General features: G+C 42.0%; 1 protein-coding gene and 1 pseudogene across 1 annotated transcript; both read left to right on the plus strand.

Annotated features, from left to right (window-relative positions):
- Positions 1-33,710: 33,710 nt before the first annotated feature.
- On the plus strand, positions 33,711-60,667 carry LOC114912223 (dehydrogenase/reductase SDR family member on chromosome X-like; annotated as a pseudogene).
- On the plus strand, positions 33,808-38,619 carry LOC108920424 (zinc finger BED domain-containing protein 1-like). The gene is made up of 2 exons (XM_018729169.2): positions 33,808-33,831; positions 35,506-38,619. Exon 2 carries the CDS (start codon positions 35,559-35,561, stop codon positions 37,620-37,622), a length of 2,064 nt encoding a protein of 687 aa, XP_018584685.1. The 5' UTR covers positions 33,808-33,831; positions 35,506-35,558; the 3' UTR covers positions 37,623-38,619.
- Positions 60,668-60,948: the final 281 nt, after the last annotated feature.

Here is a 60,948-nt window from a genome sequence, read left to right on the forward strand (position 1 = left end):
ACTGGGCAAGATTCCACCTCCACAGACGGAGACATGGAACCATTTCCCCTTTGCAGCGCTGCTCTAGTCACAAACAGGCATGGAGTGGAAAAGGAAGCCTGAAATGGCAGAAAAGTCTCATTTCAAGCAGACAAGCTGTTACCCAAAGAACAACCATTTTAATGTATTTACAAATCTAAGACCAAGAATAAAAATGTGTAATGCATGGGGGGGGGGGACTTGAGTAAACAAAAACCTGAGAAGCTTTTCAAGTGAAAGATTGCAACTAAGGAACAAAAAATTAGATACAAAACCTAATCTTTATAAAAAGAGCAGTAAAGTGTTGCAGAATCAGATTAATTACAAATACGCCCATCACTAGTGCATGGGTAGTATAGTTTAACAGTTCAAAAAAGAGAAACATGAAAGGTTACAGCCCATATTTCTGCAGGTTCATTCAACACAGAAGACAGATCGCTTTGCATAAAATAATCTAGTATTTTAAGAACATACAAAGGCAAAGAACCCTTAAGGGAGACTAAGGCCACTGCTAAATTCATTAGCTGTCAGGCCTGCTGAGCAAACAGTGTGTTCCTAAATACAAACAAATTTGAGAAATGACAAAACAATTTAAGGCTGTGAGATTACATCTCCGAATGAAACCCATATTTTTTTTTTTTAAAAAAAAGAAAAAAAGTAATTTATTATAGACTAAAAATCCCATTTAAAAGTCTTCAATCCCAACAAAGAGAGACAGGACTACAATAAAAGCCCCACCTAAGCCTAACCTCAAACACCCTTAATCAGCTATCAGTAAATGATGCCAAAGGCACACGCTATTTCAACCTTCATGCCATCCTTCTTTTTTGCTATCATTTTTGTGTAAATTAAGCCATGCAAGTGAGAAACAGAAAAAAAAAAAAAAAACTCCCAGCCGGAAAGGCCCCAGTTCACTTCACGGTGCATTAAAAAGCTGCAACGCCGGTGACTCGAGTTTAAAGACTGCCTGACAAAAAGAAAATTTGTGATGGTCCACCGCTCTGGAAATTATATCCTCCATCCTCGAGACTCCCAGACTGGAACACGAATTAAATCCATGTTATAGTAGTCCAGGTTTATTTTAAAAACAAAAAAAAAAAAAAAAATTAAAAAAGCCACAGTGGTGAGAGACGACCCCGCAGGACCTGCCGCCGAGTAAAAGTCCAGCGACAACACAGAGGCAGGAAGGTTAACTTCACAAGAACAAATGCAGTCCCGTTCACTGGGTCACATCAAGGAGCTTCATGACTCGCTCTAGCAACGGCACAACTACTTGTTTTAAGTTGTTTATCCAATCATGGAAGCTCTCGGGAACGTTAGCGCTGAGCTGCTTCAGGAACTGGGCCCACAGTAGCGCTAAATCTGCAATGAAACATAATTGCAGAACAGTTTTAGAAGGGCGTCCATGGACGACCCATGCCAATCTCCTTAAAATGACCCCACGCTCACTACACCGCTCAAAATATGCAGCACGTGCTTCTGTCCTTCTCTCAAAACATGACTACTCGGGGTTTTCGGCCACACTTTGTGCCAAAACGGAAAGAAAGAGGCTCAAAAAATTCGGCCAAGTGTCAGCTTAGCCGCGAGGGGTTAACCTGCAATTATTTTGACTAAGTGCATTCATTAACTTTACAATTGAGGTGGTAATGCAGAATAGCATGAAAAAGTCATTTTGTGCCTTTTTATGTGATTTATATGCACCGCATGAATCGTTGCAAGTTAAGTTTTAAAAATGTAGCAGCTCTGTGGTGAAACGAAGGACACGGAATTATACATAACCTATATACTAAATGTTCCAGCTTCATATCTGAGGAATTATTGCTACTGTATCCTTCAGCAAAACACTAACATAAAGGACTCCTTATAAAGGGGATTTGCAAGATTTATAGTCTCTGAAAGAACACATAATACAAAATGCTGATGTAAACTTCCATTACTGCACACAGTTCTGCAGTGTACAGAATGAAAACAAGAGGACACTCGTCCCCCCCACCCCTTTAAACAATAAATGAGAAAACTGCAAAAGCAGAAATACTTCCAAGTCGAAAGATATGGAAAAATTAAGACTATTAAACAGCAAATTTTACACCGCAGTGTTTTTGGTGATCTCAAAAAAAAAAAAAACCACTGACAGCTCAAGATATTAAATATCCTTATAATGGAAAGTTTTGCAATATTTCATCTAATTTAAACCACAATCCTCGATGCATGGGGTCGTAACAAGCACATTTTCTGAAGTGTGTAGAATAGCATGAAAACGTCATTTTTTGCCTTTTTCACCCAAGATCTCTCCAACTCACGTACGGTGTAAACGTTCATACATCGTAACTTCATGAGCATCACCAGATAAAGCATTTATTCAGCCACTACTCCGGCATTTTTTTTTTTGTTTGCTTGTGTATCTTATAATGTTCTAAAATTTTTTTTTAATTTTTTGAAAAAATTGGTAGGAGGATATCAGAATTTGTCTAGCCTGTGTTTTATGAACCTATTCGAACGATGAATCTTGGTGTAGCAAGTGGTAGGCAACAAACTAGGTTTACTTGAGACTTACATGTCTGCAGCTATGTCTCTTTCTCTTAATGTAATGCATAAATTGTTCTTTTGCTGAGATGTACATCGCTTTGGACAAAAGCGTCTGCTAAATGAATAAATGGAAATGTAAGTGTGCACGATCCCATGGCATCAGCCACAGCGGCCCGACAGACACCTGTACCACGCAGGGCTGAACCAGGATGAAACACCCAGACTAACTAATGTGTGGCAAGAACTTCGTACAAGAAGCGGAAAACTTTGGCACAGTGTTTCATCTGCTGTTTCAGCTGTGTGATCTTCTACTTAAAAAAAAAAAAAAAAAAAACGTATTATGGGAGATATGGGCATCAACGGGAAACTATTTACACGGGTATGTCCCTCTCTAACTGAATAACAATATACCTTTTACTGAAAATAGTCACTACAATAAACAGAAATGACTTAAGATACGTTTAAATATCACATCTTGAAGATAATGACAGCACTATTTATTTTTGAGGTAACTCAATATGGGATTGAAACCGAGTATCAGTCACACAAATTCAACACCCAATTCAATAAAAACTACTGATTAGTGAGTAAAAAAATGAAACTGCGGTGTAATGCATTTACCTTGAGGTTCATCAGCACCACCACCACCACCACCACCGCCTGAAATAAAGGAAAATATTACAAACCAATGGAATATTCCAACAAAAATGGTAGCAGAAGGGCTGCAAACACAAGGATGCCCATCAGTGACCAGTGTGAAAAACAAAGGTTGGCTGTACCTCCATAGGCGGGGTCAGCGGCACGGGCTAGAAAAGAAAAGCCAGGCAGAAAAAGTGAACATGAGCCAGACCTAAAGCGGATGCTACTTTCCAACACGGCCACAGAAGCAGAACCACAAGGTCCACGGCGCAGCCCTGCGTGCGACTTGTAGCCGAATTTCAAAAGCACCTTCTGGCACCAGTTCTCATCGAGCACAATCTGAGCACGGCTTTCCTCAACAGCCACACAACAGTCTTCCTGTTTCGGGCTCAATCTGGACTTTATTATGCAAGCAGACTCTAACTTGACAAGTCAGCACATGGTATCAATTATGTTGGTAACCATGGATTTTTTGTTTTTGTTTTTTTTTTTGGCCAAAAAAAAAGAACAAGGACAACTCAGCAGTTGCAATAATGCCAGTTAGTTTGCTATGTACATGTCCAGTCAGTAAACAAGTATGTATTTAATTACTTCTGCTTCTCTTTTTGCTTTGTTTCGGCATTGCACCACGGTACCGTACTGTGTTCAGTATGAGAACCACAGGTGAACGCAGTCAAGTTAACTCAAGATGTTATATTTTCATAGTGGGAGGGGCAAAAAAATAAACAAACTTACCTCCGCCCCTGCCTGGATCTGGTTTATAGCTTCCGTCGTTACCGATGTCTTCCAAGTCTGAGTCTCCAAATGACCCACCTCCTAAAGAGAAAACAAACTGTATTCATCACGGCGGGGGAGAGGAAAAAAAAGGCTACAATAGCGTTGTGCCACAAAACAGGAATATTCAAACAATGATTCATAATAAATTGTTGAATTATGGCTGAAGTACAGTATATGAAACTAATTCTGCAAACCTCTCTGAGTATTTTGGGTGTCCAATTACTTTGTTTTCAAAGTCTTTTTTTTTAAAAAATTTATTAGGTTATTCAACATATAGTGCAATCCCAGTCATAATGGTTCTCTTGTCCCGTTTCCCCAAATTACCAAAAGACTCAAAATTCAGGCATTACGCAATTTACTGGACCAATTTGAGGTAAGTACCTTGGGCAAGTGTACTGCAGCAATAGGTGGGATTCGAACCTATGACCTTTGGATTTGAAGGCAAAGGTATCCCACCCACTCTGCTACCTCCATACAATAAAATTCCACTTATTCATTAAGCAGATGATGTTATACAAAAGTTATGCAGCTGTAAAGTTACATGGTGTTTACAAAACAAGTATATTATTGAAAGCCAATTGTTACTTGATTGAAAGTCGTTTTTAATCTCAACTTTTAATTCACGCCTTCCCTCTGAGAAAATATTCAAACATTCAAATACACAAAAATGTAAGAGGACTCCAAAAGTGTTCAGTCTCACCAGTTCCACCATCTTTGGGGACCACCACCTTGGGCTTCTGTGTCTCAGGGTCTGTGGAAGAAATGACAAGAAAGCAAATAAAATGGCAACTTTTGATGAATTCCTCCTTGTTTCTTTCACCTTTCCAAACAGCCACCTCCCATCTACAATCTACAGCATTTTATGATTTTGCGTTATGTGAAAATGCATAGCTGAGGCATGTGAGAAACAAAGGAAGTTAAGGAGAACGCTTCAAAACCAGTCAAGTAACATTCTGAACAACTGACTGTGCCGATATCATAATTTACAAAGTGATCCGTGAGAAGTAACGAACTCAACGCTGCAGCAGAATCGGACCCGAGAGGATAAGTGGCACAAAAGCAAATCCCAGTCCAACTTTCCACAGCGAAAACTCTGGCTTTACCTGGACCAAAGGCATCATTTAGATCAAAGCCACCTGAAATGACAAAAAAAAAAAAAAAACACATGACAACGATGTTCATTTCATCACCTTTCCGGTACTGCGCTCAAGGGATCGACGCTTTCATACTCATTGTTTAGCATGACCATACCTCCTGCTGGCTTCTTTGGGTCTTTCGCAGGTGGCCGGGGTGTTGGATCTGAGAATAACACATTCAAAAAGAACCGACCCATTAAGCCAACTCAAGACACTTGAAAAATAATGAAAACTGCATCACACCAAACGTGGTGAACACCGCTGAATAACTCATTTAACTTCTAGTACAGCACAACAATGCCAACGTGAAACTCATTTTACTGGAATATAAATATACATATATTACCTGGTCCAAAGGCATTGAAGAGATCAAAATCCCCTGTGAAAAAGATTTTCAATGAATATACGCATTTTGTTACTTATAACAGCAACATTTTAAACCACAGCCAGCGATCAACCAACCATAATGACATGTTTTATACCTTATTCAAACATGTCCTTTCATCATTAGCACATCCATGTAAGAAACTGTCTTAGACTTGAAATAAAAGGGTAATCAGTTGGCATGCATGACAACAGGACTTGAACAGTAAACTAATCCCTACCTGCACTCCCACCACCTCCACTCTTGGGTTTCTCTGGGCGCTTTGTTGGAGCTGCGGAAGAGAGGTTACTTTATTATTTTACTGCCCCCCCACCACGGTTTAAGGGGACTTTCATCTCAAAGTACATTTTTTAAGTATAATGTACATGCTACATAAGTGAAAGAAAAAACCATGGAGATAATTCTAAAACCTACCGGGGTTGTCGTCGTCACCAAAAGCATCACTAAGATCAAACCCTGTGAATTGGAAGAAACTGAAATTTAACAGATTCAATGGAAGGATTTCATGCTGAACAGTAATTTGCTACCAGACATTAGTATCACAACACAGATTGCTTATATTCGTGTTTTTTCGCCCACTAACACGGCACCATAGAATCACTTACATGCAAAAGGTTGTGAGATATCATTTCTTTGTTAATGAAAAATAAAAAATGTACGCTCTCTAAGGAGGGGGGGGCACGGTGGCACAGCGGGTTTGGCCGGGTCCTGCTCTCTGGTGGGTCTGGGGTTCGAGACCCGCTTGGGGTGCCTTGTGATGGACTGGTGTCCCCTCCTGGGTTCGTCCCCTCCCCCTCCAGCTTTGCGCCCTATGTTGCCGGGTTAGGCTCCAGCTCGCCGCGACCCCGTTTGGGAGAAGCGGTTTCAGACAGACAATGTGTGTGTGTGGGCTCTCTCTAAGCGAAACACTGCAAAAGCCTTCATCTGTTGGAAAACTGCAGATGGACACTGCACATTGTTCAACTTCCTCCACAGTCTCACTAGGGAGCTCATAGAGTACAATCTGAATTTACTACGGTGTTTGAAACACACTCATTTCAGAAGCGCTGGACTCCTAGGTCACAGGCAAGTTGTCCTCCTTTGACCCCCGGGGAATTTGATAGCCACAGAATACAACGGGCTTCTTCCTGCTAGAGGAGAAGAGGCTCAACTGATGGACCCCGGGGGCACGTTGCACAACCGGCGGAAAGAGCGCACGATACGCACAAGAGCACGAGGAAAAACTTGTTTAAATGCCTCCTCTTTGGACATTTAAGAAAAACTTTTCCCCCTTCATTGGCAAAGAAATTAGTCCATTTCACTGTGCTTACATGCCCAGCCCATGCACCAAATCGATTGCGATGACCTCAATTCACCATTTGCAGTTATGCACATTACCAGGCAATCTAAACTCCTTTTTGCCATATGCAAATTGATAACACCTCGTTTCACTCAAAAAAAGCACAGGACCTCAGCCGCTCCTGAGAAAAGCTTTTGTGATGCGATATACGATGTAAAATGTATTTTAAAAAGAAGAAAAACACTGATTTACAAGCACCCTGTTTAGAGTAATTCTGGGATAGGCTCCAGACTTATGTGACCCTAATGGGGGGGGATTAACAACAAGTGACTGAGTGAGTGAATAAAAAACCAGGGCTTATGAATTGTGCTCATTGTGCTGTGAGATTCTTAACTATTTCTAAAAGGTTTTGCTTAACTCTGAAATACATCCAGCACAAAAACTGCAGTATAGAGTGTAAATTAATGCCTTTATTCACAATAACGCTACACGATTAACAATTACGAGATAGATTTCAAAGGTGCCGTTTACCGAGCTTTTTCATTCCATTTTCCGTTTGGCCTACGGTTCAAATGCGACACCCCTTTGTCACAGATTTCACACGCAGCTACAGTCTAAACGCTTTATAGAAATTCTGTCCCATGGGCAATTTAAAGCAACAGGATGAACAGTAAATGATGGGAGTTGCTGTAGAACTGGACCAACCACGAGTTTTCCTCTATCTTTACACTGTTAGTTTGGTAATAAATACTGATGAAAGGCTTTCCTGTAGACTTTACTATTCTAGATTTTTTTTTGTTAAATATTTTCAATTATTTATTTAGCTGATGCTTTTCTCCAAAGTGAATACCATATTAAATAACTCAATGATTTAGCCATTTAAACACCTAGGTAATTTTCCTGGAGAAATTTAGGTTAAGTGCCTAGCACCAAGTTTCTACAGCAGCATCTGGGATCCAAACCCCATGTCCTTCGAGGGCAAGCGGGCAGTCTAACCACAGTGCCATGTACTGCTTTTAAAAGCACAGGAAGATTTAAAAATAGTTATCAGTAAGCCTCTCGTTCTTATCCTTTTTGAGTGACCAAACTGATCACTGATGATCTTTTCCATTAAACCAATTATCTCCCGTTATTTTAAAAAAGTGCACTTAGGAGGCTGATGTAAAGAAAAGTTTGCTGTATGAACACCGAAGACAGATTAGCCGTTTTAGATTAACGTAACGAAAATGTTATATGCAAGAAGTGGGTGACGGCTCACTGTGATTGACAGATGCGCTGAGCGTGCAAAGACATGTGGAAGTGGTTGGGGAAATGACATACGTTGCGCCGCAAACTCTGCCCTGCTCATCTGGCATGAAAAGGAAAGCACGTGTAGAACTTTAGTCACAGTGCTATGGTTACCCCGCTTTCAAACCATTCGCTTCTTTAGCTGTTCACTCTTAGCTGGTCTAAAACAATAATTGTTGAATTTTGCTTACGTAAAGACTCGACTTCCATACAATGGGGTCATAAAATAACTAAGCGCTTCTCAAAAGGAGAAATGGTGCATTCTGATTTCACAATATTTTAATAGCAGCTTCTTCCATTTCCGTAGTGGTGGGCATAGCATTTAAAATTATGTATTTTGCCATTTATTTTCATTAGGGTCACTTTGCAGCTCAGGGTGCAATAAACACTACTGAACAATGGACCAAAAAAAAAAAAAAAAAATTTAAATACAGGAAAAAAGCTATCAAAACAACCGGTCAGTCTGACGACAGATACCTGACTTCGAAAGCAGAAGTAGTCATGGATGGTAAAGTGCGAAAGTTGCGCACAAGCCGAAGGACACACTGCGACACCTAGATGAGGTGAGGGCGCTGTCGCTACACTCGGCTAGAATGACATGAGTCAACAGCTGCTGAGCACTGACACATCTCCTCTCATTCCCTCCCCCATTTCAGTTCCCTGTCCTGGATCAGCGTCTAGACACACCATGTAACTATTGTTAGAACAGAAAACACCGCCTTGTATATATGTGACAATGCCATCAACTCATGTGACCTCAAACCTGTACCCAGCGAGGCCACGTATGACCAACTGTGTGTGTAAAGAATTTTAAAAAAGTGTCACATTCTGGTGTGCTTTAAGTAGTGAACACACAGATGAGATACACCCCGGTCTGGGACACACAGAGAGAAACGGTAAATGCAGGTAAAAAGTACTTTTACCGGGCGCCACGGTGGCACAGCGAGTAACGCTGCTGTCTCACAGCGCCTGGGTGGTGCGAGAGAACGTGGGTTCGATCCCTGCACAGTCTGTGTGGAGTCTGCATGTTCCCCCCGTGTCTGCGGGGGTTTCTTCCGGGCGCTCTGGTTTCCTCCCACAGTCCAAAGACATGCTGTTCAGGTTCCCCCATAGTGGGCGAGCGTCACGGAGCGAGTGTGTTTCACTGATGCATGGATGAGTAACCCCTTGTAAGTAGTGTATCTAGCAATGTAGTCAAAATAAGGTGTGTGGGCTGATAACACTACGGAGTATCCGTTGAAAGTCGCTTTGGACAAAAGCGTCTGCTAAGTGAATAAATGTAAATGTCATCTCCCCAACACCTTTATGCATTAGATGACGATGTTCTCCGAAGCAACTTTCAGCATTAAGCCACCGACAATTTACCTATTTGTGCAGCTGGGCAAATTTCAATGGAGCTACTTTCATCCAGGGTATTACGACAGGAAGTGGGTTTCGAACCTGCAAACCCATTTGTTCAAAGGCAGCCATCACATCCGCTGACTTGTTACAAACCGGCTACACTAACAGATCTACTGCAGGCGGTCTTTTTACGCTGCCTCGCAAACCGTAATGAGGAAGAACTGGCAGGGATGCGTCAAAGTCGCTGCCGAGGAGTTCCTGAAGGCCGCCCTAGCAACCGCTCGTTGGCACGGAAACACAACACACCCATCAGCTGAAAGAGACAGAGCAGGCCCCCTAAGCTCCAAGGCCCTGCAAACCACACCTCAGACGTACACTCACACCCGGGACTGAGTCACACTCATCACGCAAGTATTTCAGAGCCATGAGGAGTTGCCCTGGAAGGCGGAGGCTCCAGAGAGAGAGGCCTGGACTTGATTAATCTTTCTCAGGCCTTCCTGTGTATCATTCTTTCCAGGATACATGATTAGAAGTGTCCACAGTACCCAGAATCAAAAAAGCTGAAGTTAAAAAAAAAAAAAAAAATTTAAAAAAAAAAAGTCTGCTTTTTTTTTTTTTTTTTTTTTTTTTAAATAGAAAAATGCTTGGAAGAGAACTAAGGCAATTACACTATGGAATAAGCCGGATGACACACACACAGCACTCTCAAAAAACAAAAAAAAAAAAAAAAAAAAAAAAAAAAAAAAAGCACAAACAAACATGCATCTAAAAACTCAGTGCTAAACTTTGAGGAACACAAGATGCTGCAGGTATTCATTAAAATACTAGTGTAAAGTTAGGTGGGTTGGGGCGCGACGTTTGCGAAATCAATCCCAGTAAATTATTTACAACACGAGGTCGCGTCGATGGCGTATTTTACCTACTGCAGGATGCATGATTGATTCTGCTCTTACTCTGCCTTAGATTCATTTTTATTAACATTTGTAGCAATGAGACACTAGATACATGATGATGCGGGAGGAACAGTTTTCGGTGCCAAGGGAAAGGCTAGATCGTCGCACACGAACTAAGCCACTAAGTAACAGTCTGCATTGCAACTTTTGTGTCCATCTTCTGTTTCCCTCGCCCCCTGCGTCCCAAATCCATATCTTAAAACGGCGTCTGGACGGCGGCCAAAGTGTTAGGTAAAAAAGGAGTAGGAGGTTCTCACCTTCTTGGGGGAGCGCGCGCAGCGCAAAAGTTGCGAAGAAAAGAATCCAGAAGCAGGACTTCATCTCAGCAAAAGCGCGCGAGCTCGGGGAGGGGCACAAGTAGTGCAGTAACGCGGAGCTACACAAACAACTTTCGGCAAAATCCCGACTGTGAAGTAAGTAGAGAAAAGAGGCGCATGATGGGTGTGGCGGGGAAACACCTCCCCCACCCCCAAAGAGGCGCGTGCGCGCTGCGAACGCGCCGGGGACGCGCTTTTCCACGCCCCAAAGCCGCGGGCAGACGAGCGGGTGGCACTTGAAACCACCCAGGGCGGGACAGCTGCGCGTGCGTCGCGCGCTATAAAAAGTTTTGTGCGAATCTCACGTTGCGGTCTGGTCAAAATCTAAAAAAAAAAAAAAAAATTTTTAAAAGTTCCTCTTATTATTATTATTGATGTAACTCTTTATATAATTTGAAGTCTAAAATATTGTGGCACGTAGCGCCATACGTTTGGATAGGGCGAAAAAGGACGCGGAGACAGCATTCATAACGAATAATTTATTCGAACACCAGCGCAAGGGAAACAATGCTCTCAGTCCGAGGACCCCTTTTCCTTCAAGATCTGCGTTTACAACCAATCTTCTTAGTTTACCTTAGCACCCCAAGGCTTTTTTCCAACGCGGTCCCAGACACAGTCAACCCACCATTTCTCCCCGAAGTGGCCCCAGCGGTTACAGACAGTATTTACAGGTTTCCCATAATGCAACTTTTTACATTTAAACACACACTCCCTCCTAAAACAGTAACGCGTGGTCATTACAATATGGAGTTGATGTGCGATAAATGTCTTATTATCGCGTGCGCGTAAGTTTTGGTGAGCGCATTTCAACCTGACAGCAGGTGGCGCGGTGGTGAGAAGCCGACTCTTTGTTGGAATCCCTGCTCGTTCTAGTAGTTTACTGTACAGAAGGAGTATTGACTTGGATGTTACTGTCGGATAATATATTTTAGCACTGCAGCCTTACAGTACGTGTGTGGCGCGAAAGAAAACGTGGGTTCGATCCTTGCTCTGTCTGTGAGGTTATATACTGTATATAACGTCTTCTCACTCTCTCCACGTGGGTTTCCCCCACTACTCCGGTTTCCTCCCACAGTCCAGAGACATGCTGCTCAGGTGGATTGGGGACTATAAAACCACCCATAGTGTGTGAGTTGCAGAGAAATATGGTGTGTGGATGAGTGACTCATTGTAAGTAGTGTATCCAGCAGTGTAACTCACCTTGTCGATGGAGGTGTGGGCTGATACTACTACATAGTTCTCATTAAAAGTTGCTTTTTAGAAAAGCATCTGCTAAATGCACACATGTAAATGGTGCACAATGGTGTTTGCATGGTGTCTGTGTGGGTTTTCTCGGCTCTGGTTTCCTCCCACAGTCGAAAGACATGCAGTTTGGTTGAATTGGTGACTGTCAGTTGTCCTTAGGGAATGACTGTGTGTCGCTACATTCCATCCAGGGTATATACTCACCCCCCCAGCCTTGTGAACCAGTAATCCTGTGATAAGCTCTGTCTCACTGTGGACAAGAGGTTATTAAAACTGGATGGAAGTTCTCTCTGCCATTCCTTCTCCAATCTGACTGCAAGTCATTCAGTTCACCAGGTTTCAATGTGAATTTTGCTCGGCCTCCAGCAGGACAATCATCACAAACGTTTTGACTCATAACCCCCGCATGTAAAAGGTTTTTATGAAGTTAAGTCAAAAGTATCCACAATAATTTGCATTTGACCAAACATTTAGTTTTTCCACTTACACTTTTACACTGCCAGCACACTGGACCACGCGGTCCAGCCCGAGGGCTTCTCAATTTACCGTGCAGAGCGGACTGATTCATTGGGGAAAAAAAGAGGAGGGGGCGTATGCTTTCTTATTAACAATGCATGGTGCAGGAAGAGGGGGCGCGGTGGTGCAGTGGGTTGGACCGGGTCCTGCTCTCTGGTGGGTCTGGGGTTCGAGTCCTGCTTGGGGTGCCTTGCGGTGGACTGGCGTCCCGTCCTGGGCGTGTCCCCTCCCCCTCCTGCCTTACGCCCTGTGTTGCCGGGTAGGCTCCGGCTCCCCATGACCCCGTATGGAACAAGTGGTTCAGAAAATGTGTGTGTGTGTGTGTGTGTGTGTGTGTGTGTGTGTGTGTGTGTGTGTGTGTGTGTGTGTGTGTGTGGTGCGGTGCATGAATGTGGAACTGATTGCACAGAACTGCACTCTGGACCTTAAATACCTTCTGATCAAATGCCGACCGTTCTACCTGCCCAGGGAGTTCTCGGCTGTGCTCATGGCTGCAGTTTACATCCCACCCCAAGGGAACACACACAGCGTGCTGAACGAACTGTACCACATTTTCACTAAGTACGAGAACAAGCACCCAGGTGGACTATTCATTATCTCTGGGGACTTTAACCAAGCCGATTCCAGGAACGTGTACCCCAAGTACCATCAGCACATCTCCTGGCCCACCAGAGGCTCAAACACCCTCAACCACTGCTACACTTCACACAAAGGTGCGTACCGCTCCCTGCTGCGTCCACACCTCGGGCAGTCAGATCATGCCTCAATTCTGCTGCTCCCAGTCTACAAGCAGAAACTCAAGCAAGAGGGGCCTGTGACGCACGCTGTGCAGTGCTGGACACCAAAAGCGGAGGAAAGGCTCCAGGACTGCTTTGACTCCGTGGACTGGGACATGTTCAGAAACTCATCCTCCAATCTGGACGAGTACGCCACAGTGGTCACGGATTTCATCCGCTACTGTGTTAGTGTCTGCATACCCCATAAGACAGTCAACTCATTCCCTAACCAAAAACCATGGATAACCGCCGAAATCCAAAATAAGTTCGTGCGCGTTTCAGTCCGGAGACACGGACGCGTACAAAAAGAGCAAGTACGAGCTCCGCAAAGCCATCGCCAGCGCGAAACGGGAATATAGCAGGAAGGTGGAATCAGAGTTTAACTGCACTCAAGATGCAAGTAGGCTGTGGCAGGGAATCCAAACTTTAACAGATTATAAACCACAGAGGCAGTCATTGACAGGTACCGCTGCGTCTCTCCCTGACAAACTGAACGCATTTTATGGCCACTTCGAGTTTAAGGACAAAGACCCCCCGTTGCAAATCCCCACAGTACATTTTAACACGGGTCTCACCGTCTCTGTGGCACCAGTGAGAAAAACTTTTAGCCGAGTCAACATCTGAAAAGCTGCTGGTCCGGACGGAATTTCAGGGCGAGTTTTAAAAAACATGCAGTGAGCAACTAGCTACTGTCTTCACGGACGTTTTTAACACCTCCTTAAAAAGCTCAACTGTACCCACCTGTTTCAAAAACACCACCATCATCCCCGTTCCCAAGAAAAACAAAGTGAGCTGCCTTAATGACTATCGCCCAGTGGCACTGACCCCCATTGCAATGAAATGCTTTGAGAGGCTGGTGCTGGGACACATTAAGGACACCATCCCAGACACTCTGGACCCACTGCAGTTTGCCTACCGCCACAACAGATCCACTGAAGACACAATATCACACACACTTCACACCATTCTGTCTCACCTGGATAATAAAAACTGCTATGCAAGGCTATTGTTTGTAGACTATAGCTCAGCATTTAACACTGTCATTCCAACCAAGCTGATCCAGAAACTACTAGGACTGGGACTGAGTGCCGCATTGTGCAATTGGATCCTTGATTTCCTCACTAACAGACCCCAGCGTGTGCGGATTGGCAGTAACACCTCCTCCCCACTGATCTTCAACACTGGCACTCCATAGGGAAGCATCCTGAGCCCAATGCTATACTCCCTGTTCACACATGACTGTGTGGCCACACATACGTGGCCTCCAACACCATCATAAAGTTTGCTGACGATACCACCATTGTGGGTCTGATCACCAACAACGATGAGACGGCCTACAGAGAGGAGGTGAGGCTCCTGGGAGAGCGGTGCCAGGACAACAACCTGTCTCTCAATGTCACTAAAACTAAGGAGCTGGTGATTGACTTCAGGAAACAGGATATGGCTCATGCATCCATCTACATAGGAGATGACGTTGTAGAGAGGGTCAACAGCTTCAGATTCCTCGGGGTCACCCTCACTGCCAAACTCACATGGACTGAGCACACAGCATCAACCATTCAAAAAGCCCATCAACGCCTCCACTTCCTCAGGTGTCTGAAGAAAGCCAGGATGTCCACTACAGTCCTCACCACTTTCTACAGGTGTGCTGTGGAGTCCGTCCTCAAAGGATGTATTATATCCTGGGGTGACAGCTGCTCCATACAGGACAAGAAAGCCCTGTCAGAATGGATCAGGAAATCATCAGCACACAGCTACCAGCAGTACAGGACACCTAAACCACACGCTGCCTTAGAAAGACGATGTGCATCATGAGAGATCATAGTCACCCCACACGGGCACTTTTCTCTTCCCTGCCATCTGCAAAATGGCTTAGGTCTATTCGAACCCGCACAGCTAGGTACAGGAACAGCTTTGACCCCACTGCTGTAAGAGTATACAACACTAACCAATGTGCCACCCTTAGTAACTAGAGTTGGACTGCTTCACCCAAGCACATTGGTAAATTACACTGCCACTTTAAGCATTTTCATTCTCTCGTTCTGAGTTCTCTGACTGTCAACTGGCATTATTGTTACTACTGTTACCATTATTTATTGCTATTGCTGTTGCACTACTCACTGTCATTGTCATTGTTTTGTTTGTGCAGTATTTCTATTGTCTTTGTCCATAGTCTGTGGAGAAGCATTCTGGAAGATTTTCATGATACATGTACATGGTACTTGTATCTATGACAATAAACTTGAAACAATGCTGAATATATGAAAGTGGACTTCACAGTAGGATCAATGAGTCAAAGTCACCTGCATTATCGGCATTCTGACAGACTTAATGTCCGAACTGGGACACGTTTTAGTGATTTTTAGAGGCAAAAGCATACAATCTGTCCACACTTTTTATATCTGAATTATAACTTAAAAAAAAAAAAAACACTTAAACTGAAAATACTATATTTTTACAATTCCACTGATTTCAGCATTGTGTGAAATTGAACATTGTTGGCACACATCCTTCCATTAGCACATAACTTGGGTATTCTTACATATATTTTCAGTTTAATAACACATGTTTTGTTAATTCCAGTTAAACAGTATGTCTACCATATTCCACATACTCACTTTACTCCACAAGAGGAACATTATGTGGTCTGGAGAACAATCCAGTATACAGTAGATGAGTGCTGCAGGATGTTTGTATTTGACGCTTGTGTGCTAGTAAACACAGCTGCCAGGGATCTGCTGTCCCGACTGGTGGGGTTTCTGAAGTTGACCTAATAATATTCAACTTTGTGTATTTTACCTGGGATATATATTGAATGGGGAGCGTAGTGGTGTAGTGGGTTTGGCCAGGTCCTGCTCTCTGGTGGGTCTGGGGTTCGAGTACCGCCTAGGGTGCCGTCCAAGGTGTGTCCCCTCCAGCCTTGTGCCCTGCGTTGCCGGATTAGGCTCCGGCTTGCACGACCCCGCTCAGGATAAGCGGTTGCAGAGATTGTGTGTGTGTGTGTGTGTTGAATGGAAGATGAAGTGTTAACCTTCCATGCTCTGGTTTCTTTAGTACTTGCCTCTTGGTGTGAAGACTACAATCACAGAAAGCCTTCAAAATGCTTTCAGTACCATGTGTAAAAATGCACAAATTAATATTGAAAAAATATTTAATTAATATTCAGGGTCACTTTCAACAAGTTCTGCGAAGCTATGTCGACTTCCTCACATTTGAGTGACGGTGAAGCTGCAGTAGCCTACTCGTTCGCATGTCCTGTGTAGGACCAACACCTCCGAAAACGAGAAAAGAAGAAAAAAATACTGTCTGATGAGCTAGTGATGCAGGGCTTGTTGTTATCGTTCTCTCACCATGGATCCGGATGAGTCTGTGACTTGCCTGTGTAGTAAAATTCTCACTAAAGATTTTCCATTGCTGTTTAAAGGAAGAGATGGCAATAAAGTTTTCCCCTAAGGAAAAACAAAAGGATGCCAAAATCTGGGAAGGAATAAAAGAAAAAGAAGGGGGGTAAACAAGCAGCGATTAGAAGAAGTGAGCCGGCATAGTCAGCGCTATTCATGAATTTTCACATTACTTTTCGCAAAACTAAAAAGTGCTAAGTTGTTAAATGATCTTACTCATTATTATTACGGTCACCTTCTGCTACTCGACTGACAAAATAAGAACATTGTTTTCATGAGCGAGGATGCTGATTTAACTGTTTGTCATATTCATTTTTCTGTTCTTCCTTTCTCGGGACGGCCGCTGTGGACGTTCTTGTCACACTGCTGAACATGTGTCAGGAACATGTGTCTCTTATGTCACTTCTGGAAAACTCTTTTCATGGTGGAATTACTTCTGTACACAAAACCGGCACACAGTAATACTCAAGAATGTGCCCTTTTCCCAGGTATAATTTCCTGTAATTACAGAAAATAATAACAATAATACGTTTACAGTCATTTATTTAGCAGACACTTTTCACCAAAGTGACGTACATCTCATAGAAAAAAACAATGTGTACATTACATTAACAGAAAGCGACACATGCAGACGTGTGATTCTTAAGTACAGTTAGTTTCTTTCTTTCCACCATATGAACTAATGCTCATCACATGACTAGCTGCATAAAACTTTATCTGAATATTGATGATTCCTGATCACCTTCCCAGTAATATGTATTGCGATACATATAAACGTTTGTGTTACATTACAGGAGTAGCTGCGTAAAGGTTTATCCAGGGATGATCCTTGAAGTTATAGTGCATGAACATTTATACCTTGCATGAACTTAAGAGATCATGAGCAAAGTGAGGCTGGAAGAGGTGAGTTTTCAGTCCCTTTTTAAATGTGGACAGAGATTCAGCAGTTCTGAGTGAGAGGGGGAGCTCGTTCCACCACAACGAAGCCAGAACCGAGAACCTCCGTGCTTTACCTTTCGTGCGTGGGACCACCAAGCGGGCAGACATGGAAGAGCGAAGCAGTCTGATTGGCGTGTAGTGAATGATCAAGTCTTGTAAATAGCTGGAAGCAGTTCTACTGATGCATTTGCAGGTCATAAACAGGGTTTTAAATTTAATCCCGGCAGCTATAGGAAGCCAATTCAGAGAAACAAGTAGAGGAGATACATGGGAACGCTTTGGCAAGTCAAACGCAACTCAGGCAGCAGTGTTCTGTATCAGCTGCAGAGGTTTGATGGCAGTAGCAGGAAGGCCACACAGGAGAGAGTTGCAGTAGTCTAAACGGGGTGTCACCATGGCCTGGACAAACAGTTGGGCAGAGTCAGTTGTGAGGTAAGGACGGATCCTGTGGATGTTATGCAGAATGTATCTCCAGGCTCGGGTTGTGGCTTCGATGCGCTGAGAGAAAGATAGACTTGAGTCAGTCTTCACTCCCAGACTCTTAGTCGAGGAGGTAGGCAAAATGAGTGAGTTGTCCAGTTTGATCGAGAGCTTGTGCCAGGAGGACAGGCCAGCTCGGAGACTGAGTCGTACGTGGTGATCAGACATCCATGCAGAGATGTCTGACAGACAGGCAGCTAATAATAATAATAATAATAATAATATAATTCCTTAGAATGCTCACATGAGAACAATGGAAGCTGAATTGTTTTATAAACATTTTTCTAGAAGTTTTTTAATTTATCTTTTTAGCGTGGGAGCAGTGGGGTGTGGAAGAGAGAGGAATTAATCATCATACGGTAACTATATAGAGTAGAGTGTTTTAAAAGCTCTCAGTGAACAGAACTGCTCGGGCTGAAAGAGAAATATAAGTGAGCAGTTATTTAAAAGCGCTGCAGTTCACTGAGCCCTACATGCAGTCACTCAGGATGGTAGAATCCCAGCTGGCGATGAGCGAATTGTGTGCCATCTAGCGAGTCCAACCGATACTGTGTGTCTTTGTAGTGCTCCTCATGGCTATGGCTGCTCGTACTGCTACTGCCACTTGTGGTTCCCTCGTACAGGAGTAAATCCCAGTGACCACCGTCTTTACCCTTGACGACTGAGGACTGCTGCCTATTGCGAATGCCCCGTACACTCCTATATTTTACATATTTATTCTTTGCCAGTTTACGTCTTCCAGAACGCTGTACTCATAACAGTTGGTAAATACGCGCCACAAGGACAATGAATCATGTATTCTATGATTTTTTTTTTTTTTTTTTTTTTTAAATCTGTTTATATGGAATTCGGTTGTTTACGTGCATCCCACCAATTTATGAGAACTCTTGCGCAAACCAGTGATCGCTTATTAAACTGTAACCTGGCGTCCGTTTATATGGCCGTGTGAACGTCGAAGAGCTGTCAGGTCTTATTCGTGGGGGTTTGACCGTTCTGGACATTTTTAAAGATCACGCAGTCTCGGAGAGGCTTCGTGGGTCCGAGAACGAGCCAAGCAGGGACCCCGAGAGGAGAGGCGAGCGCGAGCGCTGATGAATATTAATCAGCTGGGTTCAATTTAAAAATAAATAAAGAAATAAATAAATAAATAAAAAAATAAAGAAAAAACGTGCGCTGCAGGTTTGAACAAGCGGCGCAGCTCCGTGGCCGGAACAGGGGCAGCAACTTTGCCGCGTCTTCTTCTCGAAGGAGACCCCTCTCGTCCCTGTCGTCTTGCGCGACGACGTGTCACCAGCCGAGATGCCCCCCCAGGGACCAAGAGTTGCCGCGGACGGTGCACTCAGACGCGGCTGCACGGAGACGCGCTTCCCACACTTGATGCGCAACTGATGCGCAAAGGAGCCCCCTGGAGTTCGCCGCTCGGGGTGTCTCGGAGAAACACCCCCCATCCCCTCCTCCACTCCAGCGTCTCTCCTCAACTCCTACAACTTGGCACAGCAAGCGATGCGGGCTCCAAAGGTCTGGTTCGGAGCCGTGGAAGCTCCCGCGTGTCCATCGGTGCGCTCCTGAAGTGTCCTCTCCACGCTGGTGTCCCTTCTGCCGGAGCCCGCCGGTGACATGCAGTCCCTCATCTCTCCGGTGACCAAGGCTATTTTAGTAGCTTTGTTCATTTTTGCCATCTTGCTCATCCTCTACGTGATCCTGTGGTATATATGTCGAGATGTGGATTGCGATCACGGAATCTGAATGGGGGCAACGCCGGACACCGAGGAGAAGATCGGACCCGAACATCCTGAACATGCTCAACATCCTGAATGTTACCGTGGAGTCAGGGTGACCCCGGTAAGCGCACCGGCAGCTCTTCCCTTCTCTTGCCATTCAACCGCACCAAGAAGGCGCGCGATGAAAACGTGTAAAGCAGGTAAATGTGCGCGTTGTCAACGCAATGCACCCGATGCGAACCACCTTGTGCGGGAATGGACCCATTCATTCTTTGTTTACAACTGCGGCGCGTGCCTGCGGAGGTGTTTCGAGCAAAAAAAAAAAAAAAAAAAAAAAGAAATCATTATTTGTGTTTTCTCTCTTCACTGTGAAACGCGAAACTACTCAGGGCAGTTTAAATCTTCTATTTCACCACACTTTCACAGAGACACTATATTATATATATATATATATATGGCAATCAACATATATATATTTCTCCTTCATAACCCCCCTGTTCAACAGTGACTGTCATCATAATGAAGGTTAATTATAGGGACGCACCGAAATGGTTTTCAACAATGTGTGTTCTTCGCAGGGTAGGTTATGGAGGGTCCGTGCACAATGTGTTCCAGCACAAGGAAACGCTGCAATATCTGTCCTCTGTGGGCTCTTGTGTGATGTGACAGCGTTAACCTGACGGAGCAGCTGCGCGCGTTTCATTCGCCCGTCTGAAGCGCATCAGTGGAAGTGGAGAGGAGCCGCAGGGGCTGCGAGTCGCATTCCGCGTCTGCGTTCGCACTTTACACTTCAGCAGCATCATTTCCCTCAAGTTTTTTTTTTTCTTTCTTTCTTTTCTTTTCTTTTTTTAGGGTAGGGCATAGCAAATGTTCATTTGCATACAGAATGCATTTTTACTCTGCAGTGTTTTGCATGCCTTTTGTTTTCTGTGGCTTGTTGTAGTTTTTGCTTTTGAAGCTCGTGATGCAGCGTCTCTGTCTCTCCAATATGCGCCGTTTCTTTACCCGGGTAAATTACTGATTACGTGTTACTGTTCATAGGTGCAATGTTTACATTTCTATAAGCCAATGATACTGCGCTTTAAAAAAAAAAAAGAAAAAAAAAAAAACTGGGGTCATTTTACACCGTTCTTGCCTTCCACTGACTGCTTGTGCTGTGCAAAGACCGTTAAATGTGTTTCATTTTAATGTTCTTACAAAAGTGCAGACAAGTGAACCTAGGAAAAAGTTGAAATATCCACCCTCCCTTTTTCAAAGTGCAGCCACTGGGAGGGAACCTGTGGAACATGTTTTCCCTCAAGTCGCAGAAGGATGTAAATTATTCTGCCATGAATCCCACAGAAAGATAGTGAAGGACAAATGAAGGACAAGATGTTGACTGCCATGTGCAGTGAAAGTAGAAATATTGGCAATGTCAGTGCATTTTTCCGCACAGATTTTTTTACTGCTGCATTTTACTCTGTTTCCTGATAACACTTCCACTGGAGTGAAATGGAAACAGACCAACGCTGACAGGCTAATGATCATATTTTCCATATCTCCGTCAGAAAAATTCAGCAAAACCTGGCTGTGAACACTCCAGACTCTCATCTGACCTTAGCCAATTAAAAACAAATTAAGATTATCTAAGAATTAATCTTCACAGTTGAACTGGACATGTGGGTGCAGTTCCCCTGAATATTTTAAAGCAAAAAAACACTTCAAAATTAAAAGGTTCCTGAAATAATGGTTAAAGGTTGTTTGAGATTACTATTGAGACAATGCTTTCCTATGTAGTAGCTTACTAGCAAAGTGAGTATTTATTTTTTTATGTTTAGTGTTATGTTGGTGGTCCAGCTGCTTTCCAGGATTTTTATTCACATGGATTATATTACTAAAAGCCAATTTTCAAAGATCCCCAAACTATACTAAAATAAGTACGGGAGGAAAAAAAGCAGAGCTCATCCCTTTTAATTTATTCACATTTAATTTTCATAGTTGTGTATATATGAAGAGTCAGCAGGTAATAAGCTCATTATGTACAAATGGCAAATTCACCTTTTAACTATAATTTAATGAAAATTTACTGTTATATTGAGGGGGGCGCGGTGGCGCAGTGGGTTGGACCAGGTCCTGCTCTCCAGTGGGTCTGGGGTTCGAGTCCCGCTTGGAGTGCCTTGCGACGGACTGGCGTCCCGTCCTGGGTGTGTCCCCTCCCCCTCCGGCCTTACGCCCTGTGTTACCAGGTAGGCTCCGGTTCCCCGTGACCCCGTATGGGACGAGCGGTTCCGAAAATGTGTGTGTGTGTGTGTGTGTGTGTGTGTGTACTGTTATATAGATTATCAGGCTCTCTGTCAGAGAGAATAGCTACTTTAGATATACTGTATGCAGAAATAGGAGAACGAGGAGTGGTAGGTTCTGCAGCTACCACAGTAACTGAGATGTAGTGTTGATGAGCATGTTTTAAATACTTCTCATAATGCAGGGTTACATTGCACGTAGACATTTAAAATATATGGCATTTATAATCTTGCTATTACATGCATGATTGGATGTGCCATCAAGTCAAGGCTAACAAATAACAATGGCATGCATGGTTTCTAAGGCCCAAGAGGAATGCAAGTGGTTTAGGAGGGCTTTCTTTCATTCATGTCCGATGGGCGTATACACAGGGAAAAATATGCAAACTCCACACACCCTGAGTTGGACTTGAACCTTACACACACCAAGCAGTTTCAGAGCGATGAGGTATTGGCTTTACCCACCATGCCATCATATCCCTGAATATACAGCTCTCAATCTCAAAATAAATGAAATGCAATATGATTTTATATTTGTTTATGCACAATAGAAATACATCCGTTCTGATTACTGATGGAATGATTCCCCCACCTCCAGATATTTTTCTGAAGATGACAAAGTGTACATTTGTCATTGTGAAGTCTGCATCTCTGTTTCTTTGGAAAGAGACTTAGCTGTTTACTTGAGCACCTACAGTATATTCATTTTAAAAGTACAAGGACTGAATAATGAAGTTTTAATAAGAAGAATGAACAGGTTTGACTGGTGCCCATAGGATTCTCACAGTCAAGTTGCCTCAGACATTTTTACTGTACTCTGCCTACAATGAGAAAGTAATCAGTTACACTTTATTACAAATGTTCGTTTCGTGTGTGTGTATATATATATGTAATTTTTTTTCTAACACAAACATAAGTAGTGAGTTGTGTTTGATGAAGAAACCTCTTTAGATGCCTTTTTTTGGGGAAAAAGGAAAGCGGACATCCTGAGAGAACCAGATGACATTCAAGCCAAAAGTAAAAAAAAAAATGTACTTATGAAAAGTGGGGCAAAGAGTAGGGAATGGTAAGAAAGATATTTGTATACAGGCAGTCCCCAGGTTCTGAACATGCAACTTATGTAAAACCCATAGTTACAAACCACCCTCCCCCCGGATGCTACTTTGCGACGCCCATGGAAACATTGCGTGTCTACAGGGGCTTGTGAGTGCGTGGGCCCGAGGTGGAACAAAGAATTTGATCTTTTCAGTCAGGCCACGTTGCTGTTAACAATGTCTCCTGTGTTTTACTGTATTTGGATTTATTGTTTTTTTATTTTTTTTATTACTACCCTCCTAACCATGGCACCAAAGCATAAATGTGATGCAAGTGATGGTGATGCATCAAAGAAATGGAAAATGATCGTGATTGAAACTACAGTGAAAAATAATAATGCGATCAGAAAAAAGGTGAAATGCCAATGAAGATTGGAAAACTGAACATTAAACTTTCTTAAATGTTTTTTTATACTACTACTACTACTACTAATGCCTGCTACTCCTCTTAGGGCATAGGCCGTCAACAAGGACTCTCCAGGCATCTCTGTCCTGGGCCAGTTTTTCCAGTTTTCCCCAGGTGTGGCCCATCCTCTTGGCTTCTGCATCCAGGTGGCATTGCCATGTGTTCTTTGGCCGGCCTCGCTTCTTCTTGCCTTGGGGGTTCCACGTGAGGGCTCTTCTTGTAGTGTTTGAAGCTGGCTTTCGCGGAGTATGGCCGATCCATCGCCAGCGTCTTTGCAGGATATCGTCTTCTACTGGTTGTTGTTGTCCTGATCTCTGCCATAGCTCTTGGTTGCTGATGATCACGGGCCAGTGGACCCTGAGAATCTGTCGCAAACAGTTGTTGATGAATGTCTGTATCTTTTTTGTGGTGGTGACGGTGGTCCTCCAGGTCTCTGCTCCGTAAAGTAGGACTGACTTTACGTTGGAGTTGAAAATTCAGGTCTTGATCTTAACTGTCAGAACTCTGGACCCCCACACGTTCTTCAGTTGCAGGAAAGCTGCCCTTGCCTTGCCTATTCTGACTCTGACGTCAGATATGTTTTTTATGCCTACATAATACACACACACACACACACACACACACACACACACACACACACACACACACACACACACACACACGCTCATTCTTTTTCTTCTCCTCCTCCCTCTCTCTGTTAGAAATACTGTAGTAACATTTATTATTCTCTTTCTTTGTCTCTTATAAATACTATTGTTACATGTATTATTATTATTGTTGCTAGTCTTCTTATGAATATTATCATTACTTCATTACATTGTATTATTATTATTATTGGGGGTGCGGTGGCACAGTGGGTTGGACCACAGTCCTGCTGTCCAGTGGGTCTGGGGTTTGAGTCCCGCTTGGGGTGCCTTGCGATGGACTGGTGTCCTGTCCTGGGTGTGTCCCCTCCCCCTCCGGCCTTATGCCCTGTGTTGCCGGGTAGGCTCCGGTTCCCCGTGACCCCATGTGGGACAAGTGGTTCCGAAAATGTGTGTGTGTGTGTGTGTGTGTGTGTGTGTGTATTATTATTATGTTAAATATGTTTTAGTGTATGGGGGCCACGGTGGTGCAGTGGGTTGGACCGGGTCCTGCTCTCCGGTGGGTCTGGGGTTCGAGTCCCGCTTGGGGTGCCTTGCGGCGGACTGGTGTCCCGTCCTGGGTGTGTCCCCTCCCCCTCTGGCCTTTCGCCCTGTGTTACCGGGTAGGCTCCGGTTCTCCGCGACCCCGTATGGGACAGGCGGTTCAGAAAGTGTGTGTGTGTGAAAATGTTTTAGTGTGTCTGAAATAGTTTCTTTAATGTTTTTTAATGCACATTAAGGTACACAATACACTGTACAGTATACTAACACAAACATTTGACTAACTGACGTTAGACACAAACATAACTGTTCCAACTTACATGCAGCTGGCAGTGTAGTGGTTAGCACTGTTCCCTTTAAATCCAAAGGTTGTAGGTTTGATCTACACCTCTGGCTGTAGTACCACTGAGCAACATACCTCCCCTAAATTGCTCTGATAAATTTACCCAGCTGTTTAAATGGGTAAATAATTGTAGTTGGGGAATGTGGTGGTGCAACAGGTTTGTCTGGGTCTTGCTCTCTGGTGGGTCTGGGGTTTGAGTCCTGCTTGGGGTGCCCTGTGATGGACTGGTGTCCCATCCTGGATGTGTCTCCCCTTCCCCTTCCCCTCCAACCTTGCACCCTGTGTTGCTGGGTTAGGCTCTAGTTCACCATGACCCCACCTGGGACAAGCACCAGCAAGTGTGTGTGTATGATTGTAACCTTAACACTGTAAGCTGCTTTGGAGAAAAGCATCTGCTAAATGAGTAAATGTGAACATAGGAATCTAACTTAAAGAGATGCTTAGGGACAGAACCTGTTCGTAATCCGGGGACTGCCTTTATTGCTGTTATCAAAAACCACGTTCAGCACTCAAGCCAAACTGTTTTTTAAGAGTTAATATGAACTTAGTGACAAATACATTTTGATTGAAAGGTTCCATCCCTTTAATCTTGTCATGCTTTGTTACACGTGTAGGCTACAAGAGTGGCAGTCAGAATGTTGTGTTGAGCAGAGTCAAAAGGCAGGAATAAAAATCTGACGAAGGGACAAAAAGATGAGTCACCCTGTACTTTATGTAAAGTTCAGATCTGCTTTGACTGCTTTTGGCTCTTTACATAATGCACACTGACTATACTGAATCAACTCGTTGAAGTGTCAGCGGCATTTCTCCTCCGTCTTTCTTTTGTCCCTCAACAAGAGGATGGATCCAGGCAACGGGAGACGAAGTGGCCCAAACCGTGTTCCCATTACTCATAGTCAGAGTGCCAGTGCTGGACAGTGTGTCAAACTGATCCATGTCCCCAGGGCTCATGCCATTGGAGGGCCAGTGCAGGAGATGCGCTCTGCAGACTGATCTTGGCCTACTGAGAGGAATGAGAACATTGTGAGGCAGCTTCTGGTGTTTGAAAGACCATTACAGCAGAGACACGAGAGGCCAAGGTAATTACCGAGGCCAGGTCGGACCTGCAGCACAGCGCTAACAAGGCCACGCGCGTCCATCTCTGCAGATTGGGCTGATGAGGTCACGCCTTCAGCCATGGGATCGGGGTGATCGTCCGTGCACTCTGGGCCAAGGTGACCGTGCTACGCGAATTCAGCGGCCCAGGTGCGTGCACGTTGTGCTAAACCAGCAGACCTGTAGTGCAGCGCATGGCAAATTTACCAACCAGCACATACAGTACCATCAAAACTGTGACACAAGTGTGATTTTAGTGAGATTACACACCACACGTGAAACAAAGTAGCTCCACAATTCACTATCCAAGATCAATGGTTTAAAATGCTTCAAATCAAATGGCTCCTCCGGCATGAGAAATGCCTTCTTTCCTCTCTGGAGGTCACATGGTGGTGTGACACAGAACTGGGGAGAAATGGGCGAATATAGCACATCTCTCAGTGGTTCAGCGTAACCACAAGCAGACTCATAAAATGTCTGTAGGAGGCATAAATGCGGCAGTGGTCACTTGAAACACCCCAAGCGAATTTAGCACAGCCCCAGCCCCGCAATGAAATGACTTTGTAGTGCCACTGGGGAACTTCCAGCCACAATTGGCAGATGACATAACTCAGTCTAAGCTACTCAGCTTGAAGTGCACTCAGGAAGGGGGCGGGGGGTGGGGGGGAGCTTTACTGGCTTAGCCACTCAGGAGCCTCTGGTTGGTTCAGTTTCATTTACAGCAGAAAAAAAAAAAAATTATATATACATATATACTGTATACATGTATTGAAGCAAATGTTATCACTGGAAAGGTGACATGCAGAATAGCATATAAAAGATGTTCATGGTTTACATGTTTGCTTGAACGTTCCTTGGAAACATGAACTAAAGATTTGGACTCTGAATAATCAACAAGTGGGGAGCGAGGTGGCGTAGCAGGTTTGGCCGGGTCCTGCTCTGGTGTGTCTGGGGTTTGAGTCCTGCTTGGGGTGCCGTCCTGGGTGTGTTCCCTCCGTCTCCAGCCTTGCACCCTGTGGTGTTGGGTTAGGCTCCGGCTTGCCGCGACCCCACTTGGGACAAGCGCTTTCAGCCAATGTGTGTGTGTGTCATCAACAAGTGTTTCCTCCCCGGTACAGACTGGTGACATTAAATTGCCTATAGTGTGTGAGTGTGTGTGTGTGTGTGTGTGTGTGTGTGTGTGTGGCTACCCTGCAGTTTATTTGTGTTCTGTTCAAGATGTAAACCCAAACCTCACAGCCAGGGGTTCTGGGATAGGCTGCGACTGCTCGGGTTGCTCAAACTGGATGGATGGAAGGATAATCACCAAGTCAGTGGCCACCACTGTAGAATTCACACAGCGATAATGATGTGAAAGGGACACTTAAGCATTAATGGAGGTTCACTTGTTTTTGTTTATGCCCAAAGATGGTGCTCGGGGAAGGGAAACTGAGGGTGAGAGGGATGCAGCGCAAAGCAGACCTGCGTGCTGCGGTACTCAGAGGACAGATGGCTGAGGGCTCGCTGTGCCAGTGCAGCGTCTGCACACATCCTGCCCGGCCCGCCGCCGCCACCGCCTCTGCTCTCTGTGCCCGGTGACTGCAAAGACCTTGACACATCAAAAAAAAAAAACAAAAAGCCACTTCTGGTGATTTGCATCAAACAGTCCTGTAGCAGCACATAGAAGAGCAGAGCACAAATGACATTACAGCAGATATGAAAGCACTGTGTATGGCCGAAAGCACATTAAAGTACATTAAAATTCAGTACTGTAAGGGGATAGGGGATGTCCGCCAATCCGGGGGTGTATCTTCAAATGAGGAAGGTGTATGGGGCAATATGGGAACCCAGCAACTTAGTGAAAGGTGAAGGAACCAGACAAAACGTCTGGGAATAAAATCAGTTTTCTTTAAAAAGTGCTGGGGACACATCCCTCATGTCCTCTGTGTAAAGCACACCGATGCACCAGTCAAGCAATGGTCGGAACCACAAGAAAAGTGTGCTGTTGCTAGTCATCTGCCATATAAAATAGACATGAACAGTGAGTATCAGACGGCACATTGTCACATGCATACTTTATAAATGACATTCAGCTGTATCTCCAGAAAATGTGTCTGTGGGAGGAGCAATCACTCATTAAATTTTTTATTTAATTTTTTTATACTTGAGGGGTTTCTCTAAAGCAGCTTATATTGTTAAGCTACCATTTATGCAGCTGGGTAATCTTTACTGGAGCAGTTTAAGGTTAGAACCTTGTGGAAGGGCATTCACTGCAGCAGGAGGTGGGATTCAAACCTGTAGCATCCAAAGCCTAAGGCAGTAGCACTAATGACTGCACTATCTGGTGTCCTGGTGCTTTGAGTATGTCCTCGGTTTTGTTTTTTCCGAAAGTGTAATGCTGCACATGCAGCTGTTAGGCTACTGGGATAAGAGTTCCTGTTCCTCAAGTTGGGGCTTGTTTAGCTGTGTCACTCCTTTCCTGTGCAAAACCCAGTAGGCTGGCATGCCAAGTCCATTGTCTCAACTTTTCTACCCCCGTAACCATAAATCCAAGGTCATTTTCACAATCCCATTGCTCAGATAGATTTCCTTTGTAATTGTTTCCCTCATTTTCCCGAGCTGCAAAATTGCATAGGTTACAGGCATAATAATTATATGAATCAATCGCATTATTCTTCATGAGGTGCCTTGACAGGAAAGGTGAGAATTGACTAATAAATGGACCTTTTCACTGAATATGGCATTGCTATTAGACAAAGACGCTTATGTTTCAATTCTAATTCGGAAAAAAAAAAAATAAATATGGTGAACGTCATCCTGGTTAGAATAGTGTGCACAATTTTTTTTTTTTTTCAGACTGATTCTTTGTTCTTTTTTATCCTTTTTGGAAATACTTGAAATAAGAGTACTGAAGATGTGAGAGGAGCACACAGCCAAAGTGAATCTTATTATGTGTGAAGAATGGGAATATACATTTGATGTGGCTCCTGCCATGGTTATAACGCATTAAGACATGCAGTGGGTGGTGTTAGAGGGACCAGACGCACTCATTCCTGTGTATTGTTAATGAATATGCATGAATATGTTAATATGTCTACATATTCTTGGCCACAAAGTGGCCATGAAGTTCCTGGTAGTTAAAACAGCACAACTATAAACTGTACACACTTAAGGCTGATGTCTGAACACAGTGTTCCCTCCTGATAGATCTTCATGAGGACTATGTGTTTTTGGAGTTTGCTTCATGTCCTCCGGTGATATTTTGCTGTTCTTGTCACACTGACGTGCCTGTATACAATTTCAGATGTCCTTAACAGGCAGTCCAAATGACCGGAGTACATTTCATGTGTCATTTAATAAGAAGACTTCATTACTTATCCCCTCAGCTGTTTACCCTGTCAGCGTAAATATTTGCTTGTCTACTTCTAAATTTGATCAAACAAAGATGAAAATCACAGGGTATTGTGGGGCCCAAAGCAATTACGATACAAGCCTTGATAAAAATTCCTATGCTAAAGTCAATACCTCAAAAGCCTTTTAATTGCTTACACTTTGGAGATGAATACCTTAATAGCATTCGATAAAAACGGTCGAAACGTTGCTCTTTAGTGCAGAACCCCAAGGTACATAAATAAGTAGAATTCACTACTCTCTCTATAGCTCCTGCTTTGGCAGAGCCGAATTTGCTTGTTGAAATAAATTAATTTTTGGATTAAAGGCTCTTATGGAACTGTCTCCGAAATTTTCTGGACCAGGACTGAAAAAACCGTGCTCGTGGATGTCGGGTGGCAGGCAGACCGACTAGCATCTGCTCAATAGAAGAGTGGCTCTGTTGAGTAACTGCAGAAGGCAGCGTCAGGCACAACTAATTTAATAGAGAGCGGAAAGAATAAAATATAGCTTAGTTCTTCTCTCTTAATCTTGGAGGGATGGAGCATCTACAGATTTTCATTACACTGTACACAAAAATGTAAGTAGGTAATTGGTTCAATTAAAGAAATCATACACACACACATTTTCTGAACCGCTCATCCCAAATGGGGTCGCAGGGAACCGGAGCCTACCCGGCAACACAGGGCGTAGGGCCAGAGGGGGAGGGGACACACCCAGGATGGGATGCCAGTCCACCGCAAGGCACCCCAAGCGCGACCCGAACCCCAGACCCACCAGAGAGCAGGACCCGGTCCAACCCACTGCACCACCGCGCACCCTAGAAATCATATATTGAAATCTTTTTCTTAGTATGATGTTGCTGTTCAAAGACAAAGGCATACCTGTGGCCCTCCACGACCGGGAATAAAAATACAAGTAATACAGCAGGGAAAGACCTCTACAGGCCTCTTAGTTGGTTTTCGTTCCATCTGAGCTCTTAATTAATCAGCCTTTATTGGAAGTTTGACTGAATGCACTGCACACTTTAAATCACATTAAACACACTGTGTTAGTTGAGATCTCCTCATCCTCATATTGGCACACGCAATAATGCCGTTGTGGAACAGAATCCAAAGTGACTGATACAGGACGAATTTCACAGAAAATAGCCACACTGCTCAACAATACATAACTCAGATTCTGTTGTGTATTCCTCAGACTGCTCTGAAATTGATCTGAAATGAGATGTTTATTGCAGAAACACCTTTAGAACTTTAGAAAAATCTTTGGGACAATTTTTCTTTTTTTTTCAGTTGCTGTCTTACTTTACCGTCCCGCTCTCTGGCAGGTCTGGGGTTCAAGACCCACTTGGGGTGCCTTGTGATGGACTGGTGCCCTGTCCTGGGTGTGTCCCCTCCCCCTCTGGCCTTTCGTCCTGTGTTGCCGGGTAGGCTCCGGTTCTCCGCGACCCCGTATGGGACAGGCGGTTCAGAAAGTGTGTGTGTGTGTGTGTCTTACTTTACTCTCACTATGAAAATCACTGAAAGGCAAGAAAATATGCCATTTTTGTTTCATATATGTGTCCTAGTAGTCTACCAGGAAGAATAAACTCATTTGACCAGTTTGAACTGTAACTTTTCATTAATTCCACATATGTATGAGTTATTTGCTTTTTTAAATTTGAATTAATTCTAACCTAGGAGAGCAAGTCCAGGCATTCTGAAACTCAGGATCAGGATATTCAAAAGAATCCTGTGAAGTACAGCGGTTATGTGTGAAATGCATCTAGACTTTGACAGAGGTTTTATTCATTTCAAAGGTCCACATTGAACTGACTCCCACCTTCCTTCTGAAATACATGGATTTCACAGCAAGCATTGAAACCACGCAAATTAGTAGGTTAACTGATATGGAGAATGAAAGGCTCTGTGTTCAGACTCTCTAGACTGTTGAAGGACATGTTTGAGCCAGAATAAAATGCTGCCTAGATCTTATTTTTGACTGCATTTAAATAAAATTGATAAACATTGGAAAATATCAAAATAAATCGCATTTTCTCAGACAAAGAACTTCATTGTTTCCATGTCTTTTGTTGCATCTCTCTCGAAATCTTGTTGATAACCAGTTGCATTTAATTTGACAGACTGTGGCAGAATATGATGGTGGCTGGCAAACCAGTCCATAACTGAAATTGGTATAGTGAACGTTTATGGCATCTCGACTGTATTGCTGCATTTTGGACTCCCATTTACCAACCAACCAACGTCTACAACCGCTTTTCCCACGTGGGCTCGTAGCCAGAGCCCAGCAGGCAACACAGGGCACAAGGCTGAAGGGGGGATGGGACACACCTGGATGGAACACCAGCCCGGCACAAAGTACCCCGAGCAGGGCTCAAACCCCAGACCTGCCACGTAGCGGGCACTGGCTGAACCTGCTATGACCCCCCACTGCCATTTAGTATTCAGTGAAATTCATCAGGTATATAAAGTCGATGCATATTGCAAAAAATAAGCTCTTCTGTTGGCTAGAAGTTATCAGATTTTTGTCTGACGAAAGTTTCAGTAAGATAACAAAATAACAATGACACCCTGTTGCCTTTATGATGTATCGTGGTGTAATATAACACCCCTTTAAATCACAGATGCTTCGTGAATCAGTTTTAAATATCTACATTTTTTCACTATCTTTAGTTACGCAAGGCAAGGATCAGGTCACTGCAGGAAGATATAATATGTTGTAAACAAATGAAAATAAGAACACCACTGAAATAAAATCTGAAATGGTATTCTTGCTTGAGGCAGCCAGACATGAGACACACCCTTCCTCTGACTCTTTCACTAGAGCATATGGGCACATTTAACTCACTCAGTTCAAGTGCAAACAAGCAACAGATTATATGTAACATTCCAGAATGCTGTGGTTTGGCTTTATTGCGGTTGCCTAAATAAGTGCATTCCAGTTCATGGAAAGAGATTTTGTTGAGCTGTTATTTTATACTTCTTGTTTTCTTAAGATTGATTTGCTTACAAAAATGGTGAAATAAGCATTACATTTAATAAACTAAATGATAGCATATATTGTCTTTGTTATTTCACACGTATTTTTGAAGAACTAGGGTGGCATGGTGGTGTACATGGTAGTGCTGGCACCTCACAGCTCCAGGGCTGCGCAGTTGGACATATGTTCACACCCTACTCGGCCTAAGTGAAATTTACATGTTCTCCTTGTATCTGTGAGAAATGTGTTTTTGGTGCATTTGTGACTCTAGACTGCCTATCCTGTGTGTGTGTGTGTGAGAGAGAGAGAGATTGCCCTGTGATGGACTTGTTTCCCATACAATGTGTACACTGTCACATGTCCCGTGCTTGTAGTATAAGTACCAGATCACTGCAACCCTGCTTGAGGATAAAATGTAACGTAAATGTTTCTATGTATCTCCAAAAAAAAAAAAAAAAAAAATTACTAGAAATGTGATCAGGAATCGTTGATATTTGGATAAAGTTTCATGCAGCTACTCGTGTGATGAACATTGCTTCATATGGTGGAAAGAAAGAAATTAATTGTACTTAAGAATTACATGTCTGCAACTATGGAGAAAAGCATCTGCTGAATGAATACATGTAAAATGTTGTTGATACAGTGTAAAGAATATTTGTTTTATCCAATAGTCAGCATCAGTATTTAAAAACTCCAAAATTCAAATTAAAGGTTATGATTATGGTAATTTGGGGTATCAAAATGTAATTTAGCTTTCCTATATATAGACTATAATTTTCCTGTATTTATATGTGGTTAAAGAATAAAGAAATAAATAGAATAGAGATGTACCTTGAGGACATTTTAATTTTTTATTACTATTTCAGATGCAACCTGTACGTTTACTAGTCAAAATACTATAAGAAATTCAATATAGAGCTAGGTTTCAATCATCTGCCTTTCAGTTTCAGTTCATTTCTATTGAAATTAGTGTTGATGATCCTATTTGTGAACTGCAGAAATAAGCAAAAAAAAAAAAAAAAAACACCAACTAGATGCCGAGAGCGTCGTGTGTCTGTGTTCTTGTGGTTATTTGTTTGGTTTGTTTGTTTGTTTGTCTGAAAATCGGATCAGGGTTGAGCTCAGTCGTTGCCGTTGTCCCATGATGCAGCTTTGGCCGCGGAACCCTTGGGGGAGAAGCACGAGTTTCTGCTTAGGCGGATTTAAAGGGCGCGCAGCCGGACCGGAAGCGTAGTTACGAAGGAGCGACCGGACTTCTGCAGAGGCACAGCCGACAGAGGCGGGCGGCGGAAGACGGAGAAATATGATACTGCTCATGCTAATTTTGCCTGTTTTGAAGCTTTATTTAGTCGGCTTGAAAGTCCTTCTCTACCAGCTTTTCAACAAATCTTTCACTTTACCAGGTTAGGTATAATATGCATACATTTTTCCACGTCACGGTTTTACGAGTGGTTAAGTTAATCAATGATTGCTTTTCGGAGTGTGGTGAAGTTTCATTGCATAATGTGTTCTGAAGTTTTTGTCTTCTTGTAGTAGCTGGATCATGTCTTGCAGTTGTGGTGTTTTGTGTCCTGCCTCTCAGTTCCAGAGTCAGTGAGAAATCTGACAGTTGACATGGACCGGCAGAAGAACATCATGGGCAGGAGCAGTAGTAGGCTGTATAATAAATAAACATTATCTTCAACTTATACAGTGGTAAACACATCCCATATATCATTTTCTTTTCTTTATATTTTAGCAGATGGAAGTGTTATGTTACCAGTCATTCCAGGAGAGTGATGGTGGTGGTCTACAGCACAGGGTGTGATTGCTTTTCAAAAATGGTGTTTGCTGCACAACTTAGGCCTAAAATACATAAATTGTTGGTTATTATTGTAGATCATAAAAGCACTTTAATTTGATACTGCTTTGTCTTGCGTGTGTAGAGTGAATATTAAAGTAGATGTAGTGTCTGAACAACAAATAAAATTTGTTTCTCAGAATAATGATCCTTTCTTTTCATGTAATACTCTGATTGAGCTTTTGTAAGGGTATGCAAAAAGGGACCTTTGACTCAAATATTTCTGTATAAGATGACATATTTATGTGTTCCGTCTGCTTTTATTGGCACTTTGTGTAGCAATGCATGTTGCACAATGATGGCTATAAGGAATTTAGTTTTGAAATTCTTTTTAATGAGTATATTTCCTGGAAAGCTATTAATTACATATACTGTAAAGAAATGGGGAAAAGAATGCATAGTTTAGTCTGTTAAAAGATTTAAACAATGTAATTTGTAACCTTCAACACATTTAAACTTGATTTGGTTTAATCGGCTGCTGATTTTCACTCAGAATTATTTTTGGTTTCGGTAGAGTTTCTACAGTTGTCACTTGACTTGTTTTTGATTTGTTTAAAGATTGACAAGTGGTTCTCCAGAGCAGTTTCTGTTTTTTAGTGGTAGTCTGTGGTCAGTATGACCTTATAAACTTCAGGCCTTTTTGTCTTTATCATGTGCCTGCTATTTAAAGTCATCCTGCATGGTTTTATAAAGTTGATCATAGGGGCACTTGACATTACCATTACAACATGTGAGAAGAATTTAGTTGTACCTCTGGATTTTTATGATTTCACTATAGAAGGTTGTAATAGCAGAACTCTGTTTTTTCTGGTCATTTTCATAAACAGCCATTTTAAGTACTGCTTACATCTAAATGTTTGTCTGAATGCTTAAGTGTTCAAAGCAAAAGTAATTTATAGCAGAAAATTTGAGGAAGAGATATTAAGAGTAAGATTAAGTTAATTGGAAATATGAATTTGTCAAATTCTTAAATGCCTGTAATATTATGTGATTGGACAGGTAGAAAATTTTGTAAAGCTGAAACCAGATCCAAGAATATAGTAAATTATTTATATATACACACACACACACACACACACTATTGTTAATGTCCTCTCTTGGTAAAGAGTTGAGAAGTCATACCTTCAAAACAAACTGAATTTTGTGCCTGCATGTTTGGAAGTCACATTATTATTTGTATATTTTGTATTCTAGGAGTTTTTAATATCTCACACTTTTATCTCACTGCCTTTGGCAGGTACTCTGTAATGAGTGAAGGTTCATAAAGTCTTCTCTATTCTGTGGAAAACAATGGAAAGTAAAGGTCCCGAGTGCTCCTTTTCAGACCTCAATCTGGTGGCTCACCCAAGAGCAAAAAGCAAAGTGTGGAAGTACTTTGGGTTTGACACTGATGCTGATGGATGCATATTGCACTGGAAGAAGATATACTGTAGGATATGCATGGCTCAGATCGCATATTCAGGGAACACTTCCAACCTCTCCTACCACCTAGAGAAAAACCACCCGGATGAATTTTGTGAGTTTGTGAAGAGCAACACGGAGCAGATGAGAGAAGCTTTTGCCACGGCATTCTCCAAGCTAAAGCCAGAGTCCTCACAGCAGTTTTCTCAGGACACAATAGTCATGAAGCAGACTTCGGGATATGAGATAAGGAAGCACAATGACCTGACCTCTGCAGTCATCAGCTTCATCTGTGAGGGAATGTACCCAGTCTCTGTTGTGGAAGAGCCTTCTTTTATAGCACTTTTAAAAACAGCTGACCCAAGGTTTGTTCCTCCCACCAGAACTGAATTGACAACAAAGGCAATTCCTCAAAAGTACTACCTAGTTCGGGAAGCTGTGTTCAAGGAACTCGCCGATGTAGTGTGGTGTGGTATCTCTACTGACTTATGGAGAAGCCAAGCTCAGAACAGAACTTATATATCTTTGTCTGCACACTACTTGAACAACTGTGGTTCTAACAGTCTTACCATGATGATCAGATGCCTGAAAACATTTGAAGTACCAGAAGAAAATGTTGCAGAAAATATCACTCGTTCACTGTACGAAGTATTTGTGGAATGGGGTATTAATCCTAAAATCTATGGTGCCACTACCAATAGTTCCCCTGATATAGTGAAAGCATGTTCGCTTCTTGATCTGTCTGTGCAGATGCCTTGTTTTGGATACACTGTGAATCAAGGTATTAACCAAGCTTTTGAACTGCCAAAGCTTAGTGCATTTTTAGCTCGTTGTCGGAAGGTGGTTGAATACTTCCAGCAGTCTGTTGTAGCCATGTACCTTTTGCGAGAAAAGCAGAAACAGCAAGGCCTAGCCCAGTCCATGCTCATTAGTGACAGAGTCAAATCATGGGTGAGCACACTGGCTATGCTTCAGCGGCTTAAAGAACAACAGTTTGTCATTGCTTCAGTGCTGGTAGAAGATAGCAACAATCACCACTTGATACTAGAAGCCACGGAATGGAGCACGGTGGAAGGCCTTGTTGAACTTCTCTTGCCTTTCAGACTGGTGGCAGACATGATGACAACATGCAAGTACCCTACAATTAGCATGGTGAAACCTGTTCTACATATGCTGCTCAATACAAACCTAAAGGTAAAAGAAAGTGATCTCAAAGAGGTTGGCATGGTAAAGGAAGTGATTGCTAAGGTACTGTCCACCACCTACCAGGAGATACCAGAGATTGATATGTTTTTAAATGTAGCCACGTTTTTAGATCCCCGTTACAAGAAACTTCCATTCCTTTCCCCCTTTGAGCGTTCCCAAGTGGAAACGAGAGTTGTGGAAGAGGCCAAAACACTTCTAGAGAAACGGAAGGAGGAATGTTCTAAACATGAAGAGCCACTGCATTTCTCAGAGGGACCACCCAACAAACGGCAAGTTCTTGAAACCCCATCGTCTTCCAACAATGCCAGCAATCTGTTGGCTGTTATTTTTTGCCAGTCAAACAATGATGAGAACCAAGAAGAGCTACATGCCCAGGTCTTGGAAGAGCTGAGTAACTTCAAGTCTCAGAAGGTCCTTGGTCTTAATGAAGACCCTCTCCGTTGGTGGTCGGATCGCTTGGCCTTGTTTCCTACTCTTCCCAAAGTGCTGCAAAAGTACTGGTGCATTCCAGCCACCAGCATCCTACCCCAGAGACTTTTTAGCTCTTCAGGCAGCGTTGTTAATGGGAAAAGGAGCCGACTTGCTCCTGCTCACGTTGACCAGCAGGTTTTTCTATATGAGAACAGTCGGAACTTGTTTGAGACTGAACCGACTGAGGAGGATGAGGGGGAATGGGGTGTAGACCATGAACAAGGAATAGGTTTCACTGATGGACTAACCATGCCAGACAAGGAAATGGTACTGTGATCACTGATCTGCATGCTAGACATACAAATCTATTTGTTATTTTCCATGTGTAAGTCTAGTGAAAACTTTTGAGTACACTTATTGGATTTTTTTTTTTTTTCCCCCCCCCCCTCCTTAAGGCCGTTAACTTCAATAGGAAATGAGCTGACATCTTTCCAAGCTCTTCTTGTAGGACCTGTACCAGTACTACCCAGGTTACCTAGCAGTACACAACCTTTTGATTAGCACAATATATTGCTACATACAGTAATCATGAGAAGATTGAGTGCCAGTTACGGGGCAGGTGCACAGCAGGACTGAGGCACAGGACAACAGGCATTTTCCACAAAACAGTTTCAACCCTAAATAACAAAAACTAGAAAACAGCCTTGTTTTGGCAGCAACAAATCAACCCAAAACTCACATCTTCCCTCTTGAGGCTTGTTTATAAGCGCTCCATCCAAAACACCACTCCCAAAGTCTTGAAGCCAACTGCCTCTGTACTCCCTCTTATTGGCCGTGAGTGGGTGCAGCTGGCTGTCATTTTTCATTTAGGGCAGAGATGGGTTTCTGGGAGCTCTCCATCATGATACGCCTGCCCTGGGTTGGACTGTTCACCGGCTTACAGTGTAGTTTGGTGTTTTTGTTCTTTCAATGGCTTATATCTGCAAAGCTATGCAGATTCTCAAAAAATTTCATAAATGGTCTTGAGGTGTTGCCCCCTCTCGAAGGTGACACAGCTGTTGTATAATGTATTTGTTGTTCAGAATTATTTATCATGGTTGTGATCATAATAACTATGAAGAGGCTGCTTCCTCAGATTGGGGAAAAAGGTGGGGAGTGTGGCACTTCACTGGTAGTTAGACTATATTGGTTTATGTATTATGTGTATTTTATTCAGTGAATATGCTGATACAACCTTGTCAGGTTAATTTCCAGTACAGTAATATACACTCCTGGTCTGTTTTGCTTTCACTATATATCCCCTGTAAAGATTGTTTTAAAATGTTTAGATGAGTTTGTTCAGGTATTACTTAATGAATAAAACATTTGATTTATCTTTCTGTTTTGGACCTTTGGTTTTAGACCCTTTATTGGATAATGAGGAACAATTAATGTATTAATCCAGAAATGTTTTGTGATGTACTATTATGTGCATTTAGTATTTAGTTTTTTACAATGAACCAAGATTTTAAAAAAAATGCTGTAATGTTAAATGTTTGACTGGACATTTGTAAATATTAATGTTATCTTAAATTTTTGTCAATGTTCCAAATATGGGCTATAGTCCTATTCTCCATTTAAGGGAGAGAAAATGTAGTGCATTTCTTTAATAATTCTACCATAGCTATCACAAAGGAATGCAAATAATTTAAAGAAAAATTGGCTTATGAAAGGTTATGTTGGAGTTTTTTTTTTTCTTTTTTTTTTTTTTTTGGTTGATACATGTAGTATTGGATGTGTCATTGCAGTCTAATTTTTAATGGTATTGTAATGTGTACCATTTTGCAAAAAATTCTGTATCAGGCTTTAGACTGTGTGTTATATAAGTACTGAACAAGCTAAATGCCATTATAGTACCCTAAGTGTTAAAAAGAGATGAGCATTTTTCTTTTAACCACAAAATAATTTTTTAAGGGCTATTAAAATGTTAGTGGATTTGAATTTTAGTCTACAGGGAGTCATTATGTACAGTCAGAGCTTTCATTTCCTTTTAATATAAATCTTCTCGATAAGTTAATTGTTCCTTTAGTGCCCGTTTGAAAATATGAAACATTTAATTGATATCAATGAAATTGTATTTGAAATATTTCCTATTTATATTCTTTAACTAGCAGGGTTTTTAATAAATTTGTTTTCAAGATAATTCAGCTTGATTGCTTTGTAAACCAGAACTGTAGATGTTTCATAAATCATCCTTTATAATGTAACATTTTGCTTCCCTGTATTTGATATACAAGGCATATTGAGGATATTTCACAGGTATACAAAGCCACATCAGATGTGTGGACTGCTGAATGGCTATTAAATTCTCTTCAAGACAAAATCTATGGAGAGGATTAAATGATTGTCTGTAAATGTAGACTGTGTAGAGATTTAGAGAAACTTAACAATCGTTTTGTACTATACAACAGTTTGTATCAGTCAGATTTCTAAAATGCTCATTGTTTGTGCAGGTGGTAGAGGCAGCTTATGGTTTAATGTGCAGATGGCATATCATTTGGGCTTGAATAATGTGGAACATACAGAAAATAAGGCGCTGTAGTTTTTGGCAGTAATTTATTTTTGCTGAGTTTAGAAGCTATAACATAGCTTGAAGTGTAGTGTCCTATGAGACCTTGTCGCTTAACTTATTTTTGATATAACTTATTCTGTTGGTTTAAGTTTCATATGAATTTGGAGTGGAATGTGAAACGTGTGGTTTGAGATTGCGTGGACTAATGAAAAAAGTTTCTCAGAAAGGCCTTTCTTGATTACATATGTTTGCAAAATTTCCTTGATCGTTGTTATAGAGAAGTGAAACAAATCCAATATTGTTAAGACCCTTCAGTCAAACTCCATGAAAGCCCAGTTGAGTCTTAGTGTTCTGCTGGTTGAGGCTGTTTCTGAACTTTTCTGTAACAAGCAAAATTTTGGTGACTGCAGTTGGAGCCATGGATCCAGTTATTGCATCTTCACTGGGTAAATTATCTATCCTGCTGATATGTTTTTATATTTCCAGATTTGTTCCAATGCAGACCAATGATTGAAATTTGCATCTGATAATTTACTATACAGCTTTTGCTGTTATGAAAAAGTAATAAATATATTGTTGTGATAAAACAGTTGTCAAATATGTCTATCTTTATTGGTTGTTCATACTTATCAACTGTTTTTAATACTGCATTTAAGATCAGCAATTTTACAGTAGACTGCCTTCAGCTTAAGCTAGTTATCTTGTGTAATTGCACAGTAATTAATATAGACTTAGTGCAAATATAGGATTAATTAATGCCAAAATTCTCAAGTGCATTAAGACCACATGTTGGTGTGAAAAACTGGCTCCTTTAGCTCTTTAGATGCTAATTGATTTAGATACTTTATACTTAACCGTTGACCTGAATCAGTTTTTATCATTGGCCTTGTGGTTAAGGACAAGTTTGGGGTTCATCGTGAATCCTTTTTTAAAAGTGCAAAGTACCTGAACTCTGCAATTACTGTACACGGTAAAATTTTGCATTATCTCTTTACTAAAACCAATGTAGTAGGACAGGGAGGCAGATGCTTGACTAAAAGGGGTAATTTAAAATGGAGAAGCGTTCCTAAACAGTTAATGAGATGATTCTGCAGAAATTAAAGGAGCACTGTTAGATATTTCTGTTTCTCCTTTTGCCTCGTACAGTTTTTCCCAAACAAATTGGAAGGGTTGCCATAGTGACTGGGGGTGCCAAAGGAATGGGATATGAGACAGCGAGACATCTGACAAGCCTTGGAATGCATGTGGTAATAGGTATGGTATGCATCCTGCTCAGACGCCTTGGCCTCCCTCAGAAGGCACCTGACAATTTGAACATATTAATTAAAGGCTGTACTAACAATTAAAAATTAACATTTCGGTGCCATTCTTTATGCTTTTTTCATTGCATAAAATATCTTTCAGCCACCTTGTTTTAAACTTATGCTTCCTTCTGCAAGCACTGTTCAAGGTAGTTAAATTTGTCTTTTTTTTTTTTTTTGTGTGACTGGATTTTCATTTGAGGAGTTTGTGGCCACAGCTGGATTGTGTCCTTGTGTTATTTCCACCACTGTAAATGTTAAACTATCTGAACTCCCACCGAGGTGTAATCCAGACAAGATTCCAGCGAAACACACTCGCTGTGCTGCCCTATTCCATGGAGAGGCTTATGAAGCTAAATGACCATTATCTTCAAAAATAACTTCAGGTGTTTAATCTCAAATAAAATCCATTTGAGTTTTAGCTAAATTTACAGTAAATGTCATGACCTTGTAAGTGGATTATTTAGCTATATTTCATCATAATTACAAGCAAATTAAGGAACTAGGTTCAAATGGAAAGCATTGGACTCTGTATGTTTATTAATATGCAGTATTTATATTTTCATTATAGATTAACCATGAAAAAGTAACACGATTCAAGACAAATAGTGTTGTTAGGATCTTCCCATAAATCTCAAGTGGGTTTTGCTCAGTGGCTGAAATTAAGCTTTGAAAACTTCCTTTGTTCACAAATTGGTCATGTTTCTCCAGCTAACGTACCCTTCGGAGAATGTCTTCTGGTTTTAGCAAACCATTCTCCGTTACAGCTACCTTTGCACGTATTATGATGCAGTGAACAGGGAAAGGCTGCATATTTTAGATGAGGTCTGCAATCTGTCAATGATGAACTCTTGAGTTTCATAACCTTCCCTCCCTTTGCGTCCTCTTTTGCTGTTCACCAAGAACACAGAATAGCACTAATCACATGTTTTATGATGGACTACATCCGATGAGACTTTTCCACCGAGTTTAACAGCTCCAGTATCTGAAGAACAGGTGTCTCACCTTCCATTTCATCTTAACCTTTAACACTTTGTGATGTATGCAGTTATGCTTTAATGATCTTTTAGCGTTTATAGAAAATCGCTTGGGATATTCTGTTAAATACTCAGTTGCAAGTCTGAGTAGCAAAAATGTGGTTTTTAAGAAAGAAAAAGTGAAATTATGCAAGCCTATTGAATGTGAATACTTGGTTAAAGATTAATGTAAAATTGCTCCATGCAGAAAATTTCTAGTTCTGTAGTCATCAGCCCTTCTGCATAATGTTTAACATTTATATGTACCTCCCTTATGCATATTAATATTGATTGTGCATTTAATGGTAAAAGTTTCCTGAAGAATTAATTTTCCTAATGCAGTAGTTTTTGAGGAACCCAGCACTTTTACTCATGTTAAAAATACTCGTTACATTACTTCATTCAGTTTTCTTTTCCAACTCCACATGAAGCACCACATTTTGTTTTGTTACTGCAGCATTATTTGCTTTGCCAGTCCAACCTTGGTGTAGTTAATATAATCACTTAATTAGGTAATAGAATTAACACCCACTCTGAGCCAAATATAATTTGTCTCAAATTATTTCCTGGGGGCACATTATAAATCAGCTGTTCAGCTGGTGCTGTTTACTCTTTTTACAACATCAAAGCGATTGTATATTTGTCTTCACGTTCATTTTGCAAATATTTTTCGTTATATTTAAAAAAAAAAAAAAGAGTTCATATTGGATATCCTGACGACAATTCTTTAGTCTATTTGAGAGGGTCCCTCTGCTAGTAGCCTTTCCCACCACTGTGTATAAGCAGCAGGGGAGCGGTTTGCTGCATCAGTGTTTTGAAGCTGAGCTCCAAATCCTCATCTCTCCTTCAGCCGGGAACTCCGAAGAGGAGGGTCTGGCAGCTGTGAGGAAAATCCGTGAGGAGAACAGCAAGGGAAAAGGTAATTCCTGGGTTTGTCGCAATGCTGATCAAGCTGCCGGTTTTCTCTCTCCATTTCTTCAACCGGTTCAAAGAATGATTCCTTTTAACTAGGACCTTTGCAACCGTTTGGATGACCTTCCGGTGAGCTTTCAACGTTATTTTGACATATAGTGGCTCAGGCAATCATGAAAAAGTTCACTTTCGCCATATTTTAACAGATTCCTGCCTCTAGGGTGGTTGGAAAGACTGAATAAACCTTAAGAGCAAATCTTCAGGGTACAATAATTCCTCATTAACAAATCACCACTTACAATTGTTAATCTACCACATACAGTATGATCCTGATGAATACAAAGGTTTTTCGGGACATGCAGTTGGAACAATACAACCAAAAGATCTAGATGTTCAAACAAGTTTGTAAAAATATTGCGCTAAATTAAATGCTGAGCTAGTTAATGGGGTTTTTCATTACAGTCCTGGAAGTAACCTGTCTTAATATAAAACTAAAGGGGAATAATAGAAGAAACCAGTGATTCCATCTTTATTAAATACTGTTGATTTATTGGCACAAAGAAGAGGCCTATTCAAAGGTTTATGGTTTATTTTTTTATGAGGAGGTCTCTGTGGGAATGAAATAGGCCCACTTCTCTGAACACCCTTCTTTGTTCCTGAAAAAGAATAAACTGACTATTGTTGTGTCCCCTGTATTTCTCTTCATTAGAGAAAAGTGTCAATTTAGAAAGCCCAAGACAAATATTGAGGCTACAGGGGCATACAGATGTTTAATTCTCTACAGTCATGATTTTCAGCATTAAATGTGAAATTGGCTCATTTGTATTTAATAAAAGACCTTCACGGCAAATGTCCTGCGATGATTATCCTCACTCTGTCCCCAATTCAGAGGACATGGTCTTGAAAAGCCATTTTCTGCGCCACTGTAGCGGGGGAGGAAAATCGGGCCCCGATTCAGGAAAAGCGAACGTGTCCGGAGAAATCAGATTCTTCCAGGGACGCGGTGAACACCGATAGTCAACAGTGAGGATATCGGTCAGGATGTGTTACTGCGACTCTGTCTACGCATTGCCTCGAAGGCATGTCAAATCCTGTCATTCTGACAAACTGAAGTTATGGTGCGTAGGGCCATCGACACCAGCTTCGCAGCATAACGGTCATGTCTTTTTTACCTCAGCCTTGCACACTGGCTGCCGTGTAGCGTATTCGAGGTAGCTAGTTAAATTGCGAGCTGCAATTTTGCCATGAATTAGAAATAGTTTGTTGTGTTTGGATACAATGCATGAAAAGGAACAAAGTATTTAGAATGAAGCGGATTAGGGGTTTTAAATCAAAAGGAATAATTATAGGAAGTAAGAAAGAATTCAAGATTTAAATAGGACCAGATTAGTATAACAGAATGCTGGAGGGAGGGGGTGACTAGCCTAATTGATTGTGATTGGTCAGTTTTGGGAAACAATGCAGTTTAGCAGCTCTCGAGAAAAATCACTGGTGCTCTACCTCACCGGCTTCGGACGTCTGTAGGAGAAATTCCAAAGCGGTCATGTGGACGGTCCGCAATGTGCAGTAGAGTGTCCAGCGCTTGTCCCTGTTCAGCTGCGAATTTAGGGGCACCGAGTCCTGCTACGTAAAAGGCGGCCAGTGTCCCTTTCCATTACACGTTAGCATGACAGCACTTTTATCAGAGGACATAATGGTGACTGATTGAATGAGGGCAAGGCGTCGAGATGCACGAAACCACACTGTCGGAGAATTTGCTTCATAAAATGGGGAACGGACAACCTTTGCCCTCGGCCTGTTCTCTTCCAGATGCATTGTTTACTGAATGTTCTCTGTATGAAACATTACTCATCCGTTAAACACGTTTAATCTGCTTATATCCCCATGGCTTGCTGCTTACAGTCTACCATGTGCTGCTGCCTGTGCAGGTAGGCCTGGGATTTTAAGAAAACATCATACCCTCCTTTTTGTTATTCCTTGTGGCAAATGTGCGACTTCCGCAGGCAAGAAGGTTCTTTTTTGAAGTTTGCCTCCTGTTCCCCTGCCAAATCATGCCTATAGATGTGTTCATTTCTGCTGTGTCCTACGTGATATTATTAAACGTGATCATCTGAGGTCTCTGTGAGATGTGCTTCATCCGTGTGATGAACAGGATAAGGTATGTGCAGCAGCCCTTTGTGATTGTGCCTCTTTAGATACTAGTTAATGCCAGCTTCAGTTTCAAGACAGCAAACTCCAGATCCAGAGCATTCTGCTTTATCTAGTATATTAGTTATGTAGCTATTAGTCACCCGACCCCTTTCCCAAACTGCCTTATGCTAAACATACTAGACGAAGCTGCTTAGTTATTTACCCGTTTATACAGCATGGTCATTTCTTCTGGATCAAATCAAGGTAAGCACTTTGGGAGAGGGTTCAGGCCCTTGGAATGTTACCTTTTTCCCCCGTGCAGAGCCATGTAGAGATGTTAGTTGTTGTGAGTCAAGCATGAGAAAACATCTCAAGCTTTGGATCATAAAAAACTGGAACTCTCTGGCTAAGCAGTATTTCTCCGTGGGTCCAGGAATTTCCCCGAGAGAGGGACTTGTTCTCGCAGTCATTTCTGTGTGGTGGCCATGCACAAATGCCGTCAGGTGATTATGTCTTGATGAGTTGGTGGGTTTAAGCATGAGCTGGATTTAGACAGACAGTCTGCTGTTATTAGTGGGTTTGCTTTTGCCTTTCTCACTATACAAAAAATGTACTGGATGACCACTGTATGTATTTTTGATCTTTTGGTTGCTGAGGGATTAAATCTTATCTCTACCACGATAATCAACCTTTTTACATTTAGATGATGCTTTTTTCCCCAAAGTATCTTACAATTTTAAGATACTTGGAATTACTTAACCATTTATACAGCTGGGTAATTTTTTCTGGAGCAATTTAGGGTAAGTGTCTTGCTCAAGGGCACAGAAGCTGGAGGTGGGATTGAAACTATTGAGTCCAACGGCAACAGCTCTAACCACCACACTACTAGCTGTCCTGAAGAGCTTAAAGTAAAAAAAAAAAAAAAAAAAAAAGTCTCTGAAGAAGGGGCATCCTGTGAAGAACTATAAAAAGGCCACCCCCAACATTTCTCATGGGGTGGCGTTTTGAAACCAACCTCTAAAAATTTCTTACCCTCCACTGATTTTGTTGGACAGCAAAGTTGTTCCTTCACAAGGTTTTACTTATTCTTTTTTTTAATTGATTATATATTTGTATAAATCCTACAGTATGTTGGGTATCATAGGCATCCAGTTTCTACTGAGGTTGCAAAGGGGGCATTTATATGGCTGTGGATCAATCCAGATGAGCGGTAGGTTAAAGGTAGTTGTACCTGGACACAGGCCGGGGTCTGATCAGCCCCGGTTGGGTTGCCTGGACGAGGTGCTGAGACGGAAAGACCCAAAGCCCCCAATCACGCCACGTTATATGACTGATGTCCCCAGATGCAGCGCAAAATTTGCGATATATGAAATTTTCCAGGAGAGTTCCATCATGAATATTTACATTTTTCTTGGTTTACAGTCCACCCTAACCACCCCCAACCCCCCTCGCTTCATACCATTAGTTACTCACTAGTTTTTCCTCACCTCCTACTACCCACAAACTGAATTTTGGCGAATATTGTGTGCCGTGTTCTTGTTTCTTATATGTGACACCTTAAAGGGTATATGATGGGAGTCTCAATACATCCAGTTAACTCATTTTTAGTACAGTGAGTTGTCTTTAAACTGATGCACAATGTCTCCATTAGGTTGACGCTCTCATTATTGAAAATTAATGAAAAGCCAACATATTTAGTACATAGTGATGAATGCTAGCAATGATAAACCCCTGTGAATCTATACCAGGATGATGGGACTGGTTCAGTACAGATATGTTGCCTGCAAAGATTGACTGTACATGTGCAACGAAGAAGGCCAGAGCACTGTAGAGGTGAGATGAATTCTCATGAGGAAAGACCCACAGAATTTCCAGCATCTTTTTTCCCCACTTTCAAAAGTCCAAAGGCTCATATTTCTGATGTTGAAGCTGAGAAGAGTTTGACTGGCTTGTAGACTTAAGACTGATTGCAGCATGTGGTGGCCACCCTCGTCTCGCCCTTATTGATTTCCATGCCTCTCTCGCTGCTGCCAAGGGCGATAAATCTTATCGTGGCTGCTTGAAATCTTGAGATTTATTATCCCAGTATGTTCTTGGTTTTTATTTTTTTTTCTTTTCTTTTGAAGAGCATCAATTTGCCCTCTGATAGATGGATGGACAACCTTGCTAGCAGGCGCCTGACGGTGCTGTCAGGAAGAGCGCTTGGAGGTTAATTGAGGAGCACAGATAATGTTGGGAGACGTCTCTATTTTACGCTTTGTAAGTTCAATGCCTTTGTCTGCGCCTCTGTCTGCGGGATGCCTGCCACTGTCTCCGGGAGCTTCTGTCTTGGTTGCTGTCACTAACTTTTTACAGGGCTCTCTGGCACTGACACAACCCTCTGGGCTTTACTATCGAAGCCACACAGTTAAGTCACATATTTACGCATACATAGTTTTGTCCGAATTAATGCCAACTTTAGTATCACACTAGAACCTTGTGTTGCGAACACCTGAGTTATGAATTTTGAAAGACACATTTCCCAGTTAATTAATTTTGTTTCAGTAACATTTCTTCACTGATTTGGTGTATAAAACTTCTTTATTTCTGACCTTGCCGACATCTGAAGTGAACGGACACATTCAGAGAGGGCGGACACAAAATGACAGAGCTTTTTCAGACAGATTTCATTAAGTGTTTTTTTTTTTTTTTTTTTTTACTGTAGCTTTATCCAAGACTTTACATCGCAGTGTTATTTTTGTTGCTGTTGTGTTAATAACAGCTCTAAACTGCTAACTGGTTGTGTTCTGTCTGGAATGACCTGTATGGGGTTGAGTGCATTTGTGTAGTTGTATGAATTGTTGTGTCTTTGCCAGGGTTACATAAAACACATTTAGGAAAGTAAAATATCCACATATGTGTTAAAAATACCTCTGTACTGAATTTATCTGCAAGTTCTACAGGTAAATCTCCACTCTGGGTCTGTATCTATGGGTGTATATTCAAACTTGAATGAATCAATTCAGTGTCAGTTGATTTTTTTATTAAGAGATTTGCCAAGAGAAAGATTGTGACAATTTGAGAAATTCAGTGGTACAAGAGGACCAGTACTAAGTCTTTTTGAAGTGTTACCAACTCATCTGGAATAAAAATATGCATTTCACTGAAGTGGGAGGCTGTTGAATATGCTTAAGGAATGTATAATTTAAATGTAAGAATCCCTACTTGGAGGAAGAAAAAACAATGTGAGCATGTCTTGTAAGGTGGTCTTTTAGTACTCGTTTTACCAAATGAATCTGTACGACATTTGCTGCATAAGCGAAGGCACAATGCAGAAAAGCTCATGTTTGACTTTATCCTTGGAATGCGTTTGGTTAATCTCATCTGTATGATGCAGATTGATGAGACCAGATATGTTCTTCCTTTTTGTTTTTTCTTCTGTGAATCTGACTAAGCTTTGGTCTAGAGCACTGCTTGTGGACCTTGTCTTTAACAAAATTATCTTATAACTTTTTTCTTTTTTTCCTAAATTATTGTACATCTAGCAGTCCTCTGGCAATGGTTCTCTGACCTCAAGTTACTGCATATTAGGTGGTACACTTGCATTCTGTGTACATTGTTTACATGAAGTAATGTCTACTGTTAATAGCCCTAGTGTTCAATCAAAAAATTTCCACTTGCTACAAATGATGAGCGCTCAGTACTTGCACATTAAACACATGTAAAAACCTCTGGTTTCATCAGTGTAAACATAGCACCCTTTACATTAATGGGATGGTTCGTGTGCTGAAAACATTTTTTTTTTTTTTTTTTTCTTTCCCCCTTCTCTGGCACCCTTCCCGGATGTGCTTCCTTTTAACAGATTTTAGGTCAAATCACTTAAACTAATGTGACTATACAAGGTGCTTCTACAGATTATCTTTCTATCCTCATCCATGTAAGTGCCTCCATACTGAAATATTAAATTCATTATTTAATTGAGCCATCTGAAATGACAGAAGCATTTTTCTATTCTGGTCCTGAGTTTACCAGGGATGGCAGTACAGTAAGATGTGCTTGTCACCCACATAGCGTACAATGTGTTTTAAATACATAATCCGTGTGTCTGCGTAATCTGTGTGTTTTCTCATTTCTACGAAATACGGCAGCAAAGATGTATTTTTTCTTTAAGGCCGGAAGAGATGCAGGAATAGAATTAAGAGGTCATATGCGCTACTGTTTTCTGTAAGAGTCTATGTTAAATACTCTATTTGTTATGTCTTTTTTCACCTGTGAACTAGAGGTCAACTTTGTGGTTTGTCTTTCGGCAAACCTTTGTATTCTTTTTCCTAAGACATATATTTCTAAATGTATCCTAATACAAAACATTCCTGCAATTTACTTCCTAGTTTACTATACTTCTATTTGGGCTATTAGCATGTAACTATGTTCATCGGTTTGCATTAACTGCCAAGGTGCCCTGAGAACATTGTTCTCCGTACTCAAGGGCTATACAAGGAGGAGGGCCCAGGTGAGGCAAACAGCCCGTAGGGGCGACAGCTGCCTCCTGCCCAGGAGAGCTACACTGAGGGTGTCACATGCCTCTCCTACTCATTCAGCTTCATGGACTTGAGTTTAAGTTGAGCTTATTATTTTTATTGTTGAAAGTCATCTGCAGCATCCATTTATTTATTTATTAATTTTTTTTTATAGCTCCTCCAGTCTTCTCATAATTTTGCTTTTCCCTCTTTCATCCTCCCCCTTTCCTCAAGTCCATGGAGGTTTTGTCATAACATGTCTTAAATTACTGTCATTGTCCATTTAGTTTTGAATTTCTCCTGATGTTTAGACAACTTGTTGCAGGCTCTTGTCTTTGGTCTACATCACCAGTACAAATCCAGATCTTTCAACAACTTTTTTTTTCCTTGCTAATTACATCTGGCAGTGATTACAACTCTAAAAATGTGTGATAAGTGACAGTAATGGGACACTAGATAACAGAATGAATGGAGCATTTTTTTTTTTATTTTTATTTTTAAATTACTGTATGTCTAATTGATGGGTGTTTTATCAGTTTTCTTGAGGGACTCCCTTGGAGAGATCCCCTTACCTATCTGCACTGCAGATCTGTATTACAGGTAGTTTGTTGCGCTTTGAAAGCAGCGTGGGACCATACTTATTTACTTGGACCTGAGCCCGAATGGAAATTGGTCACCACAGTGCATTTGACTGCTTTGCTTCACTTCATGAGCCCAGTGTGCATCACAGACTTTTCCATCCATGTGTTTTCCATAGTCTGACTCTAGAGAGACAGACACTTCCGCTGGTCCTGTGGGCTTGTGTGAGTTCTGAGTATATGCTCCCTGTCAGAGCGTGTACGGATTGTCCAGATCCCTGTCCCGGAGGCCAGTATCTCAGCATGGACAGAGTCACAGAAATGAGCTTGGAAAAATCCCGCACACTCCATCAGTTCCTTATCTGTCAATAAATGCCGGGCAGCCCCTGGGAGTCAGAGGTTAACACCACTCTTTTCTCATCTCAGAAAGGATAATCATAACGGCATAATGTAATGGGAAGAGGTTGCGTATATTTCTGTCACCTCACCCATTTTTTCATGGCGGAAATGATTTAGTGCCAAGATTAGCAAACGTAAATTTCCAAGACGCTGTAAGCTACACTCATATATTACATAAAAATTTGCAACGAAGTGGTTCCTCACCCAGAAAGGTGAAACTAACGCATCTGTTCCAGGCTTACATAATGGGCTGCCAGCAGCAGGCACCTAGTGCGCTAACCTCTGCATGCCCACACATGGATCACGACCCCATGTCTTCTTCACTTACGGTGCTTGTGAAGGTAGAGGAGTCCGCAAAGTTCTACTGCCTCGTTTTCTCGTGCTGTGGCTGAGGGTTGGCTTCATACTAATTATTTTGATAGCAAAAGTCAGAAGAAAACTTAACTTTCGGTGAGGTAGTTGACACCAAGTGTTCAAAGATGTATAAAAAAGCAGCCATTTTTTCTTAATTAATTCAAAAGACTGACACTGCCATTTTTCCACTTCAGTGAACAATAATGGGCATCATGTTGCTGTTAGATTTTGCACTTTCTTTTTTCTCTCTTTTCTTCTTCTTCTTTTTTTTTTTTTTTTTAAAAAATGCTTGCCAGATTGGCCTCCTCCTGAATCGTAGTTCACCATCCTAAAGATTTTCCCATCGTGTTCTGATATAGTTGCCATGTGCTTTCTAAATGTACGGTGTGTTGGATTATTAATGATAACTATGACCCTCACTGAGGAATATGTGTTAGCAGCACATGCAAGGTCATGATGGATCAACATCTTGAGTATTTGCGTTTCCTACCATGAATGAGTAAAACGTATTTAGATGTGTATTTTTCCACATTACTTTGAGTGTAAATAACAGGCATGAGCTGATAACAGTGAGCTGGAGGTGGTCCTCCTGGCCCAACCCGTACCTGAAAGCCCAGGTGCCTGTGCTGAAGGCTCCCAGGAGACCATCCTTCAGTGCAACAATGGCCTGGGACTAGCAGAGTGTGGAAAGGTACAGCCTGCCAGGCGTAACAGATGCAAGGTCTTAAACGCATCACGTCCGTTAAAACAGCGTGCAGCGCTCAGCGGGCTCCCATGTAAGCACCGCTATCTGCACGGGACAAGGTCACCTAGAGCCTCCTTCCAACTAACAGCGATGTTGCACGGTAAAGCATCCTCCCCCTTCCCTTCCACGAAGCTGACTCTTGTCACTTTACCTATGGCAAGAGGCTTTTTTATGAGCTCTGTGGGCCTGAGTTACCCAGATCCTGGGCAGCCGGGCAAGAGTTCTCATTAAATTTATTGTCTCGTCGTAACTTAATATGCTGCGTATGTCAAATCATGGATTAACGTTCTCTTAAGTGGCCATGAGGATATGGATATGATGTGCCAATAGCGGACCTTCCTTACTCTTTTCAGCGAGTTTTATGAAGAGACAAGTAAAATGCAGGAGAGATACACAAGATGTTTTCTTGTCTCCCGATGCCGTTTAAATACGAACGTAGCATGAGTATATAACAGTACTGATATTGGAACTTGGTATTTTTTTTTTATTTTAATACTCATTCAGATGTAGCTTTTAGTGAAATCCTGGTACAAACGTGTTGATAATGTGTGAAGCCACACGTGCCGCGGCTTAGATGATCTGCCTGTCATGAAGTGAGCCTTGCGAACGCGTTCTGGCACGCAGTTGTGAAACTGATTCCCATGTAACAAAAACAGGCTTGATTCACCCTGCCGATGAGAGCCTTGGTTTGTGTCAAAGGCGCTCCACGCGCTTTGACTCGAGCATCTAAGCATTACCATCCTAATAGAATCGAGTGATTGATGGATCAAATTAGAGCAGACGCATTAACATCCGAGAGAGCGTGTCTGCAATTTATTTGTCTGGATGTCAGCCTTGTTTCTCTCACTGAGTCATTGTGTGAATTCAAAGTGTCCAGAGGACCTTAAACTCAGTAGTTAATCAGGCTAAAACAGAAGGTCAGATAGCCTCACCAGTCAAAATTATCTAGATTATTGGAAAAGAACTGCAATCTGATCATGGTTTAGTATGGAATGATATTGCATATACATTCACTTATATCAAATCCTTTTCCTTAGCAGGAGAGGAGGGAAGAGCTTTAAATATTCCATTGGGCATTATTTCTTGTAGCGTTCATTTTCCTATCTTTGTCAGATACATAATCTCAAAGTGGTGCCTGATCACATCATTTAAAATTTGTCGTTTCAGTGCCCGATTTGTCCATCTCAATTTAATGTAGAATTAATGAATTTTTTCCAGTATATATGTGCGCGATACTGATTTACGATCTATTTTATTTATTTATTTATTTATATTTTTTTACAGTGGAATTTCAGTTCCTTGACCTGTCATCACTGAAATCTGTCCGTCAGTTTGTCCGGATGTTTAAAGACAGGAAGCTTCCTCTGCACATCCTTGTCAACAATGGTAAATATTCCTCATGTCTCACAACATAAACACTGCTAAAGCTTGTTAATGTTGGGGTTAATACCTCACTGATGAAGACACAATCCTTTTTAACCTAAATTAGAATGTGTTTGATAGTCAGTATGCCTTTTTCTGGGCATTGGGACCATTACGATGTATTCTGTTACCAAGTCAGGGGCTGATGATTTTTAACTTGCTTTTAGCTGTTTGCAGATAGTCCCAGATCACAATAATTTAATACTGCTCAAACTTCAGTTCTGTGTTCGGTTCATTAAAAAAATAAAAAGAAAAACATCCCTGCTGTTATTGAATTCTATGTATCAGTGGGTTTGTCGGGTATAATTTCTTGAACTGGTGCCTTGATTTATTTTTGCTGGTAAACGCACGCAGAGAATAAACTCCTTGGGCTCCTGTGCATTATGGAGGCACTGGGGCAGATCGCTCCTCATTGTTGCTGATAGCTGAATAAATAACGCACATCACCATAAGTGCTTTTATGAAGAAATAGCTCACTCTGACGACGGAGCCTGAAAACAAGGGTGTTTGTTTGTTCCGCACCACTGAAAACCTCATTATGATGAGAAGTCGTTGACTGACCTTGCAAGGGCTCAGTGCTCTGCTGAGCTGGGCCCAGCTGAACCGTCGGGTGCGAGAGGAACAATAGCAGTTTCTTAACACAGGAACTCCTACTGTATCTTCTGTCACTGCCTCTAGCCTCATGTCCTGCCTATTTCCAGTGAGCCGCTTTCCTAATTATTGAGCGGAGGTTCACTTTTTGCTGACAATTTCGGTTTTTGCTGAGCACGAAGACATACAAAACATACATATTTTAGACAAAATGAGACGCGTTTTGGTTGACTTGTAAAAGATGACTAGCTCGTTTTGATTAGGTCACGAGACTCTATACTGCTTAAAATCTCCAAGCAATTTAATTCAGGTTTAATTTGGCGTTGATTGATAAGAGTAAAAAGTGTTCTGCATTAGTAACAGGAAAAAACAGTGCCATCCTTCCTGATTATACTACACCTGTAGGTTATTTTCCGGAACTCTATAATAAGTGGAGGCAAGAGTAATTAATTCATTGCATCAGTGGGCAAGCTTGTTTATGAATGGAGTATGAGTAAGAGGATGAGCTCTCAGCTTGAGCATGTGACTTTCTCACAAACATATAATTCATCCTGATTTTCCCTGGTCCATGAGCCTCCAGGTAGCTACATAGTGACCTGTTTTACTTTCAAGCCATCCAGTTTTTCATCTTTTAAATTACCTTTGGAAGCTGCATCTCAGAATGAAAGTGGATCTTGCCATATGTTGGATATGTCAGGCAAAATTGTATTTGACAGTGAATTGAGTTTTTGTTCTATTTACATTTTTGGAGGCTTTTTAAGCAAGGTTTTGTACAAATGAGGAATTTCAATGGAGTGACCTTTTCAGGATGTCTTGTGGAAAAGTGCAATCAGTGCAGCTTTATCTCCATATATCTTAAAAATCAGGATAATGGACCCCCCCCCACTTTGATTCTGAAATAAAAAAGGGGAAAAATATATATATGTTGGAATGTGGTTTAAGATTCTGAAATACTTTGCTGTAATTACCTCTGAGAGAATAACATGTGTCTTGATATTGAATTTCATGGGTGGCATGGATCAACATAGCTTCTGAGAAAGTTAACATCTATGTGTTTCTGACCTCTGCCCACAGCTGGTGTTATGCTGGTCCCAGAGAGACAGACAGAGGACGGCTTCGAGCTGCACTTTGGCCTCAATTACTTGGGTCACTTTCTGTTGACCAACCTCCTCCTGGACACACTGAAACAGTCCGGGAGTCATGACTCCTGTGCACGCGTCGTCACTGTCTCTTCTGCTACACATTATGTGGGAGTTCTCAACCTAGAGGACCTCCAGAGCAGGTAAATGTCTTGCCTATGTAGTGAGAGGAAGAAAAGGACACAGTGAGCATTCCCTTTATTCCTGTTTGTAGTAAACTGACAGCAATTCCAGTTCTACTAATGGCTCTTAACACTCCAGAGGTATTGATTTCCGAATTGGTTTACCGAGGATTGGCCACTCGTGACTTGATGATTTGGCTTCTGTGAAATATGTATAGGTTCATAATTTTTCAAGTAATTCATCTTAAATGTTGTTACAAGGTACAGTTCGTAATTGAAATTGCATTATTTGCTTATGCAGTTTGTGTTCCTCTATGGGTGTGCCATAAATTGTCTGTCCGTTGGGGCGTGGGGTTGGTCAATGTTTGCTAAATATTCGGAGTAACAGGAGGTGGAGTTAGTGGCTGAAGCGGCTGTCATTCAATTTCCTGCAATCAGCTCCAGACATCAGATCTCATGGTTTACTGATTACTGTAATTCACTTCAGTTCACAAGGACTTTTCATCCACTAAATTCAAGATTCAAGTGTTGTCGTTTTAAACGTTCTCTTTATGCAATTCCATAGCTGTAAAGGGAAGGTATAATTTTTTTCATGTCTGATAGGGTACACTGATGCTTATAGGCAAATTTCCTTGAGAGTTAATTTTATGTTCTTTTGGTTCAACCGGGATGTAAGCATTATTTCTATAATTAAAACTCCCGCATTGAAGCACTGGAGAAATCTCCTGTTCTACATACCATGAGAAGAAATCTTGTCGTATTGTTCTCTTAAGTTTTTCGACTAGTGTTCTTTAAGGAAGGTTATTGTGGACTCATTTGTATGCACAACCACTTCTGTGGTACAGACGCACTGAAACAGATCCAATAATGGCCCAAATCACCACGTCATTCCTCACCTTAATTTAGTTAAGTATTGTCCTCTGCTAGAAGGGGGTCTCTCCTCTGAAGATCATGAGCTCCATGCAGAGGGTCCAGACAGCTTTCAAAAACTTTTTTTTTTTTTTTTGACATTTTGAAGATCAGGGTGTTATCTGATGCAGGACTGTGATCTCTTACAGTAATTTATGTCAAATTGCTACTGAACACTAATGATTTAAAGGATAATTGGCTTCAAGGAAAGGGCTCACTCTTTCTTTTTCTCTCTTCCTCTGTCTCTCTCTCTTTCACTCTTTCTCTCTGTCTGTCTTTCTCACTCTTTCTCTTTCTCTTTTTTGCTCTCTTATCTTGCTCTTTCTCTCGCTCTTTCCTTTGCTCTGTTTCGCTCTCTTTTCTCTCTTTCTCTCTCTCGTTCTCTCCCTCTTTTTCTGTCTTGCTCGCTCTTTCTCTCGCTCGCTCTCTTCCTCTCTTTCTGTCTTGTCTCTCGTTCTCTCGTCTCTCTCTGCCTCTATTTGTCTCACTCTTTCTCTCTCTTGTTCTCTCTCCCTCTTTTTCTCGGTCTTGCTCGCTCTTTCTATCGCTCGCTCTCTTCCTCTCTTTCTGTCTTGCTCTCTCTTTTCTTCTCATTCTCGCTGTCTCTGTATTTGTCTCACTCTCTTCTCTCTCTTTCACTCTTTCTCTTTGTCTCACTCTCTTTTGCTCTCTCTTATCTTGCTCTTTCTCTCTCTGTCTCACACTCTTTCTCTCTTGTTCTCCCTCTTTTTCTCTCTCTTTCTCTTGTTCTCTCTCTCTGTCTCTGTATTTGTCCTCACTCTTCTCTCTTTCTCTCTCTTTCTCTCTTGCTCGTCTCTTCTCTTCCTCTCTCTCTCTCGTTCTCTCTCTCTCTCTCTCTCTCTCTCTCTCTCTCTCTCTCTCTCTCTCTCTCTCTCTCGTTCTCTCTCTCTCTCTGACCTTCTTGTAAAAGAGAACTACAGGTTTAGACCCGTATCCCAGGTTTCCACAGGCACGAGACAGCCTGTCCCTCATCCATTTTTTACGTGTTTTTGCATGTGAAGTTGTGAATCATTGCCCGAGGCAGGCAGCTGTCTAAAGATATTATGTGGGGGAAAAACATGACTCGAGTGTCAGCGTTGTCCTCAACACGTAGCGATGATGCTTGGCGCAGCTCTGCTTGCAGAAGAAAAAGTAGTTCCTTGTTCTCGAGGGTGCTAACATTTTTAATTGTGTTAATTAAGAACCTTAACCCTAACCTGGTGTTCTGCTGTTTTATTTGTTTTTGTTTTTTTTTGTCTGTTTCAAGACTACAACAAGCAACTGCCTCTCACTGGTTTCTTAGAAAGGGTACTAATAATGAGTGATGTGTCACACTGCCGCTCCTGAGGATTGCAGTGCAATTTGCAAAGCCCTGGATCTAGGCTTGGATCTGCCCCCCTCCCTTGTTTCTGTTGACTTTTTTTTCCTGGATATGTTTGTAACCTCAGAGAGATTGCCCAGTACTAGTCACCCCATCACCTTTTGAATGTCTTTGGTGACATCCCTCTGAAGAGAAGCCAGGGCAGGATGTTGATTCCAGAACAAAAACGGACGGAACTGAGACAATGGGGAAAAAACAGTTAGTAATTTTTCACATTGACTGCTTTCTTGCGGCTTTGTGAGACTGCAGCATGCTGGTCCCCTGCCTATTGGAATGGGGGAGGAAGGAAGATTCGTTCCTGGTAATTAGTGTCAGGACTTAAGTGCAAATGTGGACGTTAATTTGCGGTAATTGCGCAGCCTTGTATCGTGTGTGGCGGATGCTTTCCCGCAGCATCCCAGGGAGAACACCTGTTAGCGTGGGCTGCCTCAGCTGGCCTGGAGATGCCAGGAGCTCCCCCAGCGGTGGGCCACGTCAGTGTTCTCCTTCTGTGCTAACCGCACGCTTTGTATACAGACACACACACGCACGCGCCTGCGCGCACGGTCTGGCATCCCACTCACTCAGGTCGGAGCTAATTTCCACGACAGGTATGATGTCGTAAAGCTCAGCATTGCTTTCTGTCATATGAACATGTCGTTCAACAGCGGTTTGGATTCACTGGCATCAAAGACTTGGAGATGTGAGAATTAAATGTAGTTTGTAGGTCTTTTTTCCATAAGTGGTACTTAGAAAATGTTTGCACAGATTATGACATTGCATAAATTAAAAAGAAAATTAGAAGTAATAATTAAATGTTCTTTCGAAAGATTGCAATATTAACCTAAACATACGTTTTAATGACACTTGTTCTTTTCTCGAAAGCCAGCAATGTTTGGTTTATATTCTAAGCCTCTTGCAGTGATTTGCCACTTTTTACAGCTGGGTCATTTTTCCTGGAATAATTAAGGGTAAGTTCTCCCCTCAAGGGTACTACAGCAGGCGTGCAGATTTGAACCCAGGTCTTTTGACTGCAAGGCGATGGCCAAAATTGCCGTGCTGTGCGATGCGCAGGTTTGTGCAAGAGTAAAGAGATGTAGCCTAAGCCAGCTTTCTGCCATGTTTGATCCTCAGGTCCTGCTACTGTGCTCATGGGGCTCCGCCCAGAGCAAGCTGGCGCTGGTCCTGTTCTCGTACCACCTACAGCAGAAGCTCACCGCAGGGGGTTCCCAGTGACGGTGAACGTGGTGGACCCGGGCAATGGTCAACACGGACCTGTACCAGAACCTGTGCAGTCCTGCTCAGCTGGTCAAGAGGCCTGTGGCCTGGTACTTTTCAGGGTAAGGAGTTGGAGTTGATATTTTTTTGCTGAATGACCATCCTGTAAACTAGGGCAACGGGAGTCTCTTTGATGGTGTCAGAAGGGGAATAGCTCTGCATTTTCGGGGTGTTTTTAGCTTCTAAGTGTGGTACCCTGTGATAGACTAGTGTCCCATCTAGGGTGTACCTTACTTACCCTTCCACCTTGTGCTTCAGGGATAGGCTGCGGACCCACTGTGACCCTGACTTAGACAGGCAAATTAAGGACAGGAAGAGTGAGTGAGTTTTCCGAATGGTCCTTCGATTTCCCCCTGTAGTACTCCGTGTGCTCGGAGTCAGGGACTGCAATATTCTGGCATTTCTCAAGTGTTACAATCAGTATAACTTTCTAATATATTGTAATCTTTGAAATCAAATTTAATTTCCTTCTCGGCTGCATACTCTTATGAGATTCCCATGCAGACTTAAAAGATTAAAGTGGACATTCTGTATCTCGTGTGTTCTCCTGCGGTTTCCTGACTTATAATTCTGTGAGGTGGACACTTACGGTGTTGCGATGGTTGTTTGTTGAAAGATTGTTCACACAGAAAAATATGTCGTGCATGGAACATGCATTAGTGCATTGTAACATGAAACAGGGAAATTCGCTAGCCTTGACAATGGTGCTTTAATTTATTATGGGCTTATTTCTGTATTTGTGTCTGAATACATATTATTCCACCTCATCTTGGAGAATAATAGCATTGCGGCAGGATTATTTACTGATTTAACTGATGGTTTTGGCCACAGGGATTAAAATGTTATATACCATACTGAAGTCCTTAAAGTTCTTAACTCATTTAAGGATATTGTGTACCTCACAGTACCTGTTTCTTTAAATTAATTTACTATTTTTATCTGTAACTGATAGTTTAAATTTTGTTAAACTGCATTAAATGATCTTAGAGTCTCTATGATGACTCTATTTTCATGCAGGGAGCTAGAGTGGACGGTTCTCCTAGCTAATAGATGGGCTGAATGATACAGTAGTCATTACGTGGGCAATGTTCGTACATGTTGGTGAGGGGTGGGGGGGTGCGGCCAGAGGAAAGAAGAAGAGGAACGAAGCAAAAATAACAGAAACAATTTGCTGCGCTTCAAGGGCAAGCCGATTTGAACAGGAAACAAAGGATGTGCGGAGGATATGTTGCGTTTCCACGTCCAGCTCCAAAGCAGGTTTTATACAGGGATTCTGTTTCAACTGGGATTAGGTTGGTTAAAAGTCTACAGGCTACAGGGAACAAGGATCCCAGTGTGAGCAACAATCCACGTGCTCGATGCCATGTGCCGGAAGTTCGTCAGATCATTCCAGAACAATAGATCTCCACTCTAATTGACCTTTCTGCGTGGCAGTAACTTGGAACCTTATGACTTGCATTAATACAAATTATGATAAGAAACAGGGCCATGAGTTTTGCTGGTCCTTTCCCTTCCAAATGCAAATGTTATTTAAAATGAGCCTACGAGTGCTTGACTGCATGCCATGCATTTCAATCCAGGCCCTTCATAGCAGCAGCTTGAAGAAATGGCTACATGGCAGCACTAAATGTTTAAGGACTTTGTTACTGTCCCACTAGCCTGGACAATATGGTGATTATTGGAATCTTCAGCCACGTTATCACCTCCGGTCTCTTCTGTATCCTCTATGAAAATGTTTGGCTTGTCCATTTTGACATAAATGTTGCAAGTACTTAATCACATGATTAAAAAAAGTAAATAAATAAATGCTGCCTTCATGATGGGATGACTTCTTTTTTTTTTCGCTACCCGACCCCAGCTGAGGAGCTTCCACCGCCATCTATGCGGCTGCCTCACCCACAATGGAGGGCGTGGGGGGTTGCTATCTGTATAACGGACAGAGAGCACAGTCGTCTATCATCTCCTATGATGAGGACCTCCAGGCTCAACTGTGGAGGCAGAGTTGCACCCTCGTGAGTTTCCCCGTTGAAGGACTATGGAGAAAATTGAGTACTTCCCCCCCAACATTACTTCATTAAAACTCACCAGAAGAAGCCTGCTTTTTGCCCTCCACCCTAGAAGATAGGAACCCATTTCCATTTCCGTACAAGGTGACTCAAAAAGACTTGAAACAATCTTATGAATAATAAATCAGACACTGTGGTTTCAAATCATTCTCTTAAAGATTTCCTTAGCAGTGTGATCTCTGGCACACGTTATGAACTGAAGCAGCGATGCTTGCCGTCCCAGAATCCTGAAATCCGTAAAGACGCAAGCAATTAAACAGCGGGGAGCGTGTGGACCATTGCTGTGGTGGTAA

This window comes from Scleropages formosus, chromosome 14, assembly GCF_900964775.1.
Source record: "Scleropages formosus chromosome 14, fSclFor1.1, whole genome shotgun sequence".
NCBI lineage: Eukaryota > Metazoa > Chordata > Actinopteri > Osteoglossiformes > Osteoglossidae > Scleropages > Scleropages formosus.

Excerpts from the sequence above, each read along its gene's own strand:
- LOC108920424 (XM_018729169.2), top strand. The coding sequence starts at position 35,559 with ATGGAAAGTAAAGGTCCCGAGTGCTCCTTTTCAGACCTCAATCTGGTG.